Raw genomic sequence first — 65204 nt, 5'->3', positions numbered from 1 at the left:
GGGCTCCTGCGGAGGCTGCCGGGGAGGCGCAAAGCCAGCGTGGAGACCCTGACCGAGCGGCCGGTCCCCAAACGCAGCTCGCTGCTGCGGCTGGCCCTGGGGACAAAGGGACGCCGGGCGTCCCTGGCCGAGCGCTCGCCGGGGTCACCCGAACCCGACGGGGTCCCCGACGGGGACGGGGACGGTGTGGGACGGAGGCAGGAGGCGCGCAGCAAGGCCAAGGAGCCGCTGTCGGGTGAGCGGGGATGGGGGAGAGGGGGTGGGGGTAAGAGGGTGGGGGAGAGGTGGGGGGGGATGTGGGGACGTGGGGACAGTGGGATGGGGACGTGGGATTAGGGGACATTGGGATGGGGACGTGGGGATGGGGGACATTGGGATGGGGACGTGGGATTAGGGGACGTTGGGATGGGGACATGGGGATGGGGACATGGGATTAGGGGACATTGGGATGGGGATGTGAGGATGGGGGACATTGGGATGGGGGACGTTGGGACACAGGGATGGGGGACATGGGGTTAAGGAAATTGGGATGGGGACAGGGGGATGGGGACATGGGATTAGGGGACGTGGGGATGTGGGGATGGGGACATGGGGAGGGGGAACATTGGGATGGGGCTATGGGGGGGACAGAGCACCCAGCTGGACCTCCTGGCTGCTGGGTCTGCAGCACCCATGGGTGCCTCCCATACCCAGTGGGATGAACCCCCCTCCAATGACCCCAAACCCCCTTCCAACACCCCCAAACCTCCCTCCAACACCCCCAAACCCCCCAAACCAATGACCTCAACCCCCCCTCCAATGACCCCAGTACCCCCCTACATCCCCTCCAACGACCCCAAACTCCAAACCAATGACCCCAAACCCCCTCCAATGACCCCAGTACCCCCCTACATCCCCTCCAATGACCCCAAACCCCCCTCCAATGCCCCCAAACCCCCCTCCAACATCCCCAAACCCCCCAAACCCCTCTCCAGTGACCCCAAAGCCCAAACCAATGACCCCAACCCCCCCTCCAATGACCCCAAACCCTCCTCCAATGACCCCAACCCCCCTCCAATGACCCCAATACCCCCCTACATCCCCTCCAATGCCCCCAAACCCCCCCCAGTGCTGGAGATCCTGGAGCTGATCCAGCGCCGCGAGCTGGTGGCGGCGGACGAGCAGATCATCGCGCTGGAGGCCGAGTGCGTGGCGGCAGCAGCAGCAGCAGCAACAGCAGCAGCGGTGACAGGGGCGTCACCGTCCCCACCGTCCCCGGTCCCCGCGGCGGGGCGGCAGGCGCGGGACGTGGCCCTGCTGTACGAGGCGCTGCTGGCTCAGCTCTGGGCGGTGGTGGGCGAAGCGGTGCCGGCCGGCCGCCCTTACCCACCCCTGCGTTTGGTGGTGCGGGTGCTGGAGCAGGAGGAGGCGGCCGACCGCCGGCACCCGCCGGGCACCCCGGGGCGCCCGCGCGCCCTGCGGCGCCGCTGGCAGGAGGCCGTGGGGCGAGCGGCGGGCGAGCGCTTGGCGCAAGTGGCACCGGCCGCCGGGCTGGGCGCGAGGCTGGCGGCGTTGGCCGGCCGGCTGGTGGCCGACCTGGGGGCCGTGCGGTGCCACGTGGCCCCCGCCTACCCCGCCGAGTACGGCGCCTTCGGGGTCTACGCCCGCGGGTACCACCGGGCGCTGGCGCAGCAGCTGGGAGCCCTGGCGCAGCGGCCCCTGGCCGTGCCCGACCTCTACCTGCTGCTCGACTGGCACAGCAACGCCTACCCCAGGTGAGGCGCGCGGGATGCTGGTGGCACCCATGGGACCCCCGTGGTGCCCGTCCTCTTGGCACGCTGGGTGCCCACTGGCACCCGTGGGACCCCGTGGTGCCCGTCCCCTTGGCACACTGGGGACAAAGGGACAGGGAACATTGGGATGGGGCCATGGGGGATGCCGAGCACCCAGCTGGACCTCCTGGCTGCCGGGTCTGCAGCACCCATGGGTGCCTCCCACACCCAGTGGGATGAACCCCCCTCCAATGACCCCAGTACCCCCCATGGGACCCCACGGTTCTTGTCCCCTTGGCACACTAGGCACCTACTGGCACCCATGGGACCCCCTGGTGCCCATCCCCTCAGCATGCTGGGTGCCCACTGGCACCCATGGGACCTCATGGTGTGTGGCCCCTTGGCACACTGGGTGCCCACTGGCACCCGTGGGACCCCGTGGTGCCCATCCCCTTGGCACACCAGGCACCCACTGGCACCCATGGGACCCCGTGGTGCCCATCCCTTGGCACACCAAGCACCCACTGTCACCCGATGCCACCCATGGGACCCTATGGCACCTCTCCCCTTGACACATGGTCACCCGGTGCCACCCCTGGGACCCCTCAGCACCCATTCCCTTCACCCTCTGGGCACCCCCCGTCACCCATGCCCCCCACCCCACCCCACCGGGCACCCGATGCCACCCCCCTGTCCCTCTGCGCGCCCCCGGGGCTGTCCCCAGGGTGGTGGGTGGGTGACACCGGGTGCTGCGATGCCCCCCCGGGGGGGTGCTCTGAGGGCTCTGTGCCCGCAGGGAGGTGCTGGGGCACCCCGAAATCGGGGCCCTGCTGCAGGCACAGGCACTGGGACCCCTCCTGCCCCCCGAGACCCAACGGGGCCTCGAGAGGTCCTGCATCGCCGCCGTCAAGGTACGGCCCCGGTGGGGACGGGGTGGGCACTGGGGTGGCACTGGGGAAGGCACTGGTGGCACTGGGGTGGGCTCGTGAGGTGCACTGGGGTGGCACTGGGATGGGCATGGGGATGGAAATGGTTGGCACTGGGATCGGCACTGGGGTGGCACTGGGATGGGCATGGGGACAGACACAATGGACACTGGGGTGGCACTGGGACCAGTATGGGGACAGACACAATGGGCACTGGGGTGGCACTGGGATGGGCATGGGGACAGCCACAATGGGCAGTGGGGTGGCACTGGGACGGGCACTGGGATGGCACTGGGATGGGCATGGGGACAACCACAATGGGCAGTGGGGTGGCACTGGGATGGGCATGGGGACAACCACAATGGGCAGTGGGGTGGCACTGGGACGGGCACTGGGGTGGCACTGGGATGGGCATGGGGACAACCACGATGGGCACTGGGACGGCACCAATTTGGGCACTGGGACGTGCACCACAACAAGTCCCAAGGCCGGGGGCAGGCAGTGGCCCTGCGCCCCCCTGTCCCCGTGCCCGGTGTCCCCACGCGTCCCCGGTCCCCAGGCCAAGGTGGAGGTGGCGGTGGCGCAGGAGCTGCAGCTCAGCGAGGACACGTGGGCCGAGGAGGCTTCCAGCGATGACCTGCAGGAGGGACTGGCCACCCGTGTCACCGGGGTACGGCTCTGTCCCCTGTCCCCAACCCCTTGGGGACCTGGTGCCCTGCAGGGTGCCCCCCTCGCCCCCGAGGGGCTGCCTGGGTGTCCCACAAGGTGCCGGGGACACCAGGTCGTAGGGAGCACGGGGGACGTGGAGGGACATTGGGGTGGTGGCTGGCACCCTAGGGGACATTGGGGTGGTGGCTGGCACCCCAGGGGACACCGGGGTGGTGGCCACGTCCCCGTCCCCAGCGGTGTCCCCATGCCCACAGCTGCTGCGGGCGCACGTGGACCGAGCCCCCCAGATCACCCCCGAATTCGGCATGGAGATGGCCCACAGCCTGCTGGGCGTGCTGGTGGCCTTCCTGCACAGGTGGGCACGGGGACACGGGGTGGCATGGGACAGGCGTGGGGACAGGGGGAGGGGACATGGGGGGACAGCAGATGGGCACGGCGAGGTGAGGAACCGGGGACAGGTGCAGGGACGCGGGGCAGAGCTGGGGTGGGTGTGGGGGACACGTGGGGGACAGGGGGCACTGGATGAGCATGAGGTCCCCAGGGTCCCCAGGGTGCCACCGTGGGTGACTCCCGTGGGTGCCACAGTTTCCAGCGGAAGGTGGAGCGGTTCCTGGAGGCCCCCGGCGAAGCCACCCCCCCTGACGGTGCCACCGGCCGGGCCATCGCCCTGGTCAACTGCTGCCCCCCCTTCAGGTGAGGGCACCCCGGGCACTGGGTCCTTGGGGTCCTTGGGGTGCTGGGGGTCCCTGGTGGCTCCAGGGTGCTTGGGGGTCCCTGGGGGACTTGGGGTCCTTAGGGGTCCCTGGGGTGTTTGGGGTCCCAGGGGGATTTGGGGTCCTTGGGGTGCTTGGAGGTCCCTGGTGTCCCTAGAGTGCTGGGGGTCCTTTGGGTGCTGGAGGTCCCTGGTGTCTCCTGGGTGCTTGGGGGGGTCCCTGGTGTGCCCAGGGGTCTTTGGGGTGCTTGGGGGATTCTGGTTCCTGAGGTCCCTGGGGTGCTTGGGGTGCTGGGTGTCCCTGGGGAGCTTGAGGTCCTCAGGGTGCTGGGGGTCCTTTGGGTGCTAGGGGTCCCTGGTGTCCCTAGAGTGCTGGGGGTCCTTTGGGTGCTAGGGGTCCCTGGTGTCTCCAGGGTGCTTGGGGGGGTCCCTGGTGTGCCCAGGGTGCTGGGTGTCCCTGGGGAGCTTGAGGTCCCCAGGGTGCTTGGGGTCCTTTGGGTGCTGGAGGTCCCTGGTGTCCCCAGGGTGCTTGGTGTCCCCAGGGTGCTTGGGCTCCCCAGGGTGCTCGGGGATCCCTGGTGTCCCCGGTGTCCCCGGGGTGCCGGGGCACCCTTCAGCACCCACCGACTGCCCCGTGGCAGGGCCTTCGCCGAGCGCCTGGCACAGTTTGGGCACCCGGAGGGCGAGGAGCCGCGGCGCCAAGCCCACGCCACCCTGGACAAGGTGACACGGCTCTGCAACCACGTCCTCACCCAGCGCCTCTTCGAGGACCTCAAGGTGAGGCGGGGGTGGTGCCCCTGGGTGCCGGGCAGGGTGCCCACCCTTGGGTGCTGAGCTGGGGCGAAGCCCGTGGTGATGGCGCCCATCTGTTGGGTGCTGGGTTGAGGTGAAACGCATGGTGGTGGTGCCACCCTTGGGTGCTGGGTTGAGGTGAAACCCCTGGTGATGGCACCACCCTTGGGTGCTGAGTTGAGGTGAAGCCCCTGGTGGTGTTGCCACCATTGGGTGCTGAGCTGGGATGAAGCCCCTGGTGGTGGTGCCACCCTTGGGTGCTGGGTTGAGGTGAAACCCATGATGATGGTGCCACCCTTGGGTGCGTGGTTTGAAGTTAAACCCATGATGGTGGTGCCACCCTTGGGTGCTGAGCTAGGCTGAAACCCACGGTGGTGGTGCCACCGTTGGGTGCTGAGTTAAGGTGAAACCCATGGTGATGGTGCCACCGTTGGGTGCTGAGCTGAGGTGAAGCCCACGACGACGGCTCCACCCTTGGGTGCTGGGTTGAGGGGCGAGGCCGGGGTGTCACCCACTGGGTGCCTGCCCCTCGCCCAGCCCTACTTCAACAAGCTGATGAAGCGCAAGTGGCTGACGAGCTCGGACGCCTTCGACACCATCGTGATGCTCATCACCAGCTTCACCCAGAAGCTGCGCTCGCTGCGCCCCGAGCCCTACCAGGTGGGTGCCACCACCGGCGGCGGCGGGCTGGGTGCCGGCGGCACCCGTGGGTGCTGATCCCGTGCGTCGCAGGTGCTGGTGAGCGAGATGCACCGGCGGGTGCTCATCGAGTACGTGCGGCCGCTGCTGCAGGCGCGCCTGGTCTGCACCTCGGCCAAAATGCGCGCCCGCGTGGCCGCCCGCCTGGGCGACGAAGCCCGGCAGCTCCGCGAGCTCTTCGGCCGCTTGGTGAGCAACGGGACCCCCCCCTGACGCCCTCGTCCCGGCACCCACGGGTGGCGCCAACCCCAAAAAGCGGTGCTGAGACTGCTGTGCCGGCAGGATTCGGCCTCGCCCTGGTTGGATTCGGTGGTGCCGCGGCTGCGGGAGCTGCTGGTGCTGGAGGACACGGCGGCGCTGCAGATGGAGGTGGGCGTCCTGGTGCGCGACTTCCCCGATGTCCGGTGAGTGGTGGTCCCCAAGGGGAGGAGGGGGGGGCAGCGGTCCCCGGGAGGGGGTGGCACGGCCACGCTGGACACCCTGACCCCGTGGGGATGGAGCCTGGTGGCACTTGTGTCCCCATGGGGGTGGGAGCATGGTGGCATGCATGTCCCCATGGGGATGGGAGTGGGGTGGCACTTGTGTCCCCATGGGGATAGAAAAGGGTGGCACGTGTGTCCCCATGGGGATGGGAGTGGGGTGGCACGTGTGTCCCCATGGGATAGAAGAAGGGTGGCATGTGTGTCCCCATGGGGATGGGAACATGGTGGCACGTGTGTCCCTATGGGAAAGGGAGCGTGGTGGCATGTGTGTCCCCATGGGGTTGGGAGCGAGGTGGCACATGTGTCCCCATGGGGATGGGAGCACGGTGGCACATGCATCCCCATGGGATAGAAGAAGGGTGGCACTTGTGTCCCCATGGGATAGAAGAAGGGTGGCATGTGTGTCCCCATGGGGCTGGGAACATGGTGGCACGTGTGTCCCTATAGGAAAGGGAGCGAGGTGGCACATGTGTCCCTATGGGGATGGGAGCGAGGTGGCACATGTCCCCACAGGCACAGGAGCGAGGTGGCACGGCCAGGCAGGACGCCACCTCCCCGCAGGGACCGGGGCAGGACGTGGTGTCCCCACGGGTGGCAGGACGCCGCCTCTGTCCTTCCCGGCAGCCCCCGCCCGCTGCCGGTCCCTCCTGGCCGCCCGCCGCCGCCGCGTCCCGCGCCAAGTCCCCTCCCCGGCCCTGGGTCACCCTCGGCCACCCTCGGGGCTGGTGGCACGCGTGGGCTCTGCAGGACGAGGCCGGACACCCCCGGGCGCGGGGCCAAGCTCCGGCGCCTGGCGAGCTTTAAATAGCTCCAGTCAGGCCTTCAACTGGGACCAGTTAGAGCTGGGAAGAGGGCTGGCCCCAGAGCTGGCTGCACGCTCAGCCCGACACAGGGCGCACGCTCACCCCAAAGCGGGGTGCCCCCTGACCCTAAAACAAGGTGCAGTGATCACCCCAAATAGGGGCTACTCTCACCCCAAAGCTGGGTGCCCACTCTCCCCAATCTGGGTGCCCACTCACCCCAAGCTTGGTTCAGTGCTCGCCCCCAAATAGGGGGTATTCTCACCCCAAAGCTGGGTGCCCACTCACCCCAAAACAAGGTGCAGTGCTCACCCCAAATAGGGAGTATTCTCACCCCAAAGCTGGGTGCCTGCTCACCCCAATCTGGGTGCCCACTCACTCCAATCTGGGTGCCCACTCACCCCAATCTGGGTGCCCACTCACCCCAAAACAGGGTGCCCACTCACCCCAAGCTTGGTGCAGTGCTCACCCCAAATAGGGGGCATTCTCACCCCAAAGCTGGGTGCCCACTCGCCCCAAAACAGGGTGCCCGCTCACCCCACACCCATCCCGTGCTCCCCCCAAACCCCACACCCCCTTCTCACCACTCTCCCCTCGTTCCCGCAGGAGGAAGCACGTGGCGGCGGTGCTGGACGTGCGGGGGCTGCGGAGCCAGGCGGCGCGCCAGGAGATCCTCGGGGTGGTGAAGGACCTGGAGCAGGGCGAGGGCGAGCCGGGGCTGCCCCGGGAGCGCGCCTTCTTCTCCGAGCTGGCCGTGACGCGCGAGGCGCGCTGCCTCCCCTTCGACCTGCAGCGCCTGGCGCGCCTCTCCCGCCTCCGCCTGCGGCGCCCGCACCCCGAGCGCCCGGCCGAGGCGCGCCTGTGACCCCGCTGCGGGGCGCTGCGCCCCGAAACCGGGCGCGAGGCGGCGCGCCGCGGCTGGGCGCACGCTCACCCCGAAGCTGGGTGCAACGCTGTGCTCCGGAGATGGGTGCGCGCTCACCCCAGGCCTGGGTGCAAGGTTGCGCCCCAAAGCTGGATGCAACACTACACCCCAAAGCTGGGTGCATGCTCACCCCAAAGCTGGGAGCAATGCTGCATCCAAAGCTGGGTTCAGTGCTGGATGCAACACTACACCCCAAAACTGGGCGCATGCTCACCCCAAAGCTGGGTGCATGCTCACCCCGAATCTGGGTGCATGCTCACCCCAAAGCTGGGTGTAATGCTGCATCCAAAGCTGGGTGCAACGTTGCACCCCAAAGCTGGGAGCAATGCTGTGCCCCAGACCTGGGTGCAATCTTGCACCCCAAAGCTGGATGCAACACTACACCCCAAAGTTGGGTGTAATGCTGCATCCAAAGCTGGGTGCATGCTCACCCCAAAGCTGGGTGCAGTGCTGCACCCAAAACTGAGTGCAAGGTTGCACCCCAAAGCTGGATACAACACTACACCCCAAAGCTGGGTGCAACACTACACCCCAAAACTGGGTGCACACTCACCCCAAATCTGGGTGCCTCTCTGTACTGCCGAGCCGGCTGCATTGCTGCACCCCAAACCTGGCGGTGTTGCAGTGCCCTAAGGCCGGGTGAGCGCAGCACCCCAAAAAAACTGGGTGCACCCTAAGGCCGGGTGAGCGCCGCACCCCAAAACCGGGTGCGTTGCTGTGCAGGGCTCACTCTGGGCACTGCGGGACCCCTGTAGAAAAAGCCATAAAAGCTGTAATTTAAGGCCAGCCCCGGCTCTGCTCTCGCTCCGGGGTCCTCGCACGTGGCACAAGCGGGGACAGGGGACGCGGGGACCCCCACCCGTGGTGTACGGGGGGGGGGGGGCACCGCATGCACAGGGCTGGGGCCACGTGTGAGGCCGCGTCCCCGTGCGCCGCCGCCGCAGGGGTGGGGAGGAAGGAAGCGCCGCGTGTCCCTCGTGTCCCTCGTGTCCCTCGCCGGGAAGCCGGGAAGCCACCGCAAGGGCAGGGAGGGAGAAGGAGGAGGAGGAGGGGGGGGGGACACCGCTTCCCGGCACCGCGGCCTCGTCCTGCGGTGACGGGGACCCCAGTGTGGCTTGGGGACAACCCAAGGAGCGGTGGCCGAAGCCAGCGGGGTGGCTGGAAATGGATGGGGTGGGGGGAGGACGTGGGACACCGAGGGCTCGGGGTCACCTTGGCCTTGCTCCATCCAACCCCACCCTGACCTGGCGCTGGCGCCCGGATCCGGCGCCTCTTGGGGACACCCTGTCCCCCCCCCCGGCGGTGCCAAGGGGACGGCCACCTCTGCCCTCTGTCCCCCGCTGTCCCCTGAGCACCCAGCGCCGGCTCGTTGGGGCTCCGTGCCCTGCTTTGGGGGTGCCACCCACGGGGCCACCACCCCTGTCCCCTTCTTTGTGTGTGTCCCCCCCACCCCCTCGCCGGGTCCTGCGTGGCGCCGTGGCAAAAAATAGGCGAGTGCCGGATCCGGCCAGGAAGGAGCAAGGGCTAAAAATAAGCGGCCCCGGCAAGGCCCCGGTGGGAGCGGGGCCAGGGCCACCGTCCCGGTGCCGTGGGAAGGGGCCGGTGGCGGCGGGGACGGAAGCGGCAGCGCCGGGGCTGCGGGAAGGGCAGGGGGGGACCGGGGGGAGCGGGGATAAAGGGGGGTGGCACGGGGAAAAAGGGGGTGGCACGGGGATAAAGGGGGTGGCATGGGGTGGCGTGGGGGTGGCACGGGGTGGCGTGGCGAGGGGACGGGGGTGGCACCGAGTGGGGGCACAAGAAGTGAGGGATGGGGGGTGGGGGGCACGGGGGTGCCACCATGGGGGGGCAGGGATGTGGCGTTTTGGGGACACGTGGGGATGGGGGTGTCACCATATGGGGACAGGGATGTCACCACGTGGGGACACATGGGGACAGGGATGTCACCATATGGGGGCAGGGATGTGGCGTTCTGGGGACACGTGGGGCTGGGGGTGTCACAGTATGGGGACAGGGATGTCACTGTGCCTGGACACATGGGGACAGGGATGGCACCATGTGGGGACACACAGGGATGGGGATGTCACCGTATGGGGACAGGGATGTCACTGTGCCTAAATACATGGGGACAGGGATGGCACCATGTGGGGACACATGGGGATGGGGATGTCACCATGCAGGGACACATGGGGACAAGGATGTCACCATGCCCAAACACAAGAGGACAGGGATGTCACCATGTGGGGACAAAGATGTGACTTTGTGGGGACACACAGGGCTGGGGATGTCACCGTATGGGGACCGGGATGTCACTGTGCCTGGACACATGGGGACAGGGATGTCACCACACAGGGCACAGGGATGTCACCATGCAGGGACACACAGGGACACGGATGTCACCATGTGGGGACAGGGCTGTGACCCCAAGGGGACCCTCGGTGCCGTCTCCTGCCTCCAGCAGCACCCCCCAGGGACAGAAGCGCTCGGCGGTGCCACAGCCCCCCCAGGTCCCCAAGGGGGGGGACGCGGCGCAGGGTGTGTCCCGCGTGTCCTGGCGTGTCCTGGCGTGTCCTGGCGTGTCCATGGCGTGTCCATGGCGTGTCCCTCGTGCCAGCCCAGCGTGAATCACCGCGCTCCTGACGTCAAGGCCGGGTGCGGAGGAAAGCGGCGGCAGGAAACCCCCGGGGGGGGGACACAGGGGGCAGCGGGGCCGGGGGGGGGGCGTAGGAAGGGGTAAGGGGGTACAGCAAAGGGTGGGGGTGCGGGGACGCCCACCAGCGGTGGGGTGGGGGCAGGGAGGGGCTGGCTGCTGCTCTTCGTCCCAAAGTGGGCAGGGAGCCCCCCCCCAAATTGGGCAGGAGCCCCCCAAACTGGGCAGGAGCCCCCCAAACTGGGCGGGACCATCCCAAACTGGGCACTGGCTGCATCCGGACTGGGCAGGGACCCCTAAAACTGGGCAGGGACCCCTAAAACTGGGCAAGAGGCCCCTGGACTGGGCAGGACCCCTCCCCAGACTGGGCATTGGTGCCCCCCAAACTGGGCAGAACCCCTCCAAACTGGGCAGGGACCCCTGAAACTGGGCAGGAGCCTCTCAAACTGGGAATTGACCCCCTCTAAACTGGGCAGGGACCCCTGAAACTGGGCAGGAGCCTCCCAAACTGGGCATTGACCCCCTCCAAACTGGGCAGGGACCTCCCAAACTGGTCAGGAGCCCCCCAGACTGGGCAGAACTCCCCAAACTGGGCATTGACTCCCTCTAAAATGGGCAGGACCCCCCCAAACTGGGCATTGGCCCCCTCCAAACTGGGCAGAGCCCCCCCAGACTGGGCATTGACCTTCTCCAAACTGGGCAGGACCCCCCCAGACTGGGCATTGGCCGCCTCCAAACTGGGCAGAGCCCCCCTAAACTGGGCATTGGCCCCCTCCAAACTGGGACTCGCCCCCCCCATACTGGGCAGACGCCCCCAGCCTCTTGGCACCGTCGCCCCCTGGCGGCCGCTCGTGGGGCTGCAGGCGCAGAGCGGCCCCATGGAGCCTGTCCCGGGTCCCAGTGTCCCCATTAACCCCATTAACCCCATTAATCCCCGTCCCCCTGCCCCCAGGAACTCCCTCTCCCCCTGGATCCCTGTCCTCTGGTCCCATTGGCCCTATATCTCCACTGACCCTGTCCCCATGCCCTATAGTTCCCATATCTCCAGTATCTCCCTGTCCCCCAGATCCCATTGTCCCTATCGACCCCTGTCCTCATGGACCACCCGCCCTACAGCCTTTCTGTCCACTGGTCCCATTAATCCCTGTCCTTAATGGTCTCAGAAACTCCCTCGTCTCCCTGTCCCCATGGACTCCCTGCCCTATAACCTCCACATCCCCTTATCCCTGTGTCCCCTTTGCCATATAGCCTCCAGAAACTCCCTATCCCCAGGTCCCGTTGTCCCTATGTCCCCCTTATCCCTGTCCCCAATTCCCATTGTTCTTATATAAAAACATGGGACAGAAACCCCCTGCCCTAAAGCCACCACGTCCCCAGAAGCTCCCTGTCCCCAGGTCCCCTTGTCCCTATGTCCCCACTGATCCCTGTCCCTAATTCCCATTGTTCTTATATAAAAATATAGGATATCAACCCCCCTTCCTATAGATTCCGTGTCCCTTATGTCTCCAACTATCCCTGTCCCCTTGTTTTTATGGTCCCATGGATCTCCAGCCCCATGAACCCCCGACCTACAGCCTCTACACCCCCAGATCCCATTGTTTTTATATAAAAAGATGGGATCTAAACCCCACAGATCTCCAGCCCCATGAACCCTATAGCCTCCGTGTCCCCAGATCCCATCATTTTTTTAATAAAATTTTTAATAAAAATATGGGATCTAAACCCCACTAACCCCTAGCCCTACAGACTCCATCCCACAACCTCCATGTCCCCAGATCCCATTGGATTTTTAATAAAAATATGGGATCTAAACCCCACAGATCTCCAGCCCCATAAACCCCATCCTATAGCCTCCAAGTTCCCAGATCCCATTGGTTTTATATAAAAATATGGGATCTAAACCCCACACATCTCCAGCCCCATAAACCCTGTCCTATAGCCTCCGTGTCCCCATTTTTTTTTTTTTTTTAAATAAAAATCCCTTTGGTTTTTTAATAAGAAATCCCAAAATCCCATTTTTTTATAATAAAAATATGGGATCTAAACCCCACTGATCCCTAGCCCCACAGACTCCCTAAAAATTCCTTGTCCCACCTCCCCCTGCCCTACACCTCCTTGCACCCATCCCCTCCCCATTTGCCCCAGGACCCCAGTTCCCCTGTAGGATCTCCCCTGGGGGGTCGGGGGGGTCTAAGGTGACCCCTCACCCTTCCCACCCCACAACTCAGAGACCCCAAAACCCCCCCAGAAAAGAAAAAAAAAAAGGAAGAATCAGGGCCGATCCGAAGCTGCTTTATTGGCCACGTTGCGGATGGGGCGAGCGCGGACAACGAAGGGGGGGGGGGCGCAGAGGGGTAAAGGGTTGGGGAGGGGGGGGGGCGCGGAGGGGACCGAGCCCGTAACAGAGTCACAAAATACAGCACAGGCAATAATAATAATAATAATAAAAAATTAAACATCTCCCGGAGAGGGGGGGGGAGGGAGGCAGCCCCTTTTTTCCCCACCCACCCCCCCCGCAACAAAAATATATATATATATAATATTGAGAGAACAGAGTCAACGCTGGCGAAGCTTGGTCACTGAGAAGGGGACGGCGCAGGGCAGGGGACACCGGGGCCACCAAGGTGGGGGGGGTGGCCCCGTGGGGAGGGGGACAGAGCCGTTCACAGTGAGGCAGGGGTCGGAATGGGGGGGGGGACAAGCAGGGTGGGAGCACCCCCCGGTGCCAGCTGGGCGCTGGAGGTGCCACCTGGAGCCCCAGCATCAGCGGTGGAGCCAAAACCGTGGGCACCCAAGGGTGGGGACGCCGCAAGGAGACCCCCCCCCCCCCGTGGTAACGGGGATGGGGCAGGGGGAGCTCCGGGGGGGGGGGGGGGACGGAGACGGCGCATGAGCCCCCTAGGGTGGCGGGGACGGGGCACGGCCACCTGAGAGGTGCCAGGGGGGCACCCAAGGGTGGTGGAGGCGCGGCAGGGTCACCGCCGGGGTGACAGAAGGGACACCAAGGTGACAAAAAAGACGCCGCGGGGTTCTCAGAGAGGGCATCTCGGGGCCAAGGAGATGCTGAATGAACCCCCCCCACCCCCCCTAAGGGATGGGGTCACCTCCAGGGTGACAGAGGGACCTTCCAGGGCAGTGGCGACGGGGCACGGACGTCCCCAAAAAAGCGAGGGAGGCGCAAAGTGACACCCCCCCTACCCCCCCACCGGGCACGCACACCTTGAAGGTGACAAAAATGCCACCGGGACCTTCCCGGGGTGGTGGCGAGGGGGCACGGACCCCTCCAAAAAATAATAAAAATAAAAAATAATAATAAAAAAAAGTCAACGGAGGTGCTCGGTGACACCCCAGGGGACGGTGGCGATGGGACAGAGACACCTTGAAGGTGATGGAGGCACCCAAGGGACCCCCCCAGGGTGGGGGGTGACGGGGCACGGACACCCCCAAAGTGCTGGAGGCGCTGCGTGAAGCCCCCACGGGACAGCGGGGACATCTCCAAGGTGGCAGAGGTGCCACAGGGACCCCCCCGGGGTGGTGGCAGTGGGGACATGGGCACCCCCAGAGCGCTGGAGGTGCTGCGCGAAGCCACCCCCATGTGAAGGGGATGGGGCACGGGCGGTGGGGACACCGCAGGACCCAAAAAAAGTCAGGGTGAGGGGGCACCGCCACCCCAAAAAAGAATAAAAAATGGGCTCAACCACATCCAAAAAGGGAAAAAAAATAAAAGAAGGGCTAAACCCCAAAACCACCAAAAATTAAAAAAAAAAAAAAGGAGAAAAAGGAAAAAAGAAAAAAATGAAAAAAAGGAAAAAAGAAAAAAAGAAAAAAAGAAAAAAAGAAAAAAATGAAAGAAAAATGAAAAAAGAAAGAAAAAAAATGAAAGAAAAAAGGAAAAAAATGAAAGAAAAAAGGAAAAAATGAAAAAAAATGAAAAAAGAAAAAAGAAAAAAAGGAAAAAAAATGAAAGAAAAAAAGGAAAAAAAGAAAAAAGAAAAAGGAAAAAAAGGAAAAAAATGAAAAAGAAAAAAATGAAAAACAAAAGAAAAAAAAGAAAAAATTTAAAAAAAAAAGAAAAAAAAGAAAAAAAGAAGAAAAAAATGAAAAAAACACCACCTGGGGTGCGCGTGGGGAGGGGAGGTGCCCGATTACATTTGTGGGGGTTTTCTATTTATTTTTTTTTTTTGGGGGGGGCCCCGTTCACAACGCGAGGAGCGAGGGAGAATTCAAGGAGTCCGAGGACTGGTCGCTGCTGCTGCTCCGCTGATGCGAGGCTCCGCAGGTGGCTCCCTCTGGGTAGGTGAACACAAACGAAGACGTATAGGAGGGGTTAGGTGGCACCGGGGGGGGGGCCCCCGGCGCGAAGCAGCAGCTGGGGAAGGGGCCCTGGGGACCCGGCTGGAACGGGAAGGCGACGGGCCCCGGCGGCTCCTCTTTGCCCAGGGTGCTCACCTCGGCGGGGCCGGCACCCAAGGGTCCGGCGTCCTCGAAGGGGAGCTTGCAGGCGGGCGCGTGGGCCACCAGGACGAACTCCAGGCGCTCCTTCTCCTTCTGCAGCTCGGCGATCTCCGACTCCAGCTCGGCTTTCTCCTCCTCCAGCTGGTCGGTCTCCTGGGGGGGGGGACAAGGGAGAGGGTGAGGGACAAGCAGGGACACCAAGGGACACCAAGGGACGCCGAGGGACGCCGGTGGCACCGCCGCGGTGGCATCGGAGCTCTCCCCGCTGCTGTTTTGGGGATGGAGGTGGCACCTCCAGCATCACCCCCCTGGGGTGTGCGGCCCCCTCCAATGTCCCCCCCCGATCCTGGGGACAGCGCTGTCCCCTCTGCGATGTCCCCCTCATGTCCTTCTCTGATGTCCCCAACTCCTGGGGACACTGTTGTCCCCCTCCGATGTCCCCTCGCTTCTAGGGACGATGCTGTCCCCTCCCTGATGTCCCCTTCACACCTTTCACAGGGGTGTCCCCAGCTCCTGGGGACAGCATTGTCCCCCTCCGATGTCCCCCTCGTGTCCTTCTCCGATGTCCCCAACTCCTGGGGACAGCACTGTCCCCCTCATGTCCCTCACTGATGTCCCCCAGCTCCTGGGGACAGCCTCGTCCCCTCCCTGATGTCCCCTTCACACCTTTCACAGCGGTGTCCCCAGCTCCTGGGGACAGAGTTGTCCCCTTCCTTTGTCCCCATCAGCTCTCCCTGGTGTCCCCTGCTCCTGGGGACAGCGCTGTCCTCCTCCAGTGTCCCTCTGCCATCTCTCCCTGGTGTCCCCAAGTCCTGGGGACAGCACTGTCCCCCTCTAATGTCCCCCCTCTCATGGGGACAGGGGCCACCTCCTCCTCCAGCACCCTCAGCCACCCACTTGTCCCTCATCTTGGGGACAGCCTTGTCCCCCTCCAGTACCTCCGGGTGCCACCCTCCTGCGTCCCCTGCTCTTGAGGACATCTTTGTCCCCTGCTCCTGGGGATGGCACTGTCCCCGTGCCACCTCCCCCATCGATGTCCCCAGCTGCTGGGGGTGGCAGCACTCCCCTTCAATGTCCCTGGGTCGGTGTCTCCTGCTTTTGGGGACACTGTCACCCCCTCCCCGGGCATCTCAAGTATCACATCTCCCCTCTGATGTCCCCTTTTGGGGTCACTGTCCCCCTCCTCCAGGTGTCCCCAGCTCCTGGGATCACCACTGTCCCCTCTGCCATTCCCAGGTCCCCTTTTCTGATGTCCCCAATTGTTGGGGACACATTGTCCCCCCTCCAACATCCTTGGACATCCATCTGTCCCCTACTCCTGGGGACAGTGCCACCTCCCTCCTGTGTCCCTGTAGGACACCTGCACCTGGAAGGACCGATGTCCCCAACCCCTGGGGACAGTGCCACCCCCCTCGATGTGCCCAGCTCCCAGGGACATCATCGGCCCCTGGTGGCGTCCCCCAGCCTTGGGGACACCACTGTCCCCAACCAACATCCCCAGCTCCCTGGGACACGCACCCGTAGGTGTCCATCTGTCCCTCCAACAGGGACCGGGGACGTCATTGTCCCCATGTCCTGAGGACATCTTGTCCCCATCTGGTGCCCACAGCCCCATAAATGTCCCCGTGATGTCCCCAGCATCATGACACCGTTGTCACCATCGAGCATCCCCAGCACCTGCACTCCTACAAGTCCCTGTCACCCTCTCCAGCGTGCCTTGGGGACATCGGTGTCCCCTCCCAGCATCCTGAGGACATCACTGTCCCCACGGGACATCCTCAGCATCCACAAATTTTGGCATGGCTCTGTCCCCATATAGTGTCCCCAGACCCCTCAGCATCGAGTCCCCTGAGATGTCCCCAGATATTGGGGACACCTCTGTCCCTACTGCCACCATCAGCTCTGTCCCCAGGCCCAACAACTTTCACCATCAAGTCCCCCTGAGATGTCCCCAGCTGTTGGGGACACCACTGTCTCCACTGCCACCATCAACTCTGTCCCCACATAACGTCCCCAGACCCCTCATCTTTCACCATCAAGCCCCTCTGAGATGTCCCCAGCTGTTGGGAACACCACTGCCACCAGTAGCTCTGTGTCCCCAGCTGTCAGGGACACCGCTGTCCCCATATAACATCCCCAGGCCCCTCATCCTTCAGCATCGAGTCCCCTGAGATGTCCCCAGCTGTTGGGGACACCTCTGTCCCTACTGCCACCATCAGCAACGTGTCCCCAGGCCCTTCACCCTTCAGCATCAAGTCCCCCGAGATGTCCCCAGATATTGGGGACACCGCTGTCTCCACTGCCACCATCAACTCTGTCCCCATATAACATCCCGAGGTCCCTCACCCTTCAGCATCGAGTCCCTCTGAGATGTCCCCAGGTGTCAGGGACACCGCTGTCCCCATATAACATCCCCAGGTCCCTCACCCTCCAGCATTGAGTCCCCCTGAGATGTCCCCAGATATTGGGGACACCACTGTCCCCACTGCCACCACCAGCTCTGTCCCCAGGTCCCTCACCCTTCACCATCACGTCCCCCTGCGATGTCCCCAGCTGTCGGGGACACCTCCGCCGCCGCCACCACCCCACCCTGGTGGCCATGCCCACCCTTTTTGGACACCCCCAACCTCGGGGGACCCCGATGTCCCCTCGTGTCCCTCTCGTGCCACTCACCGCCTGCAGCCGGTCCGTCAGCTCCCGGCGCCGGTTGCGGCACTTGGCGGCCGCCAGTTTGTTCCTCTCCCTCCTCACGCGGCGCTTCTCCTCCTCCTCCGGGGTCAACTGCGAGGGGACAGGGCCATCAGCGAGGTGCCACCACCGTGTCACCCCCCCATCATCCATCCCACCACCCCTGAGCCCCCCCAAGGGTTGGGGACCTTTTTGGGGACTCACCGTTTCCTCGCGGCTCCGCCGGGGCCGGGCGCGAGCGGGACGCGCCGGGGGGGCTGAAGGGAAGCCCCCCATGCCCGGTGCGGAGTAGCTGGGTCCCGGCAGGTCATAAGGGTCCACGGGGGCGGTGGGGGGGGGAGGATGAGCCATGGGCCCCCCCGGGGGCTGCGACTGGGCCACCGAGGAGATGAGGGTGGGCTGCACCAGCCACTGCAGGTCCTGGCTCGTGGTGATGGCCGTCACCGTGGGCACGAAGGAGCCGGGCATGTCCCCCAGGCCGCTGCACTCCTGCGGAGAAGAGAACAGTCAGGGTGCTGCAGAAACACCCCCGGAGCACCCATGGGTGCCCACCCCCTTCCCCTGTTTCTGCAGGACATCAGCAGGTGGGAGCAAGGCTCGTGGCGATGCGTGCCACCTCGCCGGCACTAGTGCGTGCCTCGTGCACCCTGCTGGCACCAACGTGCAAGACCTTGCACCCCAGCACCCATGCACAGACACACAGACCCCTTGAAATGTGCATGTTGGTGCAAGGGATGTTGTGCACAAGTCCCTCGTGCACGGAGCCTCCAGCACCCATGCACTGAGCTCTCATCCTGCTGGCACCAATGTGCAAGACATTGCGCCCTAGCACCCATGCAAAGACACCTTGCAATGTGCTCGACCTCCCTTGCACCAATGTGCACAAGTCCCTTGTGCACGGAGCCTCCAGCACCCATGCACAGAGACCTCGCTCCTCTGGCACCAACGTGCAAGACCTTGCACCCCAGCACCTGTGCAGTGAGACCTTGCAACGTGTGCACAACATCCCTTGCACTAATGTACAAGTCCCTTGTGCACAGAGCCTCCAGCACCCGTGCACAGAGACCTCGCTCCTCTGGCACCAACGTGCAAGATCTTGTGACCCAGCACCATGCACAGACACCTTGCAATGTGCACATTGGTGCAAGGGATGTCGTGCACAAATCCCCTGTGCATGGAGCCTCCAGCACCAATGCACTGTGCTCTCATCCTGCTGGCACCAATGTGCAAGACCTTGCGCCCCAGCACCCATGCAAAGACACCTTGCAATGTGCTCGACCTCCCTTGCACCAACGTGCACAAGTCCCTTGTGCACGGAGCCTCCAGCACCCACGCACAGAAACCTCACTCCTCTGGCATCAACAGTGCAAGACCTTGCAGCCTAGCACCCATGCAGAGACCTTGCAATGTGCTTGACCTCCCTTGCACCAATGTGCACAAGTCCCTTGTGCACAGAGCCTCCAGCACCCGTGTACGGAGACCTCACTGCTCTGGCACCAACATGCAAGATCTTGCGCCCCAGCACCACGCACAGACACCTTGCAACATGCACATTGGTGCAAGGGATGTTGTGCACAAGTCCCTTGTGCACGGAGCCTCCAGCACCCATGCACGGAGACCTTGCAATGCACTGCCCCCCCACCCCCCCAAATTGCACTGGGGGGGGGGAACAACCATGTGCCTGCTGCACCCCAGTTGCACAAGGAAATTGGGGGGGGGCAAATTGTGAATTGTGCACTGTGTTCCCCCCCCCATACACACATTGCATTGAGACAAATAAATTTTGGGGTTGCAGCACTCCCTCAACACCCCCAAAGGGTTAAACTCCTATGGGGGGGGGGCAGCACTCCCCCCAAAACCACCAAGGGGTAATTTTTTTTTTTGGGGGGGGGGGGGGGGCACACACACCCCAAACACCCTTAAGGGTTAATTTTTTGGAATGGGGGGCTTATTTATTTTTTTGGGGGGGTTCCCCCTACACTCAAAGCTTAGTGTAGGTTTTATTTTTTTTTTGGGGGGGGGGTGTTTAACTCCCTCAAGGGTTAAATTTACTTTGGGGGGGGTGCAATGTTCCCCCACCCCCAGGCCTTAAATATTTTGGGGACACTCCCTGAAGGGTTAATTTTTTTTTTTTTGGGGGGGGTGCAATACTCCCCAAATCCTTAAATATTTTGGGGGCGCTCTCCCAAGGGTTAAATTTATTTTGAGGGGGGGGGGTGGGGGTGCAATGCTCCCCCACCCCCACCCCTTAAATATTTTGGGTGCATTACCCCAAGGGTTAATTTTTTTTTTGGGGGGGGGGGGGGGGGTGCAATACTCCCCAAATCCTTAATGATTTTGGGGGCGCCCTCCTAAGGGTTAAATTTATTTTTTGGGGGGGGGGGTGTGCAACGCTCCCCAAAACCTTACGCATTTTGAGGGCTCTCCCCAAACATTAAATTCCGGGGGCCGCTCCCCAACCCTGAACCCCGCCCCCCCACCCAAATAAAAACAACCCCAAAGCACCCAGCTGGGAAGGAGGGGGGGGGGGGGGGAGGAGGAGGAGGGGGTGGGCGTGGCCAGGGGGGGTGGGCGGGGCCATCCGCCCGTCTCCTAGCAACGGGAGGGGGTGTGGGGGGGGGGGCGCCGCGTTCCAAAATAACCCGGCGCGCGCGCGCGCTCTCCCCGCGCCGCGTCATCACGGAGGGTTCCAGCGCGTCACGCGTTTACGCACGACCCCGCCCCCCCCCCCCGGCTCCGCCGCCGCCGCCGCCGCCCCCCGGGCTCTCGCTCTCACCTGCGCGGCCGCCGCCGCCGCCGGGCTACCGAAGGAGTCCACCGAGGAAAGGTACTGAGACTCCGCCGAGGGCGAGGAGCTGCACCGGGAGCCCGAGTCGTAGTCACCGGGGAACCCCTGGTACATGGCCCCGGGGGCGCGGGGGCCGCGCCGCCACGCCAAGGCTGCGCCCGGGCCGGGGGAAGGGTCAAGCCACCGGCATCGCCGCCGGGTCCCGCTGCTGGAGCCGCCTCGCCGGGCCGAGGGGCCGGTAAGGTCCGCGCTGCCGCCGTGCAAAGTCCCGGTTCGCCGCCCCGGAGCTCGAGCACCCCGCCGGGGCGAGCCGCCGCCGCCGCCGTTCCGGGCTCCGGTACGAGCCCCGCTCCGCCGTTAAACCCCGCGAGGCGCCGTCCCGGTTGCCGTTCTCAAGCCCCGCTGCATCCGTGCCGGTGCTGCAAAGTCCCGGTTCGCCGCTGCCGGTCCCGGTCCGGGCTCCGCTCCGCTCCTCCGCCGCTCAATCCCGTTGGAGCCCGTCCCCAAGCTCCTCTCCGGCGGCTCCGAGTCCCGGTACCGCTGCTACGAGCCCCCGTGCATCCGTGCCAGGCGCCGGTCCGGCGGTGCTAAGTCCCCGCTCGCGGTTCGGTTCCCCGGTGTCCTCCGCACGTTCTTTATGAATGAACCGCTCTCCGCCGCGCGGCCGCTTTATACGGCGGCGCCCCGCCCCCTTGCTGACGTCACGGCCGCCGCCGCGGACCCCCCGAGCCCCCCTCGGAGCCCCTCCGGTGCCGGTGCCGGTGCCGCCGCCGCTTCTGCGGCCCCGCCGCTGCCGCCGCCGTTAAGAGGCGCCGAGGAGGAGGGCGGGGAGCGGGGGGCATCCCTCGCCCCGCCCCGCCGGAGTTCCTGTGACGCAATTAGCCATATATGGGCTTCTCTCGGAGTGTTTGTTTGGTATCCTAGCAATGACGTCACAGGGAATCCCTTCGCCGCCGCCGCCGCCGCCGCCGCCGCGGCAATGCGCGTATTAATAGAAACGGGAGCCGCGCTTCTAGAAACGGCCCGAACCGTCCGGGACCACGGCCCCGCACCCCCCGGTAACCCACCCTTACCCCCCCGGTGCCCCCCTCCCCATTAACACCCCCCCCCCCCGGTACCACCTCCCCATCCCCCGGTAACCCCCTCCCGGCGATCCCCTCCCCCCCCCCCACCGACCCTTTCCCGTGCCCCCCTCCCTTGCTGACCCCCCCCCCGCAAACCCGGTGACCCCCCCCACACCCCCCCACCCCCGGTGCTCCGCCCCCCCCCCCCCCCGTGACGTCCTCCCGTAGCCCCGCCCCCAAGCCGGGAATTCCCCCCCCAGCCCCGCCACGCACGTGCCCAGAGCACCGGCCCGGGGGGGGGTGTTCCCGTTCCCCGCCCCCGTTACCGGGGACACCCCCTCCCCCTCCCCACCCCCCCGTTACCGAGACGTTACCGGGAGCGGGCTGCAGAGCTCCGGGGTGCTCCTGGGACCGGGGGGATCGGACCCCCCCGCCTCCCATCGGGGTGCTACCGGGACCGGGCTGCAGAGCACCGGGACGTGCCGGGACCGGGACACCGGGAACCCCCTGTAAGTGATACCGAGACCCGGCGGTGATTCACCGGGGGGGTGGGGGGGGGCTGGTCCCGGTACCGCGGCAACTCTATTTGCCCCCCCCGAGGTGTTACCGGGACCTGGCTGCAGACCACCGGGTGCTCTCGGTACCGGGACAATAGGGAGAGCTCCCGACGGGGCGCAACCGGGACCGGGCTGCAAAGCCCCCGGGGTTTTTTTTTGGGGCGGAGGGCACCGGAGGTTCCCAGTATGGGGGTGTCGGGAGCCAGACTCTTGGGGGATGATCCCGGGGAGCCGGGAAGGGGGAGGCAGATCCCGGAGGATGACCGGGACACGGGGTGCATCCCCCCCTCCCGGGACAGGATCTCCCGGGGATTAACCGGCTGCCGCCCCCGCCGTGCCCATCCCGGGCTCGGGGGCCACCCCAGGGCTCCCGACCGGTGGCTCGGTCCCGGGTGACACGGCTGGGGGCTCTGATGTCACCCGTGGGAGCCCGCGCCCGGCGCTGAGTCACGGCGGGGCCATCCCGCGCCCGGCCGGCCCGCGGGGCCGTTCCCACGCCTTCCCATTCATTCATTCATTCATTCATTCATTCATTCATTCATTCATTCATTCACTCCCTGCCCCCGGGGTGCCCCCAGCCCCACTGCTCCTGGCTCCGGCCGTCCCCGCTGCTGGGGCTCCCCGGTGCTCCCGGTACCGGCTGCTCCCTGTCCCGGTGCCTTCAGGCCCGGTTGCCCCCGGCTGTCCTGGCCCCGGTGACTCCGTGCTGGTGCCTGCAGAGCCGGTGGCCCCCTCTGCACGGTCCTAGTGGCTCTGGTCACCTTGTCCCCAGCCCTCCTAGCCCCCGGTGCACCCGATCCCGGTGCCGGCAGGGCTGCTTGTCCCGGGCTGTCCCGGTTGTCCCGGGCTGTCCCGGTCCCGGTGCCTGCAGGTCCGATTGTTCCGGACTTTCCTGGTCCCAGTGCCTGCTGTCCCGGTCCCCCCGGGCTGTCCCAGTTTCCCCGGGCTGTCCCGGTGCCCACAGGCCCGGTCCCCGTGGAGCCATCCCGGTCCCAGTAGGCCCAGTTCCCCCGGGCTGTCCCAGTCCCGGGGCTGCAGGCCCGGTTCTCCCAGGCTGTCCTGGTCCCGGTGCCACTATCCCGGTCCTGGTTATCCCGGTCCCGGTTGTCCTGGTTCCCCCAGGCTGTCCCGGTGCCGCTATCCCGGTCCTGGTTGTCCCTGTCCCGTTGGGCCCTGTCCTGGTTGTCCCGGTCCCGGTTGGCCCGGTTCCCCCAGGCTGTCCCAGTATCCCGGTCCCAGTATCCCGGTCCCGGTTGTCCCGGTCCTGGTATCCCAGTCCCGGTTGTCCCGGTTTCCCCGGGCTGTCCCGGTCCCAGTATCCCGGTCCTGGTTGTCCCGGTTCCCCCGGGCTGTCCTGGTCCCGGTATCCCAGTCCCAGTTGTCCCAGTCCCGGTGGGCCCTGTCCCAGTTGTCCCGGTCCCGGTGGGCCCAGCCCCCCCGGGCTGTCCCGGGCTGTCCCGGTGGGCCCTGTCCCGGTGTGCCCGGCCCCCCCAGGCTGTCCCGGTGCCCGTAGGCCCGGTCCCCCCCGGGCTGTCCCGGTGCCGGTGCCCCGGCCGGGCCCCACGTGCTGCCGCCGCCGCCGGAGTAAACACAGCGCGTGTCGCCATGGCGACGGCGTTCCATGCCCCTGACGTCACCACGTCCGGCGTCCTTTGTTTACGTCGCGCGGCAACCGCCGTGGCCCTGGCAACGGAGAGAGGGGCGGGGCGGGGCGGGGAGAAGGGGGCGGGGCTTGGCGACTTTGGGGGCGGGGCCTGCGCCGCGGTTTTCCCGCGCTCTGCGGGGCTAGGGACACGTGGGGGGGGGACACACGGGGGCGGGGGGGGGGGACACGCGTGGGAGGGGGGGCACGGGGGATTTGGGGACCCCACGGACACGTCCCCGCGTGTCCCCCCCGGCCGCTCACCCCCCCCGTGTCCCCCATTTTGCCCCCCCCATGTCCCCTCGTGGTGCCCTTGTGCCCCCCCCGTGTCCCCAAGGCCCCCCCCTGTGTCCCCAAGACGCCCCCCATGTCCCTAAGGTCTCCCCCATGTCCCCAAGACCCCCCCATGTCCATTTCCTCCCCCATGTCCCCCATTTTGTGTCCCCCCCCGTGTCCCCAAGACCCCCCCCGTGTCCCCAAGCCCCCCCCCAATGTCCCCACTGCCCCCCCCATGTCCCTAAGGTCCCCCCCCATGTCCCCAAAGACCCCCCACATCCCCCCCCCATGTCCCCAAGCCCCTCCCCATGTCCCCGCTGCCCCCCCCATGTCCATCCCCTCCCCTATGTCCCTCATTTTGTGCCCCCCCCATGTCCCCAATGCCCCCCCCGTGTCCCCACTGCCCCCCCCCATGTCCCCAAGGTGTCCCCCCCCCCATATTCCCCCCCCCCAAACGAGCCGCTTTGTCACAAGAGTTTTTATTAAAGTGTAAACCCCGCGCAGGGGGGGCCCCCGCCCCCCCCCCCGAGCGAACCCCCCCACGGAGGGGGGTTGGGGGGTGGGGGGGGAGCCCCCGGTCGTGTCCCCCCCCCCCCAGCAGGGTGACACCCCCGGGGAGGGGGGGGGTCACTGCGGCTTCGCTTTGGCACTTGGGAGCTTGGCCTGGATCCTGGGGACAGAGGGTGGCCGTGGGGGGGGGCACCCCAAAAATTGGGGGGGGGCACCCCAAAAATTGGGGAGGGGGCACCCCAAAAATTGGTGGGAACCCCAAAATTTGGGGAGGGGGAACCCCCAAAATTGGGGGGAGGCACCCCAAAGTTTGGGGAGGGGGTACCCCAAAAATTGGGGGGCAACCCAATTTTTTTTGGGGGGGGCACCCCAAAAATTGGGTAGGGGGTACCCCAAAAAATGGGGAGGGGGCACCCCAAAGTCTGGGGAGGGGGCACCCCAAAATTTGGTGGGGAACTCCAAAATTTGGGGAGGGGGCACCCCATTTTTGGGAAGGCACCCCAATTTTTTGGGGGGGCACCCCAAAAATTGGGGAGGGGGCACCCCAAAATTTTTAGAGGGGGCACCCCAAAAATTGGGGAGCACCCCAGAATTTGGGAATGGGGCACCCCAATTTTTTTTTGGGGGTGGGCACCCCACAATTTGGGTAGGGGGCACCCCAAAATTTGAGGGGGGGGCACCCCAAAAATTTTTTTTGGGGGGGGTCCCTCACCTGGCGCGGAGGTGACTCAGGTGGTTCCTCAGCAGGCTGCCGTACCGCTCGATTTGGGCCTTGGGGACAGTTGGGGACAATTTTTTTTTTAGGGTGGGGGGCAACTGGGGACGCCTTGGGGGCAGTTGGGGACTGGGGGGGGGCAATTGGGGACGTGGGGGGGGGGCAGAGGGATCCCCGATGCTCTCCACCCCCCGTGTGTGTCCCCAGTGCTCTCCGCACCCCTTGTCCCCAGTGTCCCCAATGTCCCCAAACCCGTGTCCCCCCCTCGTGTCCCCCCCCCCAAGGTGTCCCCAGCCCTGTGCCCCCCCCCCCGTGTCCCCCCCCCGTACCTGGTGGTGCCGGTAGAGCACGGGGAAGGTGAACGCGCAGATGACACCTGGGGGGGGGAGCGGCCACATCAGGGACCCCCCCTTGTCCCCATGTGTCCCCCCCGTGTCCCCTTGTGTCGCCCCCATGTCCCCATGTGTCCCCCATCCCCCCCGTCCCCATAATGTGCCCCCCCCGTGCTCCCAAACTGCTGTCCCTGTGTCCCCATCCCCGTGTCCCCACGTCCCCATCCCCATGTCCCCACCCCATGTCCCCATCCCATATCCCATCCCTGTGTCCCCATGTCCCCACCCCGTGTCCCCATCCCTTTGCCCCATTCCTGTCCACGTCCCCATGTCCCTGTGTCCCCATCCCATATCCCGTGTCCCCATCCCCATCCCTGTGTCCCCATGTCCCCACTCCACGTCCCCATGTCCCCATCCCATGTCCCCATCACCATCCCATATCCCATCCCCGTGTCCCCATCCCTGTCCCCATGTCCCCATCCCCATTCATGTGTCCCCATCCCCACGTCCCCACCCCATGTCCCCATCCCATATCCTGTCCCCGTGTCCCCATGTCCCCCCCATGTCCCCCCTGTGTCCCCATGTCCCCACCCCTGTCCCCATGTCCCCATCCCCATTCATGTGTCCCCATCCCCATGTCCCCATCCCCATGTCCCCATCCCATATCCCATCCCCATGTCCCCACCCCATATCCCGTCCCCATGTCCCCACCCCATGTCCCCATGTCCCCATGTCCCCGTGTCCCCCCCGTGCCGTACCCACTCCGAGCAGCGTCACCCCGTTGAAGACGGCCCCCACGTAGGTGAGCAGGTAGAAGAGGAAGGCGAACTGCGCCCGGAGCGCGCTGTCACCGCCCTGTCCCCAACCCCGTCCCCAACCCCGACCCCAACCCCGACCCCAACCCCACTGCCCCCCGTGACCCCAACATCCCCTATAGCCCCAATATTCCCCCATAACCCCAATATTCCCCTATAACCCCAATGTCCCCCCATATCCCTCCTGTCCCCTGTGACCCCAATGTCCCCTACAACCCCAATCTTCCCCTAAACCCCAATGTCCCCCCCCTAACCCCAATGTCCCCCCGTGACCCTAATATTCCCCTACAACCCCAATGTCCCCTACAACCCCAGTATTGCCCCCACAACCCCAATCTTCCCCTACAACCCCGCTGCCCCCCGTGCCCCCCTACCCCCCGTGACCCCGCTGTCCCCCCCGTGCCTCCCCGTGCCCCCCATGACCCCAATATTCCCCTACAACCCCAATGTCCCCCCATGACCCTAATATTCCCCTACAACCCCAATCTTCCCCTACAACCCCGCTGCCCCCCATGACCCTCCTACCCCCTATGACCCCCCTTAACCCTCCCCGTGCCCCCCCACTGCCCCCCATGACCCCAATCTTCCCCTACAACCCCAATCTTCCCCATAACCCGAACCTTCCCCTACAACCCCGCTGCCCCCCGTGACCCCACTGCCCCCCGTGCCCCCCCTACCCCCCGTGACCCCGCTGTCCCCCCCATGCCCCCCCGTGTCCCCCCCCGTGCCCCCCATGACCCCAATGTCCCCCCGTGACCCTAATATTCCCCTACAACCCCAATGTCCCCTACAACCCCAACCTTCCCCTACAACCCCGCTGCCCCCCGTGCCCCCCCTACCCCCCGTGACCCCACTGACCCCCCCGTGACCCCGCTGCCCCCCCCCGTGTCCCCCCCCTGTCACCTTGAGGGACTCGGGGATGCTGTGGACGAGGAAGAGGCGGGTGAGGGTGCGGGTGGCGGCGGCCAGGTGGCGGCCCAGGCGCCGGGCCCAGCGCTGCTGCTGCTCGGGGCTCAGCCCCACAGCGGCCCCATAGCCCCTGGGGACAAGGACGGCCACCCATGGGGTCACCCGGGGGGTGGGAGTAGGGACATAGGGACGGGCAGGGCCACCACAGGGTGTGGGGGGGAAGCAGGGGGTCAGGGATGGGGATGGGAGGGGACGTTGTGCGTTATGGGGTTGGGGATGCCAGGGGGTACCCCAATGTCATGGGGATGGGGACAGGAGGGAGACCCTGCCCCCTGGGGACAAGGACGGCCACCCATGGGGTCACCCGGGGGGTGGGAGTAGGGACATAGGGACGGGCAGGGCCACCCCGGGGTGTGGGGGGGTCGTGCAAGGGGATGTTGTGCGGTATGGGGTTGGGGATGCCAGGGGGTACCCAAATGTCATGGGGATGGGGACAGGAGGGGACATCCCATGTCATGGGGATGGGGACCCCAGGGGACACCCCAATGTCACAGGGATGGGGACAGGAGGGGACACCCCAATGTGATGGGGATGGGGACACCCCAATGCCATGGGGATGGGGATGCCAGGGGGTACCCAAATGTCATGGGGATGGGGACTCATGGGGATGGGGACCCCAGGGGACACCCCAATACCACAGGGATGGGGACAGGAGGGGACACCCCAATACCACAGGAATGGGGACCCCAGGGGACACCCCAATGTCACAGGGATGGGGACAGGAGGGGACACCCAATGTGATGGGGACACCCCAATGCCATAGGGATGGGGACAGGAGGGGACACCCCGTGTCATGGGGTTGGGGATCCCAGGGGGTACCCAAATGTCATGGGGATGGGGACTCATGGGGATGGGGACCCCAGGGGACACCCCAATGTCACAGGGGTGGGGACAGGAGGGGACATCCCATGTCATGGGGATGGGGACAAGAGGGGACACCCCAAATGTCATGGGGATGGGGATCCCAAGGGCCACCCCAATACCACAGGAATGGGGACCCCAGGGGACACCCCAATGCCATAGGGACGGGGATCCCAGGGGTCACCCCAAACCATGGGGATGGGGATCCCAGGGGCCACCCCAATGCCATAGGGACAGGGATCCCAAGGGCCACCCCAACCCACGGGGACACCCCAAAACACAGGGACGGGGATCCCAGGGGCCACCCCAAACCACGGGGCCACCCCAAACCACACGGACACCAATCCCGGGGGCCACCCCAACCCACGGGGACACCCCAAAACACAAGGATGGCAATCCCAAGGGCCACCCCAAACCACGAGGCCACCCCAACCCACGGGGCCACCGACCCCAGGGGCCACCCCAACCCACGGGGCCACCGATTCCCAAACCCCCCCCCAACCCCATAGGGCCGGGGACACCCCGGAGGATTTGGGGTGGGATTTCGGGGGGTGCCACTCACCGGGGGTGCTCGGGGGGGGCGCGGCGCAGCGCCCTTAGGGCCGCCTGGTGCAGGCGCAGGGGGAGGGTGACCCCCAGCACCGCCAGCGCCCCGTAGGCGCCCACGCTGACGGCGCTGAAGCGCGCCAAGCACCCAAGGGTGCCCAGCGTCCCCGCCAGCGCCAGCGCCGAGCGCCCCGGGGCGCGCCAGTACAGCAGCTCCCACACTGCGGGGATACTGGTGTGGGTGCCAGGGCCTCCCAGCGGGTCCCCCAGTGCTCCCAGTAGCCCCTCTGGGGCGACCCAGAGGCCCCAGAGTCTCCCCAGTAGCCCCTCCAGGTCGCCCCAGTGCTCCCAGTAGCCCCTCTGGGTCACCCCAGTGTCCCTAGAGTCTCCCCAGTAGCCACCCCAGGACACCCCAGTGCTCCCAGTAGCCCCTCCAGGTCACCCCAGTGCTCCCAGTAGCCCCTCTGGGTCACCCCAGAGTCCCCAGAGTCTCCCCAGTAGCCCCTCCAGGTCACCCCAGTGCCCCCTCTGATAGTCCCAGTGTCACCCCAGTGCTCCCAGTAGCCCCTCTGGGGCGCCCCAGAGTCCCTAGAGTCTCCCCAGTAGCCCCCCCCGGTCACCCCAGTGCTCCCAGTAGCCCTAGAGTCTCCCCAGAAGCCCCTCCAGGCCACCCCAGTGCCCCTCTAATGGTCGCAGTGTCCACCAGTGCTCCCAGCACTCCCCACTATTCCCTTCAGGTCACCCCAGTGCCCATCTAGAGGTCCCAATGCCCTGTCCAGTGCTCCCAGTATTCCCCTCAAGGCTCCCAGTGCCCCCCAGTATCCCCTTCAGATCACTCCAGTGCCCCTCTGATAGTCCCAGTGTCACCCCAGTGCTCCCAGTGTCCACCCAGTATCCCCTCCAGATCACCCCAGTGCCCCCAGCGTCCTCCCAGTGCCCCCCGCAGACCCCTCCCAGTGCCCCCCATGTTCTCCCCCTTCCCAGACTCCTTTAAGACCCCCCCCATGCTCCCAGTATCCCCTCCAAAACCTCCCAGTACTTCCCAGTACCCCCCAGTACCCCCACCCAGCCCCCTCCCCACATCCCCAGTTCCTCCCAGTGCCCCCCTCAACGTCCCCAGCCCCCCCCCACGACCTCTCCCGGCGCCCCCAGTCTCCACCCAGTACATCCCAGTGCTCCCAGTCCCCAGCCCCCAGCACGGGGGGGGGGCAACAAAGCTTTGGGGGGGGTCCCAAAAAGCCGGGGGGGGTCCCAAAAGGCTGGGGGGGGGTCCCAAAGGGCCTGGGGGGGTCCCAAAAGGCTTGGGGGGGGGCCCCCCACCCACCTTGCCCCTCCATGGCGCCTCGGGTGCTGTGTGCAGGGGGGGGGGCCTCCCCCCCCCCTATTTTTAGCCACCAATCGCGCCCCACCCTGCAACCGGATTCCTGCCCCCCCCCCCCCCCCAAGGTCCCCCCCCCCCCCTCCCAAAAAATGCATCCCGGGGCCCTGATTGGCTGCTCACCCAGGACGTCAGCTCCTGTGGGGCTCGGCGATTGGTCGGGGGGGGGCGGGGGCCCCTCGAGGATTTGGGGGGGGGCCGGGGGGGGCTCCAGCGGGGGGGCTCCAGGGGCTCCCCCTGCAGGCGGGGGGGGCAGAGCGGGCGGCGGGGGGGGCCCCACGGGCGCTGCTGTGAGAAGGGGGGGGGGGGAGAAGCTGTGGGGGGGGGCACAAGCAGTGCCCTGAGCCCCCCCCCCCTCCCAAGACACCCCCAGTAACCAGCCCCCTCTGCCCCCCCCCCCAGCACCCTAAGCCCCCCCAGGTCACTCCCCCATCACCTGCCCCCCCCCCCCAACACCCTCCTTTCCCCCCCCCATCCCCTTCCATCACCCCCCCCCTATTATTTTGCCCCCCCCCCATCATTTTACCCCCCCCCCCATTTCCCCCCATACCCAGGCTCGGTGGGGGCTCCCTGGGCACGGGGTCTGCCAGCACCGAAGGGCCCCCCCCTGGCCCCCCCGGGCACTTCGTGGGGGGGGGGGGCACGAGCAGAAGCGCGGGGGTCCGGCCCCCGGGGTGGGGGGGGTTCAGGCGGGGGGGGCGACCCCGGCGGGGGTCCCGACGACCTCGGGGAGCCGTCTCGCCTTGAGGCCCCCCCCCGGAGAAGGCGATGTAGGAGAAAGTGAGTTCCCGGGGGGGGCCCCGGCCCCCCCCCGCCGCCACCTCCGCATCTTCATCCTCCTCTTCCTCCTCGGGGGGCTCCGGTGCCGCCTGCAGCTCGGGGAAATCCGGCTCCTCGGGGCTGCCTTGAAGGGGGGGGGGGGGGAAATAGGGACGGGGGGGGGGGTCAGGGGGTTGCTCCCCCCCCCCCACAGTCACCCTAATTTGGGCTGGGGGGGGGGGGCTCGGCCCCACTCACCCTCCGTGGAGTCCGGCGTGGTGGAGGCCGTGGATGGAGCCTCTTCTGGGGGGGGGGGGGGGGGGAAAAAGAGGGGGATGGGGGGGGGGCATGGGGTCACCCTACAAGGCTTGCCCCCCCCCCAAGCATCCGTATTGCCCCCCCTCAGTGGCAGGTGCCCCCCAAACCTGCCCCCCCCCCACCCCTATGCCCACCTTGTCCCCGTGGCTTCATCACGGGTGCCCCCCCCCGCACACTCCCCGTACCCCACCCTGCCCTCCGGTGCCCCCATCCCCTGCAGCCCCTCCCGGTACCCCCCCCATCCCCTAAATCCTCTCCCGGTGTCCCCATCCCCGGTGTCCCCCCCCCCCCCGGTTCCCCATCCCCGGTGTCCCCCACCCTCTCCATCCCCTCCCAGTGCCCCCCCTCCCGGTTCCCCATCCCCACCCGGTCCCTCCCAGTCCCTCCCGGTTCCCCATCCCCGGTTCCCCATCCCCATCCCTGGTACCCCCCTCATCCCCTCCCGTTTCCATCCCCGGTACCCCCCCACCCCGCATCCCCTCCCGGTACCCCCCCCCATCCCCTCCCGGTACCCCCCTCATCCCCGGTGCCCCCCCATCCCCTCCATCCCCTCCCGTTTCCATCCCCGGTCCCTCCCAGTGTCCCCCATCCCCTCCCGGTACCCCCCCAATCCCCTCCATCCCCTCCCGGTTCCCCATCCCCGGTCCCTCCCGGTGCCCCCCCCACCCCCCCATCCCCTCCCGGTGTCCCCCCCATCCCCTCCCGGTGTCCCCCATCCCCTCCCGGTACCCCCCCAATCCCCTCCATCCCCTCCCGGTTCCCCATCCCCGGTCCCTCCCGGTGTCCCCTATCCCCGGTACCCCCCCCATCCCCTCCCGGTACCCCCCTCATCCCCGATACCCCCCCCATCCCCTCCCGTTTCCATCCCCGGTAGCTCCCCATCCCCTCCCGGTACCCCCCCCATCCCCGGTACCCCCCCCATCCCCTCCCGTTTCCATCCCCGGTACCCCCCTCATCCCCGGTACCCCCCCCATCCCCGGTACCCCCCCCATCCCCTCCCGTTTCCATCCCCAGTACCCCCCCATCCCCTCCATCCCCTCCCGGTCCCCCCACCCCATCCCCTCCCGGTTCCCCCCCCCCGCCCCCCCCCGCTCCCGGTACCGCTCCGTACTGCAGTGGGCGAAGCCCAGGACCTGCCCCATGGCGGCGGCCCCGGCATCAGGCTCCCGGTTGCCCCCGGCCCCCGCTTCCCCCCCCCCGGCCCCGCCGCGCATCACCGCGGCGCCATGGCGGGGCCCGCGGCGGCGGCGGCGGACAAAGGGCGGCGGCGGCGGCGGCGGGGGGGGGGTGGGGGTGGGTGGGAGGGGGGCGGGGGGCGGGGTACGGGCGGGGCCGGGGGGGGGGGAAGCGGAGAGCGGAGCCCCCCCCCCCCTTCCCAGTACACTCCCAGTGTCGCCCCCGGTAAGGACCAGACACACCCAGTTCCCTCCCAGTGCCCCCCAGTATTGCTCAGAGCCCTCCCAGTGCCCCCCAGTAAGGACTGGAGACGCCCAGTACCCTCCCAGTGCCTCCCCGGTAAGGACCGGAGATGCCCAGTTCCATCCCAGTGCCCACCAGTATTGCTCAGAGCCCCCCCGCACCCTTCCAGTGCCCCCTAGTAAGGACTGGAGACGACCAGGTCCCTCCCAGTGCCCCCCCAGTAAGGAATGGAGATGCCCAGATCACTCCCAGTGCCCCCCCGGTAAGGACCAGACACACCCAGTTCTCTCCCAGTGCCCCCCAGTATTGCTCAGAGCCCTCCCAGTGCCCCCCAGTAAGGACTGGAGACCCCCAGTTCCCTCCCAGTGCCCCCCCAGTAAGGACCGGAGATGCCCAGTTCCCTCCCAGTGCCCCCCCGGTAAGGACCAGACACACCCAGTTCCCTCCCAGTGCACCCCAGTATTGCTCAGAGCCCTCCCAGTGCCCCCCAGTAATGCCTGGAGACCCCCAGTACCCTCCCAGTGCCTCCCTGCTAAAGACCGGAGATGCCCAGTTCCCTCCCAGTGCCCCCTAGTTCTGTCCTGAGTGCCCGCAGTTCTCTCCCATTTCCCCCCAGTATTGCTCAGAGTCCCCAAGCACCCTCCCAGTGACCCGCAGTAATGCCTAGAGACCCCCCTGCTCCCTCCCAGTGTCCCCCAGTTCTGCCCAGAGGTCACCAGTACCCTCCCAGTAACCCCCAGTGCTGGCCCCCGTGCCCCAGTGTGCTCACAGTTCCACCCAGTGCTCCCCAGAGGCCCCAGAGTACGCATCTAGTGCATCCCAGTACCCTCCCAGTGTCCCCAAGTGATGCACAGAGCATACCAATTCCTTCCCAGTGCCTCCCAGCACTGCCTGGAGACCACCCAGTACCCTCCCAGTGCTCCCCTGAGCCACCAGTACCCACCTAGAAGTAGCTAGAGCCCCCCAGTACTCTCCCAGTGCCCCCCAGTACTGCACAGAGCCCCCCGATAACATCCCAGTGCCCCACATTGCTGTCTAGAGCCTCTCAGTGTTCTCCCAGTGCCCACCAGTAATGCCTACAGGAGGTCCCTGGGCATTACTGGAGGGCACTGGGAGAGTGCTGGGAACCTCTGAGCGACACTGGGGGGCGCTGGAAGAGAGCTGAAGATCCGCAGGCATTACTGGGGGGGGGGGGGGGGCACTGGGAGGGTGCTGGCGGGCTCTAAGCAACACTGGGACGCATTGGGAGGGAACTGGGGACACTCAGGACAGCACTGGGGTCACTGGGAGGGAATTGGGGGGGTCTCCAGGCATTACTGGGGCGCACTGGAACAGAATTGAGGGGGCTGAAGACAGCACTGGGGGGCACCGGGAGGGTGCTGGGGGGCTCTGAGCAATACTGGGGGGGCACAGGGAGAGTACTGAAGGTCCATAGGCATTACTGGGGGGCACTGGGAGGGTGCTGGGGGGCTCTGAGCAATACTGGGGGGCACCGGGAGGGTGCTGGGGGGCTCTGAGCAATACTGGGGGGGCACTGGGAGAGTACTGAAGGCCCATAGGCATTACTGGGAGGCACTGGGAGGATCCTGAAGGTCCATAGGCATTACTGGGAGGCACTGGGAGGGTTCTGAAGGCCCATAGGCATTACTGGGGTGCACTGGGAGGGTCCTGAAGGTCCATAGGCATTACTGGGGGGCACTGGGAGGGTTCTGAAGGCCCATAGGCATTACTGGGAGGCACTGGGAGGGTCCTGAAGGCCCATAGGCATTACTGGGAGGCACTGGGAGGGTCCTGAAGGCCCATAGGCATTACTGGGGGGCACTGGGAGGGTCCTGAAGGCCTATAGGGCCTAATTACTCCCCGCGGGTGCCTCTCGCTGCCCGGCCCCACCACAGGTGGATGGGATGGGATGGGATGGGATGGGATGGGATGGGATGGGATGGGATGGGATGGAGCCCCCCAGCTCTCTCCCACTCTGGGCCCCCACCTTGTCTCACAGGGACCCTCTCTTTCCAGCTTTCTCCAGCAACTGGGCCTCATGGATGGGCTGTGACACTTCCATGTCCTCTGACAGGCTGCGTTCCACATCCAGCAGGTCGTCCAGGCTCCCCTCGCCGTCCTCAGATAGGATGCTGTCCTCATCTGGGATGTCGCCTTCTTCCAGCAAGGTGTCCTCTGCTGGCCGGTTGCTGCCCTTAGAAGACCAGGTCTCCTGCCAGGCCAGCAGGAGATTCAGAAAATCATCAGATTCAGAAAGTTCCCCCAGAACGCCAGACCCAGTACATGGTGGAGTGTAGACTCCCCGCACACCCAGCGCTGTTTACTTTCCTTTTACACCTTTTATAGCTTTTATACCTTTTATGGCTTTTCTACCTTTTGGAAATATTTGTTCTATAAATATTACAAAATTCAGATTGAGTCGAGACCTCGTTTATAACAAATTGGTGACCCCGACGTGATCTTCTTGGACTTTGGATCTGTGACCGGTAAAGGCAGGCGCCCCACACAGTGGCCCTTGCCGATAGCGGTGCTAGAGTCCAACAAGATTTCAAACATAAGAGGCAAGTAAAGAACCAAGAACTCTTATTTTGTGACCCGTAATTCTGCGCACAAGACCCAAACGAAGATACCATTCGGTTGGGTGGGATTTGGAAGTATATCAGGGCAGAGCTACCCTTTTGGATGCTAATTGTAGGGATCAAAATAATAGGTGGGAAATATACCTAGAGGATTGGTTATCTACTTGGATCAATCGAATTTGGTGTGTGTGATGCTGCTGGGGACGATTATTATACACCTTGTGGAACAATGAGTTGGGTGAAATATTCTAGATATGGGAGTCCAACAATTGTTAAAAACTTGTTTATAAATCTTGCAGAGAATATTGTGAAAGCGTTCTCTTGTGGTTCAATTGGCCTTGGCCAAATTTGAAAAAAAAGACACGAATTAATGATACTCAAAAGAAGAGGAGGGATTGTGATATATGGAGTGGTAATTCGTGTGGAGAAAATGGTTGATAGTAATAAAGAAGGGGGAGATTTGGGAGTGTGGCCATGGGGCTTGGAAAGACCCATGGTTGAGATAACATCAGACTGTTAACGAGGAGGCCATCAGGAATGTAAAAGAGTTTAGAGGGAACCAAGAAGGGTGATTCAGGAGACTCGGGTTTCTTGTTCTCCAGCCATTAAGGCATGGAAGTTTCTGGGTGTTTGCTGTTGCTGTTACAATCAAAGTTGTTTGAGCAATGAAAAGTTGTTTTGAAAAGAACTGCTGTGGGGAGAAGGGGAAAAGAGGGGAGCCTGCCCTCAAGATAAAGGCAACACGATGAAGTTCTGTCACCGATAAAGAAGCAGAAAGAAGGAATGAAAAGGAACAGGCTGGCAGAATGGAGACCAACATTGATCACCTCATGGAGATGGGTTCGGCCATAGTCAGCTCAAAGAAGCTCTACAGAAAGTTCTGGAAATAGGCACTGGAGCTGGGCAGAAGCTGGAGCTGAGAGAAGCGGAGCCAGCACACAACTGCCCCTCGCTGCTCATATGGGGAACCATACGTCCTTAGGAACAAAGGCTGTCCTGATCACCTCACAGCTCATTCTCCTTATTAACAATCAGTTTATGAGCCTAAACACGGGACCAAACTGATTGCAGGGTGTGGGACTCTGCAACTAAAAACGACAAGGTTGCAGTGGGATTGCTCGGCGCCTGGCGAGCAGTCTCTGAGGCCTTACAGAGCCGTGTGGGGCCACAATCAGAAACATGTGGTTTGCCAGATAGTGAGGGAGCTGCGGGCTCCTTTACTGCTCCTTCTGCCACGCCATCGGCCCCTCTGCTGCTACAGCCATCGAAGGCCTTTGCTGTTACGCCCCTGGTGACCTGGACGTGCCTTTTGGCCTAGGCCCTACGGCCTTGAGAAGGAGATGGATGTGTTTTTCTTCAATCCAGGAAGAATGGGATCCATAAGGCCTGAAGGCCGAGTTGCTTGACTTAAAGCGAGACATATTGTTCGAAAGGAATGGAAAATGGAGACTGTAATTAAGAAAAGGAATGGAAAATGGAGACTGTTATAAGTCATGGAAGATATGGGAGCACTTCAACCAGGCCAACTCTGCTCCCCCAGTCACGGACATTGATAGTAATAAACTTAAAGGATTGTTTGTTGCCTTTCCTGATTGTACAAATGTTTTGGTGTACTCGGGTTTAGTATTTAAAAGCAATTTTCTGTATATTTAGAATGTTTGATGTTTGTGTGTGCATGTTGATAGAGCGTAGACTCCCCGCACACCCAGTGCTGTTTACTTGCCTTTTATAAATATTCTTTTATAAATATTACTAAATTCAGATTGAGTTGAGACTTCATTTATAACATTTGGGTTAATTTTCAGGTCTTTGGTCCCATATGGAGCCAGGAGTTGGTCCCGGTGATCCTTGTCCCACAAGGATCACTGGGACCTCAATATCCCTTCCAGCTTGGGATATTCGAGGATTTTAGGGTTCTAGACATGCTTGAGGGATTTATTCTTAGAGATTTGGGTTAATTTTTAGGTGATTTTTCCCATACGGAGCCAGGAATTGGTCTCGGTGATCCCTATGGGTCCCTTGTGGGGACATTTGGGGATTCTCGGATTCATGACACGCTTGAGGGATTTGTTCTCAGGCATTTGGGTTAATTTGGGGGTATTTGGTCCCACGTGGAGCCAGGATTTGCACTGTGGGTTCTGGGAGGACGCCGGGGGGGGCACCAGGTGCCCCTTTTAACCCCTCCCTGGTGGTGGGGCCCACTTGGAGGCGTCGCCATTTTAAGGAGGCCGCTGCCTTTAGAGCGGGGGGGCCGGGCCGACCGGAGGGGGGCGTGGCTAAAGGGACGAGGGGGGGGCGCGGCGAAGCGAAGAGGGCGTGGCCTATGGAAAGGGGCGTGGCCTGGTGGAAGGAGCTGGGCATAGCGAAAGGGGCGTGGTCAGGCGAAAGGGGCGTGGTCTAGCGCAGAGGGCGTGGTCTAAACGAATGGGATGTGGCGGGGAAATGGGCGTGGCCAGGAAAAAGGGGGCGTGGCTTAGCGCCGGGTCGCGGCCGCCGGGTCCTTGCCTCCCCCCCCCCTCCCCCCCCCTTTCCCCGGTCCCGCCCCGCCGCTGCCGCCGCCGCCGCTACCGGAAGGGCCCGGCCCGGCCCCAGCCGCCGCCGCCAGCATGAGGTGAGCGGCCAGGCCCGGGCCCAGCCCCTCCCGTACCGGGAACCGGGCCGGAAGCACCGGGAATTGGCTCTGGGGGGGGGGCTGGGGGGGCTCCGGTAGCACCGGGAGGGGTCCCGGTAGCACCGGAGGGGCTCGGAAGCACCTGGGGGGGTGGGCCGGTGGCACCGGGGGGGGGGTCAGTGACACCGGGGGGGTCCCGGTAGCACCGGAGGGGCTCAGAAGACCCGGGGGGGGGGACCGGTGGCACCGGGGGGGTTCCGGTAGTACCGGGAGGGGACCTGAAGTACCGGGAGGGGTCCCGGTAGCACCGGAGGGACTCGAAAGCACCTGGGAGGGGGGGATCAGTGGCACCGGGGGGGTTCCGGTAGTACCGGAGGGGATCGGAAGCCATGGGGGAGGGCACCGGTGGCACCGGGGGGGGGTCCCGGTAGCACCGGAGGGGCTCGGAAGCAGCTGGGGGGGGTAAAGTGGCACCGGGGGGATCCCGGTAGCACCGGGGGGGTTCCGGTAGTACCGGGGGGGGGATCCGAAGTACCGGGAGGGGTCCCGGTAACACCGGAGGGACTCGGAAGCACCTGGGAGGGGGGGGTCAGTGGCACTGGGGGAGTCCCGGTAGTACCGGGGGGGGGGACCCGAAGTACCGGGAGGGGTCCCGGTAACACCGGGGGGGCCCCGGTAGTACCGGGAGGGGTCCCGGTAGCACCGGGGAGGGGGCTCGGAAGGACCTGGGGGGGGTCAATGGCACCGGGGGGGGCCCGGAAACCCCCGGGGGGGGGTCCCGGTAGCAGTGAGGGGACCGAGGGCTTTACCGGGGGAGGGGGGGGCACCGGGGGGGTCCCGCGGTGTTTGGGTAGGGCCGCCACAAACACTGCCCCCCCCCCCCCCTCCAGGATGTGCCCGCCCAGGGGCGGGGCCGCGGCCGGAGCCGTTGGGAAGAGGAAGGAAAAAGGGGGGGGGGCGGGGGGGGGCAGCACCCCGAGGGGAACCCCAAGTGTTGGGGTGCCCCCACCCATGGGTGCCGGTGCCCTGGGGGGGGGCTCACCCCTTGGGGAGGGGGCTGGGGGGGGGCTGGTACCCGGGGGGGGGCTTGTTTTGGGGTGGAGGCACCCATCGGTGTCTGTATTGGGGGTGCTCCCCCCACCCATGGGTGCTGGGGGGGTCCCATAGCCTTTGTCCCCCACCCATGGGTGCTGGGGGGGGTCACTCCTGTGGGTATTTGTTCTGGGGGAGTCCCTTTCTGGGGTGGAAGCACCCATGGGTGCCCATTTTGGGGGGGCTCCCCCCACCCATGGGTGCTGGGTGGGTGCTGGGGGGTCCCATACCCATGGCCCCCACCCATGGGTGCTAGTGGAGAGGGTGTTGGGGGAGGGGGGGGTTCCTCATTTGTGGGTACCGGTACTGGGGAGGTTCCCATTTTGGGGTGCAAGCACCCATGGGTGCTCATATTGGGTGCTTCCCCCCACCCATGGGTGCCCCCTGTTGTCCTGTGTGTCCTGGGGGGTCCAATACCCATGGCCCCCCACCCATGGGTGCTGGGGGGGGTCACACCTGTGGGTACAAGTTCTGGGGGGGGGGCCCTTTCTGGGGTGGAAGCACCCATGGGTGCCCGTATTGGGGGGCTCCCCCCACCCATGGGTGCCCCCTGGTGTCGTGCGTATCCTGGGGGGTCCCATACCCATGGCCCCCCACCCTTGGGTGCTAGTTGGGGGGGGGGGGGGGATCCCCTTCTGCGTGTACAGCTGGGGGGGTCCCATGCTGGGTGCTGGTGCTGATGCCATACCCCCCCACCCATGGGTGCCCATACTGGGGGTGCTACCCCCACCCATGGGTGCTGGGCATGTGCTGGGGGGGGTCCCATACCCATGGGTGCTGTGGGGGGGGGATCCCCATTCGCACATACAGTGGGGGGGGGATCCCATGTTGGGTTCTGGTGCTGATGTCCTGCCCCCCCCACCCATGGGTGCCCCCACCCATGGGTGCCCCCTGCAGCGAGACGGTGCTGTGCAGCGCCCGCGCCACGGTGCTGCTCTACGATGAGGCCCAGAAGCAGTGGGTGGCGGCGGGGGGGGGCCCCCAGACCCCCAGCTGCGTCCAGCTCTACCACCACCCCGGCAACCACGCCTTCCGCCTGGTGGGGCGCAAGATGCAGCCCGACCAGCAGGTGGGGGCACCCATGGGTGCTGGGGGGGACGGGGGAGGCAAGGGGGCACCTGTGGGTGCAGGGGTTAAGGGGGTTTTGAGGGATGTGGGGGGGCTACGGGGCACCTATGGGTGGTGGTGAGGGGTTATAGGGCATGTGGGGGGGTGGGGTAACTTTGGGTATGGGCACCCATGGGTGCTGAGGGTGCAGGGCACCCATGGGTGCTGGGCGGGGTGCTATTGGGTCCCTGGGTGCTTGAGGGGGGGAATATGGGACACCCATTAACATGGGGGGGGGGTTATGGGACCCTTATGGGCGCAGAGAGGGAGGCTTAAGGAGCACCCATGGGTGCTGGGGTGCACCTATGGGTGCTGGGCAGGGTGCTATTGGGTCCCTGGGTGCTTGAGGGGGGGAATAGAATATGGGACACCCATTAACATGGAGGGGGGGGGGTTATGGGATCCTCATGGACGCAGAGAGGGAGGCTTAAGGAGCACCCATGGGTGCTGGGCAGGGTGCTATAGTACCCATGGGTGCTTAGGGGGGGCTATTAGGGGAAACCCATTAAAATGGGGGGGGATTACGGGACCCTCATGGGCGCAGAGAGGGAGGCTTAAGGAGCACCCATGGGTGCTGGGGTGCACCCATGGGTGCTCACTATCCCCCCCCAGGTGGTGCTGAACTGCCCGCTGGGGCGGGGGCTGCGCTACAGCCAGGCCACCCCCCAGTTCCACCAGTGGCGGGGGTCCCGCTGGGTCTGGGGGCTCAGCTTCAGCGCCCCCCGCGAGGCCGCCCTCTTCGCCGCCGCCGTCCTGCGGGCGCTGCAGGCGCTGGAGGAGGGTGAGCACCCTTGGGTGGGGCCTGGGGGGGGGCACCCCTGAATGCCCCCCCCCCCCCTTATAAACACACCCTGTGACCCCCCCCCCCCCCCCTCCTCAATAGGACCCTCGCAGCCCTGGACGGAGCCGGAGCCCCCCGAGGAGAGCCAGGAGAGGTGGGTGCCCCCCCCCCCCCCAAAAAAATATGGGGGGGGCGCCCATGGGTGCTGGGTGGGGGGGCATGGGTGCTGGGGGGGCAGCGTATTTGGGGGGGACACCCTGTGCTGGGGGGGTTTGGGGGGTGTTTTTGGGGGTGTTTCTGGTCTATAGGGGATTGGGGGGGGGTCCTATGTTTTTTGGGGGGGGTCCTGTTGGGAGGGGGCATCTGTGGGTGCCCCCCCCACTCAGGGTGGGGTCTGTGGGTGTCCTGGGGGGGTGGTTAACCTTATAGGGGGTTGTGGGGGGGGGTGCTGGGGGTCTGTGTGTTATGGGGGGGGTCCCATCCCTGGGGGGGGGTCCCTGTGCTTTGGGGGGGGGTCCCTGTGCCTTGGGGGGGGGCCAGATCTGACCCTCTACCCCCCCCAGGCAGGCACCGGAGGAGCCAGAGCGGCGCGTGGCGGCTACAGGTAGGTGATTGGGGGGGGTCCCAAGACCCCCCCCCCAAAAAAAAAACCCCACAAGTGGGGGCTCACCCCTGAGCCCCCCCCCCCCCAAAAAAAAAAAAAAACCTTCTCCCCCCAATTCCAGCTGCTCCAGCCGGACCCCCAGGGGGACCCCCGCCACCACCCGGCCCCCCCCCACCTCCGGGCCCCCCCCCACCGCCAGGACCCCCCCCCAGCGCTGGGGTCCCGCCAGCCCCCCCCTTACCTGGGGGTGCGGGGGCTGCCGGGGGGGGCTCGGGGGGGGGCTCCGGCTTCGCTGCTGCCATCGCGGGGGCTAAACTCAGGAAAGTCGGCAAGGTAAGGGGGTTAAAAATTTGGGGGGGGGGGGTTAAAAATTTGGGGGGGGGGTCAGCTCACCCCATTTCTCCCCCCAGGATGAGGCACCCAGCGGGGGGCCCCCCCCTGCCGCCCCCCCCAAGGGTGGGGGGGGCGGGGGGGGCTTGATGGAGGAGATGAGCGCCATGCTGGCCCGACGGTGAGGGCAAATTCGGGGGGGGGGTCTTTTTTTTTTGGGGGGGGGGGGGCATCCTTTTTCCATATTGACCCCCCCCACCCCAAAATCTCCCCCCCCCCAGGAGGAAGGCCACCCTGCAGGGGGACAAGCCAGCGCCAAAGAAGGACGAGGACGGCACCAACGTGAGGGTCGCCCCCCCCCCGTGGCCCCCCCCCGGGTCGGTTTTGGGGTGCCCCCCCCCCCCAGCCCCAATTCAAGACCCCCCCCCCCCCCCCAACCCCTTTAGGACGACGCGGAGCCGGGCGCTAGGACCGCAGCGCAGCCCGCGGGTGAGTGCGGGGACCACAACTCCCAGCATGCCCCGCTGCTGCCCGCAGCATGCCCGGCCGTGGGGGGGCAGCAGCGAGGCATGCTGGGAGTTGTAGTCCTGCAGGTGCGGGCGGGTTTAGGGGGCTTTTTTTTGGGGGTGGGGGTCGCGCCCCCCACCCCAATTCGCTGCCCTCTCCCCTCAGAGCCTGTGAGGAGGCCGTGGGAGAAGGCGAGCAGCACGTTGCCCAGGTGGGGGCCGATTTGGGGGGGCTGTGGGGGCTTGAGGGGGCTTATTTGGGGGAGGGGATGGGTATAGAGGCTGGATTTTTTTTTGGGGGGGTGCAGGAGATTTGGGGGTGCCCACGAGGTAGGGTTGGGGGCACCTTGCGGGGGGATATGTGGGTGGGGGGGTGCTTGGGAAAGGATTTGGGGGTGCTGAGGATTTGGGGGGGGGGTTGGGGGTGTCCAGGAAGGGAATATGGGGGTGCTGGGTTGATTGGGGGGGGGGGGCTGGGAATAACCTGGGGGGGCTCAGGTGATGTTGGGGGGTCCCCAACCTGCCCCCCCCCCACACCCCGCCAGGATGAAGTCGGCTGCCCCCAGCGAGCCCCCCAGTGCTGCGGATGAGCCCGACCTGGAACGGCTCAAACAGGTATTGAGGGGGGGGGGGGGGCAGAAGATTTGGGGGTGTCATGGGGAGGGGGGGGAATTTGGGGACCCCCCCACACCCCAACCTGTTTCCTGTGTAGGAGCTGCTGGAGGAGGTGCGGCGGGAGCTGCAGAAGATGAAGGAGGAGATCATTGAGGGTGGGTGCTGGGGGGGGGAAATGGGGGGGCCATGGGGCAATGGGGGGGTCATAAGGAAATGGGGGGGGCATAGGGAAAAGGGGGGGCTATGAGATAAAGGAGGGGCATAGACAAATGGGGGGGGAGCATGGTGTGATGGGGGGGCAGAGGAGAAAATGGGGGGGCAAGGGGGAAGCTGAGGGCTGTAGGAAATGGGGGGGGGCACCTTAAGGGCCCCCCCCAAATGACACCACCTTTCCCCCCTCCCTAGCATTCGTGGTGGAGCTGCGGAAGCGGGGTGCCCCCTAGCACCCCCAAACCCCCCCCCACCCCCCTGCACTTCCCCTCCCCTCCACCTCCCAGCCCTCAGCCAGTGGATGGGGGGGGTGGGGGTCACTGGGCCGGACCCCCCCCCCCCAGGCTGTGCCTTACCGGCCGAGGGGGGGGGGGCTGCTCCCCCCCCTACACTGTGCCCCTCCCCCCAACACACACACACACACATTCAGGCTCTTTTTTTATGCCACTTTTGTTGATTTTTTTCACTTTTTTTTAAAAAGAAAAATAAGGGGGGGGGGTGTAAATGGGGTCCCACCCCCATTTGCTCCCCCCCCCCTCCACACCCCCAAAAATCCCAAATAAAGGCGGTTCTTTTCTATGGGACACCCCCCTCCTGTGTCACTCGGTGTCACCCGACCCCGGGGGGGGGGGCTGCGACCCCCCGGTGTCACTTGGGGGGGGGACAGGGGGGTCACAACTCCCCCCCCCCTCCCCCAAATGGGGCGTCCCATTCAGCCACGTGGACCCCAGGAGGGGCTGAGGCCCCGCCCACTCCCCGTGGCCACGCCCCTTCTTCGCAGCCCCGCCCCCACCCCTTGGCTCCGCCCCCCGCGCGAAGGGACCAGCCCCGCCCCCCTCCAAAGGGACCCCCCTGCTAGGGCTGAGCGAGGCCCCGCCCCCCGCAGAGCCCACGCCCCGCCCACTTTGCACAGCCCCTCCAATCCGGGCCCGCAGCCCCTTTTAAGGGTGGGAGGCCACGCCCACTCTCACCTACCCCGCCCCCTTTCCGCCCCCGCGCTGCGGCCCCGCCCCCCGAGGGGACCGCCGGCGGGAAGAGCGCGAGGGCGCTTTAATGGGCGGGGCCGGGGGCGGGGCCTTGCGCAGCGCCGGGGGTGGGGCCGTGTGCAGAGCCCGGGGCGGGGCCGTGCGCAACGCCCGCCTCGGCCTCGGCCCCGCCCCCTCCGCTGGCCGCCTTCAGCGCGTCGAGCTCGGCACGCATGCGCTCTAGGCCGGCCGCCATTTCGCGCAGCGCCGCGGCCTGCTCCTCCTCGCGGCGCCGGGCCTGCCCCGCCTGCCGCGCGTACTCCAGGTAGATGCAGAGCCCGCCCACGCCGAACACGATCGCTTCGCCCAGCAGCTCGGCGCCCAGCTCCGCCGCCGCCTCCTCGTTGAGCGGCTTCACGGCGGCGCCGCGGAAGCCCATGATCCGCATCTTGGCGCGCATCTCCACCCAGTGGTACACTGCGGGGCCGCCGCTCAATGTCACCCCCCTCCCGCTCCGCCTCCTCCTCCCATTGGCCGCCCCACCCCGCGGCGCCTCCCCCCATTGGGCCGCGCGGCAGTCAATCCACCCTTCGCCCCGCCCTCCTCGCTCCCGCCCGCTGCGCCTTCCCATTGGCTGCCCGCCCTCGGCGGCGCCTCCCCCCATTGGGCCGCGCCGCCATCACTCACCCTCTTTCCCCCGCCCACCCTCCGCGCCCTCCCATTGGCCTCCCACCCTCTCCCATCCCCTCTCCCCATTGGCCCACTCCGCCGTCACTCCCCCCCTTCCCCCCGCCCTCCCTGCGCCCGCCCCCCTCTCCCTCCCATTGGCCAACAGTCGCCCGCCGCGCCCTCCATTGGCCGCCGCTCACCCGCCTCGCCCTCCCATTGGCCGCCCCAAGGAGCCCCCCCTTTCCGCCTCACTCACGCTGGGCCGGCGGCAGGCAGATGTAGGCGCGGAAGAAGGGGCTGGCGCGGGCCCCGGCCTTGATGCGCGCGGCCAGGGGGCGGCTGAGCTGGCGCGCGCCCAGCGTCAGCAGCTTGGCGATCGGGAACGCGCCCGCCACCATCCTCGGCGCGCGCCGTGACCTCAGCGCCGCGCGGCGAGGGAGGGGGGGGCAAGCCACGCCCCCCGCCGTGGCCACGCCCACATCCGTGGCCACGCCCCCCTCCTGGCCTCGTCCCTCCCGCCGTGGCCACGCCCCTCTCCTGGCCTCGGCCCAGCCGCCGTGGCCACGCCCACCCGCCGCGGCCAGGCCCTCAGCCGTGGCCACGCCCACCCCCGGCCAGGCCACGCCCACCTCTCCCCCTGCCGGGTTTAACCCGTTGTGTGCCGCACGGGAGTGAATGGAAAACGGAGGGGGCGTGGTTTATGCAAATTGAGGGGGGTTGTAATTGGCTGGGGGAGGGGAGGGTGGGGTGGGGGGGTTATGGGGTGATGGGGTAATGGGGTGGGGGGGTAATGGGGGGGGCATTGGGGTCATAGGGGACAATGGGGGTAATGGGGGGATAATGGGGTGGGGTGGGGGGGGCATTGGGGGGCATTGGGGTGATGGGGGGGTAATGGGGGGGTAATGGGGTGATGGGGGTAATGGGGTGGGGGGGGGCATTGGGGGCCAATGGGGTGATGGGGGGTAATGGGGGCCAATGGGGCAATAGGGAGGCATTGGGATAACAGGGGATAATTGGGGGCTAGGGGGGGCAATGGGGTGATGGGGGGTAATGGGGTGATGGGGGGGTAATGGGGTAGGGGGGCATTGGGGAATGGGGGCCAATGGGGCAATAGGGGGGCATTGGGGTAACGGGTGACAATGGGGGACTGGGGGGGCAATGGGGTGATGGGGGCAATGGGGAGCATTAGGGTCATGGGGGACAAGGGGGGAGCAATGGGGTAATGAGGGGCTGGGGGGGGCATTGGGGTAATTGGGGGCATTGGGGGGGCTGGGGGTTAATTGGGGTAATGGGGAGCTGGGGGGGGTTTGGGGTCACAGGAGGTAATGGGGGGCAATGGGGCAATAGGGGGGCATTAGGATAATGGGGGGGGCAATGGGGGGGCAATGGGGTAATGGGGGGGTCAATAGGGTAATGGGGGGGTAATGGGATAATGGGGGGGGCAATGGGGTAAATGGGGGGGCAATGGGATAATGGGGGGGCAATGGGGTAATGGGGGGGTCAATAGGGTAATGGGGGGGTAATGGGATAATGGGGGGGGCAATGGGGTAAATGGGGGGGCAATGGGATAATGGGGGGGCAATGGGGTAATGGGGGGGTCAATAGGGTAATGGGGGGGTAATGGGATAATGGGGGGGGCAATGGGGTAAATGGGGGGGGGAACTGGGTGCTGATGGGGTACAGTGGGGGGTGCTCAGCGAGCGCTGGGGGGGCTCTGTGGGGCACCCCACGGGGGTGGGGGGGCAAGTTGGGGGGGTGCCCAAATTGAGGGGGGGGTCACACACACATGGGGGGGGTCCCACGAAGAGGGGGGGGTCCCACGGGGTGGGGGTGGGGGGGCGTGGGGACACTTCGGGGGGGGGGGCAGGTGGCAAGAGCGGGGTACGGGGACGATGGGGGGGTAATAACGGGGGGCTGGGGGGGGGAGATTTTGGGGATGGCCCCCCCACACCTCGGTGCCCCCCCCCCCCATGGCCCCCGCCCCGCCTCTCCCGGGGGCGGTGCCGCCGGAGCCGGTGCCGGTGCCCCGAGGGCGGCGGAGCCCCCGCGCCGAGCCGGTACCGGGAGAACCGGGGGGGGGGTCGGGCACCGGGATGAGGAGGGGGGGGCACACCGGGGAACGGCTTTTTTTTTGGTGGGGGGGCTACGGGAACCCGAGGGGGGGGCGCCTCGGGGTGAAGCGGAGGGGAACGGGGCCACCGGGAGGGCACCGGGGGGCGCAACGGTGGCGGCACCGGGGGGCACGGGGGGACCGGAGGGGGGGGGGGGGGATGTGTGGGCACCGGGGGGGGCGATCGGGGTACCGGGGGGGGGTCGAAGGGGGAAGGCGGCTGCTGGGAGCCCCCCCCCGACGGCTGGCACCGCTCCGGTGTCCCACGGGGCTCCGGTGCGACGGGACGGGGGTGGCACCGGGAGGGGGGGGGGGTCGTGGGTTTAAAGGGGGGGGGTCCTGGTAGCGTGGGGGGGGTCCCGGTGGGGAAATGGGGGGGGGTCCCGGACCCCCCCGTCGGGCCCCGTGCCGGCCGGGCGCCTCCCGCGGCTCCCTGGAAACGAACGCGTCAAAGCGGGGGGGGGGCGGCGCCGGTAAAAGCGGGGCCTTGGGGGGGGGGGAAAAAGGTGTGTGGGGGGGCACGGGACCGATCCCCTCCGGTGCCCCCCCCCTACTTTTCCTCCATCCCCCCCCCCCCCCCAAACCGCCCCAGGAGCTGCTGTTGCCGTCATGGGGCGCCGGGCAAACGCCCCCCCCCTGCTCACCAGGGTCCTGCGTGGGGCAGAGGTGAGGACCCCCCCCCCCCCGGACACCCCCAGCACCACCGGGAGCCCCCTGTCACCCCCAGGTCCCCCCCAGGACCCCCCCACCACCAGGACCCCCCCATCACCCCCAGGTCCACCCCAGGACCCCACCACCCCCAGGACCCCCCCCAGGACCCCATCACCCCCAGGACCCCCCCGGGCACCCCATGTCCCCCCCCAGGACCCCATCACCCCTGGGACCCCCCCCATCACCCTCAGGTCCCCCCCAGGACCCCACCACCACCAGGACCCCCCCCAGGACCCCATCACCACCCAGGTCCCCCCTTCACCACCGGGACCCCCCCAATCACCCCCATGTCCCCCCCCCCCCAGGACCCCACCACCCCCGGGACCCCCCCATCACCCCCAGGACCCCCCCGGGCACCCCATGTCCCCCCCCAGGACCCCAACACCCCCCAGGCCCCCCCAAGACCCCATCACCCCTGGGACCCACCCCATCACCACCGGGACCCCCCCATTGCCCCCAGGTCCCCCCATCACCACCAGGACCCCCCCCAGGTGGTGGCCCCATGGTGGTGACCCCATGGCATTGTCCCCATGGTGGTGTCCCCACAGTGGTGTCCCCATGTTGATGTCCCCATGGCATTGTCCCCATAGTGGTGTCCCTGTGTTGGTGTCCCCATGGCATTGTCCCCATGGTGGTGCCCCCACAGTGACATCCCCATAGTGGTGTCCCCATAGTGGTGTCCCCATAGTGGTGTCCCCATGCTGGTGCCCCCCATGCTGGTGCCCCCCATGCTGATGTCCCCATAGCATTGTCCCCATACTGGTGCCCCCCATGGTGGTGTCCCCACGATGGTGTCCCCACGGCATTGTCCCCACGGTGGTGGCCCTGGGGGTGGCACCGTTCCCCTTGCAGGGCGAGCGCTCTGCCCAGGCGACGCTGGCGGCGTGGCAGCAGTACCGGCACGCCTGCGAGCTGCGCCTGCGCCTCGACCCCCCGGCACCCGGTGAGCACGGGGGACACGGGGTGGGGACGACGTTTGGGGACACCTCGGGGGGGGTGAGGGGGACGCAAACACCGACCCCCCACCCCCCATCCAGGTCCCGTCTGCAACCGCAGCTTTGACATGTACGTGTGCTGGGGGGACGCGCCCCCCAACAGCACCGCCACCGTGCCCTGCCCCTGGTACCTGCCCTGGCACCACCGAGGTAAGGGGACGCTGCAAGGGGGGTGGGGGGACACGGGGGACTTGGTGGTGGCCCCCCCGGTGACGCGGTGGTGGCCGTGGTGGCCAGTGCAGGGCGGGGTGGTGGCCCGGCGCTGCGGCCCCGACGGGCAGTGGGTGACCGATGGCACCGGGCGGCCCTGGAGGGACCACTCGCAGTGCGAGGACCTGGAGCAGGAGCAGCCGCTGCAGGTGGGTGGCGATGGCAGCGTGGCGTGACATATCACGATATGGCATGCTATGTCGTGACATGTCACGCCGTGCCATGCTGTGTCACGCCATGCTGTGCCGTTTTATGTCACGCCGTTGTACGTCGCGCCGTGCCATGACGTTCTGTGTCACACTGTGCCATGTCACACCTTGCTATGTCGTGACATGTCACAGCGTGTCGTGCCGTGTCACGCCATGCCGTGCCATTTTATGTCATGCCATCACACGTCACACCATGCCGTGACATTCTGTGTCATGCCATGCCACACCATGCCATGTGGTGACACGCTGTGCCATGTCACGCCGTGCCATGCCATGTCATGCCGTGTCATGCCATGTCGTGCCATGTCATGCTATGGCATTCCGTGCTGTGCCATGTCACACTGTGCCATGTCACATTGTGCCATTCCGTGCCGTGTCATTCCGTGCCATGCTGTCCCATGTCACACTGTGACCGCTGTCCCTTGTCACGCCGTTCTGTGCCACATCGTGCTGTGCCATGCTGTGCCATGTCACTGTGACCACTGTCCCGTGTCACGCCGTGCTGTGCCACGTCACACCGTGCCATTCTGTGCCGTGCTGTGCCATGTCACACTGTGACCACTGTCCCTTGTCATGCCGTGCTGTGCCATTCCGTGCCGTGCTGTGCCGTGCCATGCTGTGCCATGTCGCTGTGACCGCTGTCCCTTGTCACACCGTGCTGTGCCACATCACGCTGTGCCATTCCGTGCCGTGCTGTGCCATCCTGTGCCATGCTGTGCCATCCTGTGCTGTGTCACGCCGTGCTGTGTCACGCCGTGCTGTGCCATTCCGTGCCGTGCCACGCTGCGAGGTGCCGCGACATGATGGGACGCAGCCGGGGCGGTGCCAAAATGCGTGCACGGAGACGGGGGGGGAGCAAAGGGGGGGCTGCATCGCAGTGAGCTGTGCTGCAGCGTGCCGTGCCGTGCCGTGCTGTGCCATACAACGTGCTCTTATCCCGTGCCAGGATGTGCCGTGCCGTGTTGCAGTGCCATGCGCCGTGCCGTGCCGTGTTGCACCGTGCCATGAACCGTGCCGTGCCGTGTTGCACTGTGCTGTGCACCGTGATGTGTTGCACCGTGACACGAACCGTGCCGTGCCGTGCTGAGCTGCACCAATCCGTGCTCGTGACATGCACCGTGCCGTGCTGCACTGTGCCATGCTGTACCACGCTGTGCCGTGCTGCACCGTGTTGCACCATGCCGTGCTGCACCGTACCATGCTGCACTTTGCCATGCCGTGCTGCACTGTGCTGCACCATGCTGCACCATGCCGTGCCGTGCTGCACCGTGCCGTGCTGCACCACGCCGTGCCATGCTGCACCGTGCTGTGCCATGCTGCACCGTGTTGCACCATGCCGTGCCGCACCGTGCCGTGCCATGCTGCACCGTGCTGTGCTGTGCTGCACCGTGCCGTGCTGCACCGTGCCGTGCCATGCTGCACCGTGCCGTGCCGTGCTGCACCGTGCCATGCTGCACCATGCCGTGCCGTGCTGCACCATGCCGTGCCATGCTGCAGCATGCTGTGCTGCACCGTGGCTTGCTAAACCGTGCCGTGCCATGCTGCACCGTGCCGTGTTGCACCGTGCCGTGCTGCACCGTGCCGTGCTGCGCTGTGCTGTGCTGCACCATGCCGTACTGCACCGTGCCGTGCCGCACCATGCCGTGCCGTGCTGCACCGTGCCATGCCGTGCTGCACCATGCCGTGCCATGCTGCACCATGCCATGCCGTGCTGCACTGTGCCATGCTGCACCGTGCCATGCCGTGCTGCACTGCACCGTGCTGTGCTGCACCGTGCCATGCCGTGCTGCACCGTGCCATGTTGCACCATGCCATGCTTTGTGCCCCATCCCGGTGTGCCACCACATCCCAGCACCCCTCAGTGTGTGTCCCGAGCCGTTCCCCGTGGCATCCTTGTGTCCCCACCATGTCCCCATGTCCCCCTGCTGTCCCGGTGTCTCCACGCTGCCCCCACATCCCCACACCATCCTGGTGTCCCCACGCCATCCAAGTGTCCCCACACCATCCTGGTGTCCCAATGCCATCCTGGTGTCCCCACGCTGTCTCCCCACGTCCCCCTGCTGTCCCCACGTCCCCCTGCTGTCCCCACGTCCCCACGCTGTCCCCACGTCCCCACAGCAGCACGCCTGGCTGCTGGAGCAGTTCCGCCTGGTCTACACCGTGGGCTACTCCCTGTCCCTCATCTCCCTCCTCCTGGCGCTGCTGCTGCTGCTGCTCTTCAGGTACCGGGGGGATCGGGCGCTGCCAGCGGCACCCATAGGTGCTGCCGGGCACCCTTGGGTGCTACCCAAGCCCCCTCGCCCCCACCCCAGGCGCCTGCGTTGCACCCGCAACTACATCCACGCCAACCTCTTCCTCTCCTTCGTGCTGCGGGCGGGCGCCATCCTGACGCGGGACGCGCTGCTGCACCGCCACCTGCGCCCCGGCCTCGGCGACCCCCTGCAGCTGCTGAGCCAGCAGGTGGGGGCACCCATGGGTGGGGGGCACCCTTGGGTGGTGGGGCACACGTGGGAGGGTGCGCACGTGGGTGGGGGATGCCCGCTGGGGGGGGGAATGTGTGGGGGGAGAACGCAAAAGTTTGGGGGTTCTGAGGTGGGTGCCGGTGCCACCACGGGGCTGGTGTCACCACGGTGGCGCTGCCATCGTGACGTTGGTTCTCCTGGTGTCACCGTGATGGTGGGACCACTGTGACATTAGTGACAGCACGGTGGCAGTGCCACCACGCTGCTGGTGCCACCACGGTGGCGGTGCCATCATCGTCTTGGTTCTGCTGGTGTCACCAGGATGGCAGTGCCACCATGGTGCCACAAGGACAATGCCATTGTGCTGCTGGTGCCACCGTGCCACCAGGTGCCACCACGATGGCAATGCCACCACACTGCTGGTGCCACCAGGATGGCAATGCCACCGTGCTGCTGGTGCCACCAGGTGCCACCAGGTGCCACCACGATGGCAATGTCACCACAGTGCCACAAGGACAATGCCACCACGGTGCTGGTGCCACCGTGCTGCTGGTGCCACCGTGCCACCAGGTGCCACCAGGTGCCACCAGGTGCTACCAGGATGGCAATGCCACCATGCTGCTGGTGCTGCCACCGTGCCGCCGGTGCCACCCCGGTGTCCCCGTGGCGTCCCCTGGCAGGCGGTGGCGGGGTGCCGGCTGGCGCAGGCGCTGACCCAGTACTGCGTGGGTGCCAACTACGGGTGGCTGCTGGCCGAGGGGCTCTTCCTGCACAAGCTGCTGGTCCTGGCCACCTTTTCGGGTGACCGCTGCCTCCCCGCCTTCCTCCTCCTCGGCTGGGGTGAGCCACATGTCCCCCGTGTCCCCAATTGTCCCCACACCGCGGTCCCCAACCCCTGTCCCCAACCCCTGTCCCCAACCCCGTCCCCGCAGGCGCCCCCGTGCTCTTCGTGGTGCCGTGGGTGGTGGTGCGCTACCTCTACGAGAACGAGGGGTGAGTCCCTTTGTGCCCCCCCAAATTTTTGTCACCCGGAGGGGACGCCGCTGTCCCCAAGGGGGTGTCCCCAAGGGGGGGGGACAGCGCTGAGCTCCGTCCCCGCTCCAGGTGCTGGGAGAGGAACGAGAAGGCGGCCGTGTGGTGGATCATCCGCTGCCCCATCCTGATGGCCGTGGCGGTGGGTGACACGGGCACGGGGGGGGTGACACGGGCACAGGGGAGGTGACACGGGCACGGGGGTGTCATCGTTTGTCCCTGTCCCTTCTCTTTGTCACAGGTGAACTTCGTGGTGTTCGTGCGCATCGTCCGCATCCTGGTGGCCAAAGTGCGGGCGCATCAGGTGGCCCGCGGGGACTGCAGGGTCAGGTGGGGACACATGGGGACATGGGGACACCGGGGGGGGGCGTGGGGACACCGGGGGGGGTGTGGGGACACCGGGGTGTGTATGGGGACACTGGGATGTGCTTGGGGACATCAGGATGTGCATGGGGACAAGGGGACACTGGGATGTGCATGGGGACACCTGAGCCTGTCCCTGTCCCTGTAATGTCCCCAGGTGTGTCCCCATCAGGGTAATGTCCCCAAATGTGTCCCTATGAGTGTCCCCATCCATGTAATGTCCCCAGAAGTGTCCCCAGGTGTGTCCCCATCCCTGAAATGTCCCAAGAAGTGTCCCCACACGTGTCCCCATGCCTGTCCCCATCCCTGTAATGTCCCCAAGTGTGTCCCCATGCCTATCCCTATCAGGGTAATGTCCCCAAATGTGTCCCCATGAGTGTCCCCATCCATGTAATGTCCCCAGAAGTGTCCCCACATGTGTCCCCATGCCTGTCCCCATCAGGATAATGTCCCCAGCTGTGTCCCCACTTGTCCCCACGTGTGTCCCCGTCCACATAACGTCCCCAAATGTGTCCCTGTGAGTGTCCCCATCTGTGTAATGTCCCCAGAAGTGTCCCCAAGTGTGTCCCCAGGTGTGTCCCCATGCCTGTCCCCATCAGGATAATGTCCCCAAGCGTGTCCCCACGTGTCCCCATGCCTGTCCCCATCCACGTAACATCCCCAGGCGCATTCCCCGTGCCCGTAAGCTCCATGAGCGCATCCCCACACGTGTCCCCACGCGTGTCCCTGTCCCCACACGTGTCCCCACGCGTGTCCCCGTCCCCGAGCGTGTCCCCTGGTGTCCCCAAAGGCTGGCCAAGTCGACGCTGACGCTGATCCCGCTGCTGGGGGTGCACGAGGTGGCCTTCGCGCTGGTGGCCGAGGAGCAGGCGGGTGGCACCGTGCGCCTCGTGCGCCTCTTCCTGCAGCTGCTGCTCTCCTCCAGCCAGGTTGGGGGGGTCGTGGGGGGGGCAATTGGGGTCGTGGGGGGGCAATTGGGGTCGTGGGAGGGCAATTGGGGTCGTGGGGGGGGTGTTGGGGGGGAATGGGGGGGGTGGGAGGGGTAGGGAGGGCGCAATGGGGGGTGTAGGGGGGGCGCAGGGGGTGCAATAGGGGTGCAATGGAGGGGTTATGGGGGGCGTGGGGGGGTCAGGGGGGGACCGGGGGGGGCAATTGGGGTCGTTGGGGGGCAATTGGGGTCGTGGGGAGGGTCGTGGGGGGGAATGGGGGGGTGGGAGGGGTAGGGAGGGCGCAATGGGGGGCGTTGGGGGGGCGCAGGGGGGGCAATAGGGGGGCAATGGGGGGGTTATGGGGGCGTGGGGGGGTCGGGGGGGAACTGGGGGGGGGCAATTGGGGTCGTGGGGGGGGAATTGGAGTCGTGGGGGGGGGGTGTGGGGGGGAATGGGGGGGGTGGGAGGGGTAGGGAGGGCGCAATGGGGGGCGTTGGGGGGGTGCTGGGGGGGCAATAGGGGGGTAATGGGGGGGTTATGGGGGCGTGGGAAGGACCGGGGGGGGCAATTGGGGTCGTTGGGGGGCAATTGGGGTCGTGGGGTGGGGTGTGGGGGGGAATGGGGGGGGTGGGAGGGGCAGGGAGGGCGCAATGGGGGGTGTAGGGGGGTGCAGGGGGGGCAATGGGGGGGTTATGGGGGGGTTATGGGGGCGTGGGGGGGCAATGGGGGGCAATGGGGGGGCAATGGGGGGCGTGGGGGGGCAATGGGGGGGCAATAGGGCAATAGGGGGGCAATGGGGGGGCAGAGAGGTCAGGCAGGGGGGTGCCCCGCCCCCCCCCAAGCCCCAGGTGCCTCCCCCCCAGGGCCTCATCGTCAGCGTCCTCTACTGCTTCGTCAACAAGGAGGTGCGTGTCACGACATGTCGCGACACGGGGGGGGGAACGCGACATATATCGCGACATATCGCACCGCCTCGGGCTGTGCTGCGCCCTCTCGTGCCGTGCCAGGCCCTGTCACGACTTGTCGGGCGCAATATCGCGATATTTCGTGACATGTCGCCGTGCCCCCCCCCCCCCCTCCAGGTGCAGGCGGAGGTGCGGCGCGGGTGGCAGCGGTGCCGCCTGGGTGCCCCCTGCCCCCCAGGAGCCCCCCGGGGACCCCCCCGGGGACCCCCCCGGGGTCCCCGGCGCTACGTGGCCGTGGGGGGGTCTCGCCCGGTGCCCCGAGACTCTGGGGGGCACCCCCTGGCTGAGAGCTGCTGCTGAGGGTGGGGGGGGGACCCTGACACCTTTGGGTGCTGGGGGGGGGCCTAACACCTTAAGGTGCTGGGACAGGGGTGTGGGGGGGTCCTGGACACCTTTGGGTGCTGGGGGGGTGGTCCCTGACACCTTAAGGTGCTGGGGAAGGGGTCTGGGGGGTCCCTGACACCTTTGGGTGCTGAGGGTCTGTGGGGGGGTCCCTGACACCTTTGGGTGCTGGGGGAGGGTTATGGGGGGGTCCTGGACACCTTTGGGTGCTGGGGAGGCCTAGGGGGGAGTCCCTGACAGCTTTGGGTGCTGGGGGTCTGGGGGGGCCCCTAACACCTTAAGGTGCTGGGGAAGGGGTCTGGGGGGGGTCCTGGACACCTTTGGGTGCTGGGGGGGTCCCTGACACCCTGAGGTGCTGGGGGAGGGGTCTGGGAGGTCCCTGACACCTTTGGGTGCTGGGAGGGGTTGGGGGGGATGTCACTGTCACCTATGGGTGCTGGGGGGGGGGGGGGGGGTGGTCCCAGGGTACCCCGGGCTGCTTGGCCCCAGCTTTGTACCCCCAAAGAAAGCTGTGACGTAATGCAGTGGCTCGTGTGACGTCATATCTGCGCCGGGGGGGGGGGGGAGGGGAGAACACACTGAGGGGGGGGGTTGGCACCACCCTAAGGTTACTCCTAGCTGGGGACTACATCTCCCAGCATGCCCCTGCGCGCATGCGCAGCAGCGCCAGGTAACTCGCTGTTCGTACTGCGCATGCGCGGACTCAGCCGCAGGGCACAGAACTACAATTCCCATCGGCCCCCTCCCCCGCGGCGCACGCGCAGCGCGTGCGGCCGTGCGCACGCGCGAGGCACCCCGGAAGCGGCGCGGAGAGGCGGAGCGGGCCGCGCCCGGCACCTGCCCGGTGAGCGGGGGAGGGGCGGCGGGGCCGGGCGGGGCCGGGCGGGGCCCGGAGCCGGGGGCGGCGGCGGGGTAACGGCGGCGGGGAGCGGCGGGACCGGGGCTGCGGCCTGCGGGGCCGGCCGAGGCCCGGTTCGGCGGCGGGGCTCGGCGGCGGCGGCGGCGGCGGCTTCGGGCCCGGGGCCCGCAGCGGAGGCTCGGGGCGGGGGCCCGGGGCCGGGCCCGGGGCGGGGGCGCGCGCGCGGGGCGGGGGCGCGTGGGGGCCGCGGCGCGGGTTCGTCCCCGGGGCCCTGGGGAGGGCGGGGGGGAGCTGGCCCCGCCCCCTCCTACTTGGCCCCGCCCCCTTTCTCCCGCGGCCACGCCCCCGCGCTGAGCTCCCGCCCGCCCGCCGCCGCCGCGCTGCCGCCGTCCATATATGGGCATGGCCCGAGCGCGGCCCCCTGATTGGCTGCGGGCCGCGCGCAGCCCCCGCCGACAAACGGCCGGCGGTTAAAAGGGCCGCGCGGCGCGCGCCGGACGGGGCCCACCCCCCGCGCGGCCACCGCGGCCGCTTTAAGAGCCGGGGCCCCCCCCTCCTTCCCCCGGCCGGAGCCGGCGGCGCCGGTGAGGGGGCGGGGCGAGAGCGCGGGAGGGGCGGGGCCTCGGGCAGGTGCGCGGGGGGCGGGGTTTAGGGGTTGGGGGCGGGGTTTAGGGATTGGGGGCAGGTGCTTGTCGGGGCGGGGTTTGAGAGGGCGTGGCTTAAGGTGGGCGGGGCTTGATGGGGCGGGGCCGGGGTTGGGCCCATTCATGGCCCCGTCCCAGCCCCATTCATGGCCCCAGTGACCCCAGTAACGCCCCCACTGGCCCCATAGTGGCCCCATACTGGCCCCAGGAGCCTTGCCCTGTCCCCTTCTTGTCCCTCCCAGCCCCATATTGCCCCCTGCACCCCCAACCTCATATTATCCCATTGCTGTCCTCCCCCAGCCCCATATTGTCCCCAGCCCCATATTGTCCCCACCCCGTCCCCTCCGACCCCATCCTGTCCCCCCCAGTCCCATATTGCCCCCCCGTTCCTCCCAACCCCATATTGTCCCCTTCCTGTCCCCCCCACCCCACATTGTCTCACCCTGTCCTTCCCAGCCCCATATTGTCCCCACCCTGTCCCCTCCGACCCCATACTGTCCTCACCAGCACCATATTATCCCACTTTCTCCCCCCCAGCCCCATATTGTCCCCTTCCTGTCCCCCCCAGCCCCATACTTTAATCCCCAACCCCATATTGTCCCCACCCTGTCCCCCCCAGTCCCGTATTATCCCCGTTCCTGTCGCCCCTCGACCCGATATTATCCCTTTCCTGTCCCCCCCAGCCCCATATTGTCCCCATCCTGTGCCCACCAGCCCCATACCGTCCCCGCCAGCCCCATATTGTGCCCACCCCATCCCCCCCAACCCCATATTGTCCCCTTGCTGTCCCCCCAGCCCCATATCAACCCCTTCCTATCCCCCCTCGCCCCATATCATCCCCTTCCTATCCCCCCCCAGCCCCATATTCCCCCATCCTGCCCCCACCAGCCCCACACTGTCCCTGCCAGCCCCATATTGTGCCCACCCCATCCCCGCCGACCCCGCTAACGTCCCCGTATCTCTCCCCAGGCCTGGGCACGGGCGCCGGCAGCTCGGCGACGCGGCGGCCGTGCCATGCAGCCCTGATGGAGCCCAACGCCTTCCCCCAGCTCCAGCTCTGGTGCCCGCGCCCTTTCGGCACCTACACCCAAAACAAGCCATGCCCGGTCCCCGGCCCCACCAAAAAACCTTGCCGTGCCCCCGAAGAACCCGCCGGACCCCGCGCCCCTTCGGAAAACACCCCGCCGCCCCCCGCCGCCCCGCCGGACGAGGGCAGGGTGCTGCTGGACACTTGGTACGTCATCAAACCCGGCAACACCAAGGAGAAGGTGGCTTTTTTCGTCGCCCACCAGTGCGGCGGCACCGGCCGCGCCAGCACCATGAAGGTGAAGGGCAACTGGGGCAGCGAAAGCTCCAAAGCCAAGCGGCGCCGGCGCTGCCACCACCCCGGCAAAAGCAAAAGCGGGGCTGACGGCGAGGGGGGCGGCGAGCCCCCCGACCTCCTCTCGGTGGCCGAGATGGTGGCGCTGGTGGAGCAGCGCACGGCGCTGGCCCTGCAGGGTTTCCAACCCCCGGCGGCGCCCGTGGTTTTCATGGAGGCGGCCGGCGAGGCCAAAACCCCCGCGGCGAGCGCCGACTGCAGCCGGGTGGCCGAAGCCGTGGCTCAATTCGAGTCGCGGCAACGCGGCGGCGCGCGGCACAACGGGCTCTGCCACCCCGGCGCCGAGTGCGCCGCCACCACCGCCGCCACCACGGCCACCGCCGCGGTGGCACCGGCGCCCGGCGAGGTGCGCATCGCTTTCCGCATCTCCAGCGGGCGTGAAAACCGGCCCGGAGCCTCCCCGGCCGAGCCGGCGGCGAGCGGTGGGCGCCCCAATTGCGTTTTCGTGGGGTGCGGGGCCGCCGGGGGCACCCGCGCCAAGGACAAGATCACCTGCGACCTCTACCAGCTCATCAGCCCGTCCCGCGACGCCTTGCCCAACAACGTGGAGTTCCTCCTGGCCAGCGCCGCGCCCAAAGGGGACGGGGACGGCGCCGACGTGGACATGGGGTGCGGCGAGGGGACGGCGCCCCCCGGTAAGCCGGACGCCGCCGAAGGATCCGGCGGAGAGGCGGCATCGGCGTCGGCATCATCGGCGTCACGGGACTGCGCGTCCGGCTTCCACGTGGACGTGGTGGTGACGGGGGTGGTGGACCAGTGCGTCTTTTTCGGCAAGGACAGCGCCAAGAAGATGAAGGAGGAGACGGTGAGGCTGCCGGCGCCGCAGGACGACCCGCCGCCGGGACAGCTTTTCCTCCTGCCGGGCGCCGAGGAGGCGGCCGAGGTGGGAGCGGGAGCGGCGGAGGCGGCCGAGGAAACGGCGACGGCGACGGCGGTGACGCCGGACCCGTCGCTGTGCCGCTTGTACCGCCACGTCTCGCACGATTTTTTGGAGATCCGCTTCAAAATCCAGCGGCTGCTGGAGCCGCGGCAGTACATGCTGCTGCTGCCCGAGCACGTGATGGTGAAAATCTTCAGCTACCTGCCCACCCAGGCTTTGGCCGCCCTCAAGTGCTCGTGCCACTACTTCAAATCCATCATCGAGACCTTCGGGGTGCAGGCCACCGATTCGCGCTGGAACCGCGACCCCCTGTACCGCGACGACCCCTGCAAGCAGTGCAAGAAGCACTACGAGAAGGGGGACGTGTCCCTGTGCCGCTGGCACCCCAAACCCTACCACCACGACCTGCCTTACGGCCGCTCCTACTGGATGTGCTGCCGGCGCCCCGATAAAGAGGCGCCCGGCTGCCGCGTGGGGCTGCACGACAACAACTGGGTGCACCCGGCCGCCCGCCGCGACGACGGGAGGTGAAGGACGGAAGGAAGGGACGGTGACGGCGGGGGGGACGCGGAGGGGGGGAGGCCGGGGCGCAGGAGGAGGCGGGGAAAAAAGGAAAATGTGGAAAAAAAAAAAAAAAAAGGAAAAGAAACGGAAGGAAGAGGAAGGAAAGGTGTGGAGGGTGTGGGGGGAAAGGGGGTCGGGGGGTGGGGGTGTTGTGGGGGTGTCACGCCGGTGGTGGCGCCGTGGGGTGGTGGCATCTTGGGGACATCACGCCGGTGGTGGCACTTTGGGGTGGGGGCATCATGGGGACATCACGCTGGTGGTGGAACCATGGGGTGGTGGCATTTTGGGGTGGGGGCTCCACAGGGTGGTGGCACCATGGGGACATCATGCCAGTGGTGGCACTTTGGGGTGGTGGCATCATGGGGACATCATGCTGGTGGCGACACTTTGGGGTGGTGGCACTTTGGGGTGGTGGTTCCATGGGGTGGTGGCATCTTGGGGACATCACATTGGTGGTGGCACTTTGGGGTGGTGGCTCTGCAGGGTGGTGGCATCATGGGGACATCATGCTGGTGGTGGCACTTTGGGGTGGTGGCTCTGCAGGGTGGTGGCATCATGGGGACATCATGCCAGTGGTGGCACTTTGGGGTGGTGGCTCCACAGGGTGGTGGCATCATGGGGACATCACATCGGTGGTGGCACTTTGGGGTGGTGGTTCCATGGGGTGCTGGCTCCATGGGGTGCTGGCATCATGGGGACATCACGCCAGTGGTGGCACCAAGGTGACATCCCATGGGGGTGACGTCCTATGGGGGTGATGTCCCAACAGGGTGACATCTCACAAGGGTGACATTCCATAGGGGTGACATCCCACAGGGGTGATGTCCCATGGGGGTGACATGTGACCAAGGTGACATCCCAAGGGGGTGACATCCCATGGGGGTGATGTCCCACCAGGGTGACATCCCATCAGGGTGACAACTCCCCGGGGTGACATCCCATGGGGGTGACGTCCTATGGGTGATGTCCCATCAAGGTGACATCCCTCCAGGGGGGTGACAACCCCTCAAGCTGACATCCCATGGGGCTGACATCCAACAGGGGTGATGTCCCACCAGGGTGACATCCCATGGGGGTGACACCCCCGGTGGTGCCACCCCCCCGCAGGTTCCCCGCGGACGGCGCCACCACCACGTCCCCATCCCTGTCCCCAACCCCACTGCGCGTGCGCCTCTCCCTCCTCCCCCCCGCCCTTCGGAAAAGGGGGCGTATCGCAGCGAGCAAGCCACGCCCTACTCTATATCCAAGACCACACCCCCTCCGCGAAACCACGCCATCCACTAAACCACGCCCCTCTACGAAACCACACCCCCTTATTCGAAGCCACACCCCCTCTCGCGAAACCACACCCGCCTTTCGAAGACCACGCCCCCTTCTCGAAGACCACGCCCCCCTCCCGGGTGGCCCCGCCCCCGCGCCATGCGGAAGGGCGCCGGAGGCTCCCGGAGGCCCCGGGCCGCGGGTTCGGGTCCCGGTCCCGGCCCGGTGGCGGTGCCGCTGCCGCTGCCGGTGCCCGGGCTCTGCCCCCGCCTCCGGGGCTGCCCCCGGCCGCTGCCGCCGCTGCTCCTGGCCCTGGCGGCGGCCGCTGCCATCCTCTACGCGGCCTGGCCCGCCGGGGAGCGGAGCACCGGAGGAGGACCGGTAAAATGGGGGGGGGGGAACCGGGATTAGGGGAGGGAACCGGGATTAAGGGGGGGGTACCGGGATTAGGGAGGGGTCCCCGGATTAGGGGGGGGTGCCGGGATTGAGGGAGGGTGCCCGGATTTTGGGGGGGGGTCCTGGGATTCGGGGGGTCCCGGGATTTGGGGAGGGGGTACCAGGATTAGGGGGGGGCCCCGGATTAGGGGGAGGTCCTGGGATTGAGGGAGGGTCCCGGGATTAGGGGGAGGTCCCAAGATTAGGGGTGGTCCCAGGAATTGGGGGAATTGTCCCCCCCCAGGACACCCCCACCCCATGGGAGCCCCCAGACCCCCCCCCATAACCTCCAAGACCCCCAGACCCCCCCCAGGACACCCCCACCCCATGGAAGCCCCCAGACCCCCCCAGGACACCCCCACCCCATGGGAGCCCCCAGACCCCCCCCAGGACACCCCCACCCCATGGGAGCCCCCAGACCCCCCCCAACCCCTCCTTGACCCCCAGACGCCCCCCCCCCAACCCTATACCCCCCAAAACCCCTCCCAGCATCCCCACCCCTTATCTCTGTCCCCCCCCCCGTACCCCAAACAGCCCCCCCGGGCCCCCCCCTCGGAGCAGGACCTCCGTTCCCTCCTGGGGGGGCTGCACCCCCCCCGCCTCCGCGACGCTTTCCTGCGCCCCCTCCTACGGGAACGACCCCCGGGCAGCGCCGGGAGCCTCGCCGCCCGCCAGGTAAACCCCCCCTAATGTCACCTTTGTCCCCCCCCCCCAAAAAAAAACACACCGTATCACCATGTGTCCCCCCCCCCCAGCACATCGCAGACCGGCTGGCGGCGCTGCCGGCCGGCTGGCACCTGGAGCTCGACGCCTTCGAGGCCACCACGCCGCGGGGGCCGGTGGCCTTCGCCAGCTTGGTGGCCACGCTGGCCCCCGCCGCCCCCCGCCGCCTGGCTCTGGCTTGTCACTACGACACCAAGGTGCTGCCACCGGGCCCCCCCCCGGCTCGCCTCCCCTTTTTGGGGGCCACCGACTCGGCCGTGCCCTGTGCCATGCTGCTGGAGCTGGCGGCTGCCCTCGACCGGCCCCTGCGGAGGGCGAAGGATAGGGTGGGTGCTGAGCCCCCCCCTCCCCATCTCGCCCCCCCCCACCCCCGACCCCAAACAGGGTGCTTTGGTGTCCCCCAGGTCACCCCCAGCCACCTGGGTCCGCTGCCGGACACCCCCAGGACGCTTGGGTCCCTCCTGGAGTCCCCCCAGGACACTTGGGACCCCCCCCCAGACACCCCCAAAACACTTGGGACCCCCCCCAGATACCTGGGTCCTCTCCAAGACACCCCCAGGACACTTGGGTCACCTCTGGGACACCCCCAGGACATTTGGGTTCCCTCCCAGGACACCTGGGTCCCCCCCCAGACACCCCCAGGACACTTGGGACCCTCCCCAGGGACACCTGGGTCCCCTCCAAGACACTTGGGACCCCCCCCAGATACCTGGGTCCCCCCCCAGGCACCCCCAGGACACTTGGGTCCCCCCCAGAGACACCTGCGTCCCCCCTGGTACACCTGAATCCCCCCCCAAGACCCCCCCAGGACACTTGGGTCCCTCCTGGACCCCCCCCGGGACACCTGGGTCCCCCCCGGGACACCTGGGTCCCCCCCAGAGCCCACCTGGGACACTTTTCCCCCCCCGTAACCCTCCACGGAGCCCCCTGGGTCCCTCCCATCCCACCCGGCTCCCTCCCAGACCCCTCCTTGGGACCCCAGGGTGCCCCCGAGGGCCCCCCCAGGAAGATTTCGGTCCCCGCAGGGCGCGGAGGTGACGCTGCAGCTGCTTTTCCTCGACGGCGAGGAGGCCTTCGAGGAGTGGAGCGCCACCGACTCGCTCTACGGCGCCCGGCACCTGGCGGCACGCATGGCTGCCACCCGCCACGGCCCCCACGGCACCCAGATCACCGCCATGGTGAGTGTGGCCCACCCCCCCGGCACCCAAGGGTGGTGGCAGGGTGGTGTGGTGGCACCCAAGGGTGGTGGTGGCCCCGCTGGGACAGTCCCATGGCACCCAAGGGTGGTAGTGGCCCAGGTGGGACAGTCCCATGGCACCCAAGAGTGGTGGCAGGGTGGTGTGGTAGCACCCAAGGGTGGTGGTGGCCCCGCTGGGACAGTCCCATGGCACCCAAGGGTGGTGGCAGGGTGGTGGGATGGCACCCAAGGGTGGTGGTGGCCCAGCTGGGACAGTCCCATGGCACCCAAGGGTGGTGGTGACCCCACTGGGACAGTCCCATGGCACCCAAGGGTGTTGGCAGGGTGGTAGCACTGCCAGATTGTCCCCCCTCACCACGGTGGCCCAACCGGGATGGTCCTGGAGCACCCAAGGGTGGTGTCCCTATGGCCACGTGGTGTCCCCGTGGCCGTGCTGATGTCCCCGCGCCGTGTCCCCAGAGCCTGCTGGTGCTGCTGGACCTGCTGGGCACCCAGCACCCCGCCATCCACAGCCACTTCCCCCGCACCCACCACTGGTTCCTGCGCCTCGTCGCCATCGGTGCGCCCTGGGGACATGGGGACATGGGGACACAGGGACGTGGGGACACGGGGACGGGTGTGGGGTCAGGGCGTGGATGGGGACAGGGCATGGATGGGCCCTGCGGACGTGCAAAGTGTTGGGGACGTGGCATGGGGACAGGATGGGGGGCAAGGGGATGGGGACAGGGAGTGGGTGGCACCTGGGGACGCCCCTGGGTTTGGGGACAAGCATGGGGTGGGGTGACATGGGGATGGGGACAGGGTGGGTGCTGGGATAGGGATGGGAATGGGGACACGGATGGGACGAGGAGGCTGGGATGGGGACAGAGATGGACACGGGATGGGGACGGGGGTGTCACGGAGCCACCAAATGCCTTCCTCTCTGTCCCCCCGTGTCCCCTTTGTGTCCCCAACGTGCAGAGAAACGACTGCGAAACCTGGGGCTGCTGCACGCCTCCCCCAAGGACCAGCCCTTTTTCCGTCTCAGCCCACCCCCGGGGCCCGTCGAGGACGACCACGTCCCCTTCCTACAACGTGGTAATGTCCCCGTGTCCCCCACGCTGTCCCCAAATCCCCACCAAGCTCCACGTCACCTTGCCCGTGTCCACGTCCACCCCACCGCGTCCCCTCCCTGTGTCCCCGCAGGCGTCCCCGTGCTGCATCTCATCCCCATGCCCTTCCCCTGGGTCTGGCACACCACCGAGGACAACGAGGCCAACCTCCACCTGCCCACCGTGGAGGACCTCTGCAAAATCCTCGCCGCCTTCGTGGCCGAGTTCCTGCAGCTCTGAGCCACCCCGATACCCCCGACACCCTCTGGTTTGAGCCCCCCCGGGGCATCGGGGCAGCCCCTGGCCGTGCTGGGAGCCCCCCCCAAATTAAATCCTAGGTGCCTGGCGGCGTGTCCCCTGCTGTCACCCACCCCTGGGGACACAGTTCGGAACAGGCTCACGGGGTGGCAGGACCACAGAGGGGGGAACCCAGCTGGAAAAGGCAACGGGGGGGCTCCTCGACCCCATTTTCAGCTGGGGAAGGTCCAACCAGACCTCCAAAAGTCCCGTCCAGACCCCAAAGTGCTGCTGGATGCTTCGTCATGGAGGTCCTTCTCGTTTTAATTCGGTCAACAGTCCCCTTGTGTTTTATTTCCGCGCCTCCCCCGGTTGCTGCAGACCCACGGAAGAGCAAACTGTTACGTAAAAAGCGCATCCATGTTGAAAAGATGTGTTTAAATATTAATTAAACAGCGAGGGAGCACCGGAATGATCAAGGAAGCGAGCTGTTGGTTCTCATAATGTTTCTCCTTCATCTGCCTGTCGCTGTGGTGTTCTGGATTTTCACTGCAATCAGATCTCTCTCCTGAAAAAAAAAAAACAAAAACACTTTTTTTGGGGGTCTGTTTTGGCCCCATTTCCATCGATGCATGTCCTTGCGTCTGTCCCCATCAGCCCAGTTCTTGACCTCGAAGCCATCCTCTTGCATGCGTCTACTTGGGAACGCTTCACTGCAGAAATGTAATTGGTTTTAAAAAGTGTTTTTGTTTTTTTTTTTTAATTTATTTTTATTTTTTCCCCCAATCTCCTGAAATGTTGAAGCATCTAATCCTGGAGATAACGGAAGGGACCAGATTACGAGACTCAAAGCACTTAAAAGCAGCAGTTGTCTAGCTCTTTGGAAGGAAATGACCTACACAGAGGCTGTTCCTAGAAGTATTTCCTGATTTTTGTGTTGTTCTGCCCCCCTTGCCACCTAATACCATCCCCTACAGAACTCAGAGCCACCCAGTGTGATCCCAGTGCCCCCAGTACCCTCCCAGACCCTTGCTGTATGT

The 65204-nt window shown here is 66.4% G+C and overlaps 8 protein-coding genes across 12 annotated transcripts in view; 5 read left to right on the top strand and 3 right to left on the bottom strand.

The window, feature by feature from the left end:
- The window catches only part of EXOC3L2 (exocyst complex component 3 like 2), a 9909-nt gene extending 1373 nt beyond the window's left edge, over nt 1-8536 (top strand). Inside the window, exons 2-12 of the mRNA XM_082781597.1 lie at nt 1-235; nt 1109-1754; nt 2548-2662; nt 3237-3347; nt 3601-3701; nt 3932-4039; nt 4700-4835; nt 5388-5510; nt 5583-5738; nt 5832-5953; nt 7438-8536. The exon at nt 1-235 is cut by the window's left edge and continues 222 nt beyond it. Coding sequence (XP_082637723.1) covers nt 1-235; nt 1109-1754; nt 2548-2662; nt 3237-3347; nt 3601-3701; nt 3932-4039; nt 4700-4835; nt 5388-5510; nt 5583-5738; nt 5832-5953; nt 7438-7696 — 2112 coding nt within the window. The 3' untranslated portion in view covers nt 7697-8536. The remainder of the gene's footprint in view (nt 236-1108; nt 1755-2547; nt 2663-3236; nt 3348-3600; nt 3702-3931; nt 4040-4699; nt 4836-5387; nt 5511-5582; nt 5739-5831; nt 5954-7437) is intronic.
- Nucleotides 8537-14377: 5841 nt separating this feature from the next.
- On the bottom strand, nt 14378-21176 carry FOSB (FosB proto-oncogene, AP-1 transcription factor subunit). Of its 2 annotated transcripts, XM_082781527.1 has the most exons (5): nt 20323-21170; nt 17751-18035; nt 17532-17639; nt 14853-15011; nt 14378-14692 (listed from the first exon to the last, which is right to left on the bottom strand). In XM_082781527.1, the coding sequence occupies exons 1-5, from the start codon at nt 20446-20448 to the stop codon at nt 14627-14629; spliced, it is 744 nt and encodes a 247-aa protein (XP_082637653.1). In that variant the 5' UTR covers nt 20449-21170; the 3' UTR covers nt 14378-14626. The 2 variants fall into 2 exon arrangements, with proteins under 2 accessions (XP_082637653.1, XP_082637652.1); XM_082781526.1 differs by having other exon boundaries at nt 14378-15011; nt 20323-21176.
- A 3169-nt stretch (nt 21177-24345) lies between these two features.
- On the bottom strand, nt 24346-32325 carry RTN2 (reticulon 2). Of its 2 annotated transcripts, XM_082781515.1 has the most exons (10): nt 32188-32325; nt 31017-31061; nt 30550-30903; nt 30123-30287; nt 28638-28842; nt 27149-27284; nt 26189-26258; nt 25428-25474; nt 25096-25154; nt 24346-24543 (listed from the first exon to the last, which is right to left on the bottom strand). In XM_082781515.1, the coding sequence occupies exons 1-10, from the start codon at nt 32288-32290 to the stop codon at nt 24501-24503; spliced, it is 1227 nt and encodes a 408-aa protein (XP_082637641.1). In that variant the 5' UTR covers nt 32291-32325; the 3' UTR covers nt 24346-24500. The 2 variants fall into 2 exon arrangements, with proteins under 2 accessions (XP_082637641.1, XP_082637642.1); XM_082781516.1 differs by lacking the exon at nt 26189-26258.
- Nucleotides 32326-37567: 5242 nt separating this feature from the next.
- On the top strand, nt 37568-43173 carry VASP (vasodilator stimulated phosphoprotein). Its single transcript, XM_082781490.1, has 13 exons — nt 37568-37685; nt 39675-39846; nt 40497-40665; nt 40768-40819; nt 41229-41269; nt 41391-41602; nt 41680-41780; nt 41881-41941; nt 42046-42088; nt 42272-42317; nt 42651-42720; nt 42818-42875; nt 43126-43173. Exons 1-13 carry the CDS (start codon nt 37681-37683, stop codon nt 43161-43163), a joined length of 1068 nt encoding a protein of 355 aa, XP_082637616.1. The 5' UTR covers nt 37568-37680; the 3' UTR covers nt 43164-43173.
- Nucleotides 43174-43801: 628 nt separating this feature from the next.
- OPA3 (outer mitochondrial membrane lipid metabolism regulator OPA3) lies at nt 43802-45178 on the bottom strand. Its single transcript, XM_082781481.1, has 2 exons — nt 44821-45178; nt 43802-44372 (listed from the first exon to the last, which is right to left on the bottom strand). Exons 1-2 carry the CDS (start codon nt 44960-44962, stop codon nt 43981-43983), a joined length of 534 nt encoding a protein of 177 aa, XP_082637607.1. The 5' UTR covers nt 44963-45178; the 3' UTR covers nt 43802-43980.
- A 2105-nt stretch (nt 45179-47283) lies between these two features.
- On the top strand, nt 47284-54850 carry GIPR (gastric inhibitory polypeptide receptor; the record flags this gene model as incomplete). Its single annotated transcript, XM_082781605.1, has 13 exons — nt 47284-47340; nt 48238-48328; nt 48423-48530; nt 48618-48739; nt 50918-51021; nt 51112-51259; nt 51942-52101; nt 52194-52254; nt 52366-52435; nt 52535-52623; nt 53447-53585; nt 54449-54490; nt 54668-54850. 13 exons carry the CDS (start codon nt 47284-47286, stop codon nt 54848-54850), a joined length of 1374 nt encoding a protein of 457 aa, XP_082637731.1.
- A 778-nt stretch (nt 54851-55628) lies between these two features.
- Nucleotides 55629-59239, top strand: FBXO46 (F-box protein 46). 2 transcript variants are annotated; one of them, XM_082781667.1, is made up of 2 exons: nt 55629-55736; nt 57365-59239. In XM_082781667.1, exon 2 carries the CDS (start codon nt 57421-57423, stop codon nt 59185-59187), a length of 1767 nt encoding a protein of 588 aa, XP_082637793.1. In that variant the 5' UTR covers nt 55629-55736; nt 57365-57420; the 3' UTR covers nt 59188-59239. The 2 variants fall into 2 exon arrangements, with proteins under 2 accessions (XP_082637793.1, XP_082637794.1); XM_082781668.1 differs by lacking the exon at nt 55629-55736 and adding an exon at nt 56078-56335.
- A 1353-nt stretch (nt 59240-60592) lies between these two features.
- Nucleotides 60593-64879, top strand: QPCTL (glutaminyl-peptide cyclotransferase like). 2 transcript variants are annotated; one of them, XM_082781600.1, is made up of 7 exons: nt 60596-60861; nt 61450-61590; nt 61671-61964; nt 62664-62816; nt 63296-63395; nt 63797-63913; nt 64022-64876. In XM_082781600.1, the coding sequence occupies exons 1-7, from the start codon at nt 60640-60642 to the stop codon at nt 64165-64167; spliced, it is 1173 nt and encodes a 390-aa protein (XP_082637726.1). In that variant the 5' UTR covers nt 60596-60639; the 3' UTR covers nt 64168-64876. The 2 variants fall into 2 exon arrangements, with proteins under 2 accessions (XP_082637727.1, XP_082637726.1); XM_082781601.1 differs by lacking the exon at nt 63296-63395 and having other exon boundaries at nt 60593-60861; nt 64022-64879.
- The last annotated feature ends 325 nt before the right edge of the window (nt 64880-65204 follow it).

This window comes from Aythya marila, assembly GCF_965140915.1.
Source record: "Aythya marila genome assembly, chromosome: 31".
NCBI lineage: Eukaryota > Metazoa > Chordata > Aves > Anseriformes > Anatidae > Aythya > Aythya marila.
Note: the sequence above shows the minus strand (reverse complement) of the source record. Positions and strands in the feature narration are given on the sequence as shown.

What these genes read in the sequence shown, in the direction of transcription:
- FOSB (XM_082781526.1), bottom strand. Translation starts at nt 20,448, where the DNA reads ATGTACCAGGGGTTCCCCGGTGACTACGACTCGGGCTCCCGGTGCAGC. An exon ending in CGGCGGCGGCGGCCGCGCAG is followed by an intron (nt 18,036 to 20,322) that starts GTGAGAGCGAGA and finishes TCTTCTCCGCAG; the next exon opens with GAGTGCAGCGGCCTGGGGGA. An exon ending in GGCGGAGCCGCGAGGAAACG is followed by an intron (nt 17,640 to 17,750) that starts GTGAGTCCCCAA and finishes GTCCCCTCGCAG; the next exon opens with TTGACCCCGGAGGAGGAGGA.
- RTN2 (XM_082781515.1), bottom strand. Translation starts at nt 32,290, where the DNA reads ATGCGCGGCGGGGCCGGGGGGGGGGAAGCGGGGGCCGGGGGCAACCGG. An exon ending in TGCTCTACCGGCACCACCAG is followed by an intron (nt 25,155 to 25,427) that starts GTACGGGGGGGG and finishes ACTGTCCCCAAG; the next exon opens with GCCCAAATCGAGCGGTACGG. An exon ending in CTGAGTCACCTCCGCGCCAG is followed by an intron (nt 24,544 to 25,095) that starts GTGAGGGACCCC and finishes CTCTGTCCCCAG; the next exon opens with GATCCAGGCCAAGCTCCCAA.
- VASP (XM_082781490.1), top strand. An exon ending in AACTCAGGAAAGTCGGCAAG is followed by an intron (nt 41,603 to 41,679) that starts GTAAGGGGGTTA and finishes TTCTCCCCCCAG; the next exon opens with GATGAGGCACCCAGCGGGGG. An exon ending in AGCGCCATGCTGGCCCGACG is followed by an intron (nt 41,781 to 41,880) that starts GTGAGGGCAAAT and finishes CCCCCCCCCCAG; the next exon opens with GAGGAAGGCCACCCTGCAGG.
- OPA3 (XM_082781481.1), bottom strand. Translation starts at nt 44,962, where the DNA reads ATGGTGGCGGGCGCGTTCCCGATCGCCAAGCTGCTGACGCTGGGCGCG. An exon ending in CTGCCTGCCGCCGGCCCAGC is followed by an intron (nt 44,373 to 44,820) that starts GTGAGTGAGGCG and finishes GCGGCCCCGCAG; the next exon opens with TGTACCACTGGGTGGAGATG.
- FBXO46 (XM_082781667.1), top strand. Translation starts at nt 57,421, where the DNA reads ATGGAGCCCAACGCCTTCCCCCAGCTCCAGCTCTGGTGCCCGCGCCCT.
- QPCTL (XM_082781600.1), top strand. Translation starts at nt 60,640, where the DNA reads ATGCGGAAGGGCGCCGGAGGCTCCCGGAGGCCCCGGGCCGCGGGTTCG. An exon ending in GGAGCACCGGAGGAGGACCG is followed by an intron (nt 60,862 to 61,449) that starts GTAAAATGGGGG and finishes TACCCCAAACAG; the next exon opens with CCCCCCCGGGCCCCCCCCTC. An exon ending in GGAGCCTCGCCGCCCGCCAG is followed by an intron (nt 61,591 to 61,670) that starts GTAAACCCCCCC and finishes CCCCCCCCCCAG; the next exon opens with CACATCGCAGACCGGCTGGC.